This window comes from Stenella coeruleoalba, assembly GCF_951394435.1.
Source record: "Stenella coeruleoalba genome assembly, chromosome: 17".
Lineage (NCBI taxonomy): Eukaryota > Metazoa > Chordata > Mammalia > Artiodactyla > Delphinidae > Stenella > Stenella coeruleoalba.
In genome coordinates, this window is record NC_137163.1 from 41,447,092 (window position 1) to 41,519,180 (window position 72,089).

Consider the following 72,089-nt stretch of genomic DNA (forward strand, 5'->3'; position numbering starts at 1 on the left):
CTCTCTCCTGTTCCTTGTTCAGGTTCCCGGCTTGGTTGGAATCCGAGCATGCGCAGGAGCTCAGCAACTCCAAGGCGAGCGAGCGCGCTTGCGGGAGCCACCTCCCTTCCCTGGACGACGGGAAGTAGGTGAGCGTCTGGGCGCGTGCGCAAACGTGGCCGGGGCGCCGGGGTGGTGGGTTGCGCCTGGAGAGCGCATGGGCAGACAAACTGTGCGTCCGTTTGTCCGGAGCAGAGGGGAGAGTGGGCGCCATCTTCTTCTAGGCTCACTCAGGGGTCTGCCTGTTTTGGGGAGGCTGCTGCGACGAGGAGTGCACCCCGCCCCCAGCCTTGTGGTTCCGACTCGGCAGCAGCGGTGTGTGTTTATTGCCAAGTGCGAAGCAGTTACCCCTGGGGCGCCGGGGGCTGGGAGGGGTTGGCGGCCGGGACGGAAGCACAGGGAAAGGCGGGGCCGCGCAAGGAACTAGCGTAGCTTCTGTCGTTAGGGCACCCTCTTTCCTTGCTAAATACCGACTCCCCCGTCCATGTGGTGGTGTGTGTGCACTTGCCAGTCTGCTTGAGAGTGAAGATCTCGAAGGATTGCATAGGTATTTTTTTTCTTTGCTATGTCATCGTAGTCAGCGGTGGCAGAAAAGCGCTGAAGGCCTGGCTCATTAGGCTTGAGGGGAGCTAAAGTGTTTCAGTTAGATTTGGGGACAGTTCACGCTTTGGCGAGTTAGGGCGGAATGTGTTTGCCCTTGGGACGGTGTAACGGAAAGGCACGGAGGTTGGGCGGTCCAGGTTAATATGAAGGCTGATTTTTGGCTGAAGGTCTGGCTACAGCATCGGATCCCACGTAGCAACTTTGGCCTGGTGCGAAAGAAGGAAGCTCTGACCCCTGGGAGTATGGACAAAGGCTTTGGGCTATAGAAGCAATGCCTTCGGATGATCCGTTTGAGGATGATGGATGTTATGGGAATTCCTGTGCCGTGTGGATTCATCTTCATTTACGGTTCCTACTGGGGACTTGGCTCTGTGTCGTCATGCCTTTAGTTTTTTATTTTAACCATCTACATTATAAAAGGATAAAAGGCAGATCGTCATAAAGAATCATTGTGGACTGGGGTAGATTATTTTCTGCAGGGGAAACTCTTGCGTTTGTGCTTCAAATGTGCTTCATCCTAACTTTAGGTTTTAAGAAATAGTGGCAGTGTTCTCCCCCTCACCATGTCTGGAAAATGACTTGCTATTCTCTAGTTAAAATAAATGGATCTGAAATAATACCATTTAAATTTAGCCTTCCTCCCTTTTCCCTTTCAGTCTTGATGAAAAGATGCACATTTCGTGGGGTTTTTTTTTGTGATAATGATGATTAAGTGGGATGAATCGTTGGATAAAATTAGCAAAATTATTTAAAATGAGCTTGTTAATTTCAGCGACTTGCCCTTAAATGAGCTCTTAAGGACCCACTTCCTTCTTTTCATAGGTTAGAAGTTCTAACAGATCACTGTCTTTAAACCAACACAGCCACAAAAATACTTTTGTTGCATTCGTAAGTAGAAAAATTTTAAGTGTAGAGTATTTTAGGGTATTTTTGTGTTTTACTTTTTTGTGTAATGTTCTAAGAATAGAATTTCTGGGGAATTTGCTTAAGGAAATAACATGGGAACCACAGGAAAGATGCTCGTTTTCAGAGCTGGTTTCTTATAGGTGGTCTCCTAGGTGTGTTTTTTAAGAGGGATAAATGGTACATTACCTTTCTATCTCAAGGGCAGAAAAGTTTAAGCAGTAGTTATATTTGTGGCAAATTAGAAGAAACATTTTATATATTCTACTTGAATTGCAATTCACGAATTTGTACTCGTGGAACTACTTAGAATATTGTTTACAAATTAGGGAGGATAAATTATAAGCCTTTTTTTTTTTTTTTTTTGTGGTATGTGGGCCTCTCATTGTTGTGGCCTCTCCCGTTGCAGAGCACAGGCTCCGGACGCGCAGGCTCAGCGGCCATGGCTCACGGGCCCAGCCGCTCCGAGGCATGTGGGATCCTTCCGGACCGGGGCACGAACCCGCGTCCCCTGCATCGGCAGGCAGACTCTCAACCACTGCGCCACCGGGGAAGCCCCTATAAGGCATTTTTTGTATTTGGCATTAATTACTCCGTGAAATGTTCTCAGCTTTTTCTGTAGATATATTTCTGTTCCTTTTTGAATTTTTAAGAAAGTTTAGGAGGGACAAAATGATGTTTATTACACTGCTTTCTAAAATATTTTAAAAGCGAAAAAGGAGCTAAGTCATTTTGCATAGGAAGAAGTCTTGGAACAGTAATGTGGACAACTATTCCAGAAGCCATTTGTAGTTTTTGTTAAAATGTTCGTGTGGATGTTGGTTTGTTGAAGAAACTAAGCTTATACACGATTTTTGGCGGGGGGTGGGTGGGGGTGGGGTTGGGGAGACAGTGCAGATATTTTCTTATAGACTAGTTTTTAGAACGGTTTTTTAGTTTCACAGTAATATTTAGTGGAAGGTAGAAAGATTTCCCATATGTCCTCTGCCCCTCTCCCACATACCATGCAAATATTTTATAGTAAAACTCATTAATATTTTTAATATCAGTTTGGCACTGATAATTTAGATGTGTAAAATGTGCCAGTTAATTTCTTGCTATCCTTGTTAGTTTAGCTTGTAGTTTAAAAAGTAATCTATGGACATTTTTCAAAGGAAAATAAGCCTTGCAGACCTCAAAGAACATGTTTTCAGACACCACTTTTGTGGATGAGTGGTACTTAGGTGTAAGTACTGAATTAAAACAACCTTTATTTGCACACTAAAAACATAAACTTATAATCATTAATTTAGCCGGTCTTAAAAACTTACTTGGTTAAGACTACTTTGTTTGGGTACATCTGAAAGTATTAGATGTAATTTCCTTAAGGAATATTAAATTCAGATTTTTCAGTTGTTAATACTGATATCCCCAAACATTCCAAACTAATATATTCTTTTTTTTTTGCGGTACGGGGTCCTCTCACTCTTGTGGCCTCTCCCGTTGCGGAGCACAGGCTCCGGACGCGCAGGCTCAGCGGCCATGGCTCACGGGTCCAGCCTCTCCGTGGCACGTGGGATCCTCCCGGACCGGGGCACGAACCCGTGTGCCCTGCATGGGCAGGCGGACTCTCAACCACTGCGCCGCCAGGGAAGCCCCAAACTAATATATTCTTACTATATTTTTACCTTTCTACATTTTCATTTGGGTTTCCTCGGTAGAATGCAGGATAGTTGTTTGAAATGGAATAAACATTAGCATCATAAGATTCTGTGTTTATCTGAATGTTTTCTTTCTGGCTTAAGATGAATTTTACTAGTTTTTTAGGAGTTTAAGATAAGGAGTAGCAATAGTTGAGTATAAGAGTAGTAGTAATTGAGATTTTAGATTTTAGGGATATTTTATTATTTGTCTTATTTATAGTGGAATCAGGAAATTTGGTTCCATGTTTAGAAATGTGAGGTGTATATGTAGAATGTAAAATTGTGTCCAAATGGTAGCCATTGGTCTTGGATTTATTGCTTTAAAAATTGGTTTTTGAATTTGAAACATTAGTGTTCACTGTATCATTTATTAATTTGATTTGGTCTTATGTTTTGAAAGGGAGGAGATTTGCAGGAGAGTTGGACATAATGAATTAGATGTTGGTCTTTTCATGGGTGGAAATGAATAGAAGATGTTTTGGGAATTTGGGGTGTTAAATTGTCATTTTACTTGTAGAACAGTTTTTTTTTTTTAAAGTGGATATAAAATTCATATACAGTGAAATGCACAGACCTTAAGGATAGAATTCATTTAGCCTTGATAAATTTATACAACCATGTAACCAACACTCCAATCAAAATATATAACATGTCCATCACCTTTTTCCTCATGTCACTTCCAATCAAGGACCGATTGTTAAATTTTCAGGTTTTTTGCTTCTAAATAATTTGCCAATGTCTACTTGGAATCTGTACCTTCTTTTTGCTGAAGGATGATTAATTTCCCCTTGGAACAAAGATAACCATTTCGTAATGCCCTTAGTTGTGCTTCTTGTATTGCTTCACTTTTATTAGGTAATTCTGAAGTGAATATCCTAATCTGGCGTTGTTTAAGATCAATTGCAGGGTCCAAGGATTAATTATATTTCATTTTCTTTCCACAGTTAAGTTGCTTTTACAGAATTAACAGGTCTCCAAGAAATAAAAAAAAGGTAAGATATCCAGAGCTTAAGGCGTTTCACAGAAGCTTGACAAAAAAAAATGCAAAGTAGAATAGTACATCTAGGTACATATGGCTTCTGTACTTTATGTCTGGTCAGTGGTGCACTAGTGGTAAGCAGTTTATTATCATGAGCAGCGATTATATACTGACCATACATGCCTTTTCTAAGTATGTAAAATTCGTTGTGGTTGGTAAAATTCTTTAATCACCAAAGCTCTCTCTCCCATGTTTCAGTAGAAGATATGCCTGAAAATAGTTTGGTCTTGTTGTGAAGTAGCACTTGGCAGACTTACAAAGAAGATGTGATATTTTTGATGCTCATACTGTATAGGATAGGTGATAGGAAATGTTTCTTCAAAGTAGCTGGTTTATTTATTTGTATGTTTAGTTGGGAGAAAGTTTATTCCTTTTTTTCTTTTTAAGAATTAGATACAGTCAATATCTTTGTGAACTCATGTCTTATTTTCATTTATAAATGCTGAAGAAGGTAGGAACCAAGTAACTATTAAGCTTAGTTTGGGATTAGGTACTTCAAAAATAAGACTTGCTATTATGTGTACCTTTCTGTCTGCAGGTCATTATTGCTGTGGTTTGAGCTCAGCATGGCTGTAGTCATCCGTTTACTGGGGCTTCCTTTTATTGCGGGGCCTGTGGATATTCGTCACTTCTTCACGGGATTGACTATTCCTGATGGAGGAGTGCATATAATTGGAGGGGAAGTTGGGGAGGCTTTTATTATCTTTGCAACAGATGAAGATGCAAGACGTGCCATAAGTCGTTCAGGAGGGTTTATCAAGGATTCATCTGTAGAGCTTTTTCTTAGTAGTAAGGCAGAAATGCAGAAGACTATAGAAATGAAAAGAACTGATCGCATGGGAAGAGAGAGACCAGGATCTGGGGCACCAGGGGTTGGCAGCTTATCTAATTTTGTTGAGGCTATTAAAGAAGAAGCAAATAATTCTGGATATGGCTCTCCGATTAATCAAGATGCTGGGTTTCATACTAATGGTACAGGACAAGGTGATTTAAGGCCAAGAAAGACACGGCCATTGAAGGCAGAGAATCCTTACTTGTTTCTACGAGGCTTGCCTTACTTAGTAAACGAAGATGATGTACGTGTCTTTTTCTCTGGTTTGTGTGTGGATGGAGTAATTTTCTTAAAGCATCACGATGGCCGAAATAATGGTGATGCCATAGTAAAATTTGCTTCATGTATCGATGCTTCAGGAGGTCTTAAATGTCATAGAAGTTTTATGGGTTCAAGATTTATTGAAGTAATGCAAGGCTCGGAACAACAGTGGATTGAGTTTGGAGGTAATGCAGTTAAGGAGGGTGACATTTCTATGAGGACTGAAGAACATTCTCCACCAAGAGGAATTAATGATAGACATTTTTGGAAACGATCTCATTCAAAATCTCCCAGAAGAACACGTTCTCGTTCTCCTCTTGGATTTTATGTTCACTTAAAAAATCTGTCCCTAAGTATTAACAAAAGAGATTTAAGAAATTTCTTTAGAGATACTGATCTGACTAATGAACAGATTAGGTTTTTATATAAGGATGAAAGAAGAACAAGATATGCCTTTGTGATGTTCAAGACTCTGAAAGACTATAACACTGCTCTGGGTTTACATAAGACTGTTTTACAGTATCGTCCAGTTCATATTGATCCAGTTTCTAGAAAACAGATGCTGAAGTTCATTGACTGTTATGAAAAGAAAAGACCAGCGTCAACAGAGAAAGAGAGGCTTGGACACGTTTCACAAAAATACTCTCAAGAAGGCTATTCTGGCCAGAAACTGTGCATATATATAAGAAATTTTCCATTTGATGTTACAAAAGTTGAAGTGCAGAAGTTCTTTGCAGACTTTTCTCTTGCTGAGGATGACATTTACTTGCTTTATGATGACAAAGGAGTTGGTCTAGGAGAAGCATTGGTGAAATTCAGATCAGAAGAACAGGCCATGAAAGCTGAACGTTTAAACCGACGAAGATTCTTGGGGACAGAGGTATTGTTAAGGCTCATATCTGAGGTACAAATGCGGGAGTTTGGTGTAAATTTTTCTTCAATGTCCAGTGAGAGAATGCATGACCATTCACAGTCATGTGACAGAGATGATCATTCCCATTCATTTGACTCAAATGATCTACCATTATACTCGGTTGGCCCTTCTGAAAACTTTAGGCATCAGCAGGAGGACTTGAGGCAACTGGACAATTTCAAGCATCCCCAGGGGGATTTCCGACCTCCTGAAAGGCGCCCTCCAGAAGACTTTAGGCATTCCCCAGAGGATTTCAGGCACTCCCCTGAAGACTTCAGGCACCTTCGGGAGGAACACTTCAGGCGGCCTCCTGAGGAGGACTTCAGGCGCTCTTGGGAAGAGGACTTCAGACACTCTCCGGAGGAGGATTTCAGGCACTCTCGGGAGGAGGACTGGAGGCGGCCACCTGAGGAGGATTTCAGGCGGCCTCCCAAGGAAGACTTCAGGAGACCCCCTGAGGAGGACTGGAGGCGGCCCCCCCAGGGAGACTTCAGGAGGCCACCTGAGGAGGATTGGAGACGGCCTCCTGAGGAGGACTTCAGACGGCTTCCCCCGGGGGAATGGAGGCGGCCACCTGAGGAAGACTTCAGGCGGCCCCCTGAGGAGGATTTCAGGCGACTTCCAGAGGAAGACTTCCGGCGACCTCCCGAGGAGGACTTAAGGCGGCCCCACGAGGAGGACTTCAGGCGGTCTCCTGAGGAGGATTTCCGGCGTTCTCCTGAGAAGGACTTCAGGCGGCCACCTGCGGAACACTTCCGGCGGCCACCCCCGGAGCATTTCCGGAGGCCGCCCCCGGAGCACTTCCGTCGGCCACCTCAGGAGCATTTCCGGCGGCCGCCCCCAGAGCATTTCAGACGGCCACCCCAGGAGCATTTCAGACGGCCGCCTCAGGAACATTTCCGGCGGCCATCCCAGGAGCATTTCAGGCGCCCCCGAGAGGAAGATTTTAGGCACTCACTGGATGAAGATTTCAGGGGTCCTCCAGATGAAGACTTTAGGCACCCTCCTGATGAGGACTTCAGGAATCCCCAGGAGGAAGATTTTAGAAGCCCTTCCGATGAGGACTTCAGGCGGCTCCCGGAGGAAGACCTCAGGGAAGCTCCAGAGGAGGACCCTAGACTTACTGACAGTTTTAGACTTCCTGGTGAGGAGTTTAGGAGCCCCCCTGATGATTTTAGAAGTCATCGCCCTTTTGTGAATTTTGGTCGCCCAGAAGGTGGCAAGTTTGATTTTGGAAAGCGTAATATGGGAAGTTTTCCTGAGGGGAGATTTATGCCTGATCCAAAATTAAATTGTAATTCAGGTAGAGTAACACCCATTAAGATAATGAATCTTCCATTTAAAGCTAATGTTAATGAAATTCTAGACTTTTTCCATGGTTACAGAATCATACCTGATTCAGTTTCAATACAGTATAACGAGCAAGGATTACCTACAGGGGAAGCCATTGTTGCCATGATAAACTACAATGAAGCTATGGCTGCTATTAAAGATCTGAATGATAGGCCAGTTGGCCCCCGCAAAGTTAAGTTAATTTTGCTCTAGAGAGCATTTCTAAATTCAGAATTACCTCCCCACAGTATTGATGCAGTAAAATGCATTTTTTTAAGTGTTTACTTTTAACTAATGAAAAGAAACATTTTAATTTTGACCTGTGAATAGAACAAATGTAAATAGAATGTGAATCTGGTTTTCTTTTGCTTGCAAATTGCCGTTCACTTTTTCTAACTTAAAAATATATATGCCTTTTTTTGACCAGTGGGGGAGAGAACTAATTCCCTGAGTGCATTAATTTTTGTTGATGTCATGGGTAAACGTCAAGACTTGTATAGTAGAACTGTATTTGGGGAAGATAAGTTTTATATTCACTTTTGTTTCCATTCTGTAGTCTACATCTTGTTACTCAAACTGTATAAGGAAATGGTCAGTGACTGACTGTTCAGGGTTAGCATTTTCATTGCTAACTGCCTGCAGAATTAATGCCCTCTTCCTTGTCTGAGATATTACTGTTAAGCCTCCCCTTAATCATAAATAGTTCAAAATTGACAGACTGTGAACTTGAAATTTACTTATGTAAAAAGCTTAGGAAATTCTTAAAACTTCGATGATCATAACTTTCAAAATTTTATAAAAATAAAAAAATTGCAACTGAATAAACCAACTAATTGTATTTGTACAAAGAGAAAAAAATATTATAGCTTCTTTTGTGAAGGTTTCCAACAGCTGTATAAGGTAATATTTATGACAGGAGAGACCAAACATTCTGTAATAATAGTGTATTAGTGCTGTGTATAGTTCTGTGGTTTCTTCCAACATCTCATCAACCAAACTGATAAGATTTACTCAAAATACTTAAAGACAAAAAAATAAAAAAGTAATTATAGGTACAAGGGGACTTTCAGGCTTATGCTGGTAAGAATCTGATAAATGGACATAGTTTGTGTTTCTAGGAAGAATTTACTGATGATTCATATAAATTGTATTTTTCAAATTAGGTTCTCATCTCTTAATTTCAAAACTTTTTATCCAAAGACTCAGTGACTAAATATAACAAGACTTTTGTGAGATTGAATTTTGACTTCTTTGATATTAGACATTTAGACATTTTGCAAATACTGGATTTGATTTTCTATACCATCATAATGTTAATGCTTACATTGGGCACTTACTGTGTGCTAGGCAGTATAAGTACTTTACATGCATAATGTCAATCTTAATTATTCCCTAAGAAGCTTAAGAGTATTTAGCGCTATTTCACAAATGAGATAATGAAATTCAGAGAGTTTAAGTTACTTGCCTAAAGTCATAGCTAGTAAATCATGGAGCCAGTTTCAACCCAGACGGACTACACACTCCAGTTCATGCTCTTAATACTTTTGCCTGCTAACTTTGTTAAATGCTGTTTTTAATTTTAGTAAGACCATGCTAAAAATATTTTCAAGAGTAAAGGATATTTTCTTACCTCCATTTTTGCTTTAAAAATAGCATTAAGAAAAGATAAAATTAGTATGCCCAAACATTGTTAATAAAAGACAAAGTAACTAAAACTTCCAGGGTTTCTCTGGGAGACAAACATTATGTATTGGCTTCTAATTTAAAATTGTTCATCTTATGAAACATGATTTGACTTTGGTTGGCCTTTTATAGTTTACATAAAACAAGGTTAATTTTCCTCAATTCTGTGATTTAGATATTTCCCACAGTGAGCAAATAAGAATAAAGTTTGAATTTATATCAGTAGTTTAGTCATTTAATAATAGGGTATGGCAGAAGTAGAATACTTTGTCAGTATTTAGCCAGTTAGTGCTATAAGTATTTTGGATTAATCTTTAGTGATTTAAAGAAGTCTAAGAAAAACCAACCGAAGTTTCTGCGTTTTTTTTTTTTTTTTTTTTTTTTTTTGCAGTACGCGGGCCTCTCACTGTTGTGGCCTCTTCCGTTGCGGAGCACAGGCTCCGGACGCTCAGGCTCAGCGGCCATGGCTCACGGGCCCAGCCGCTCCGCGGCATGTGGGATCCTCCCGGACCGGGGCGCGAACCCCTGTCCCCTGCATCGGCAGGCGGACTCCCAACCACTGCGCCACCAGGGAAGCCCTCTGTGTTTTTAATTATGTTGAGTGTCGTTCTTGCTAGTGGAATGAATAAATTGGTAAATTTGGTTCAAAAAAGCACATCAGTATGGCTCTTGAAACTAGTAAGCTTACAAGCAGCTAGGAAAATGACAATAAGAAGAAATGATATTTTTAACTGCTCAGAGATTATTTAGATAATTTATTGGAGGAGATATGGGAAGACTTAAAAATGCTTCTTAAATATATATCAGTAAAAGCTAAGATGAAGCTTAAAGTGCAGTATCACTTAATATTGAACTGCTTCTCAATCTAGGCTGGGATGGTCGTGGTAGATAAGAGGCTATCACAATAGTAAACACAGGCTTTGTATTTCGATTGTAAAATTAATGGATTGATATGAATAGTTAATTTACTCCGTAATCTTCGGTTTAATATATTTTTTAACTTTAAAAAGTTTATTACAGAAAGCTGGCTTCTACTTCTTGGGAGCCATTTTTGCATATCTGTTCCCAACTCTGCCTTCAGTGACATGTTGATAACTTAAATTGGCCGTGGTAGGAGTATTCACACCATGGAAATTGGTAAATGCAGAAAATCAGGGCATTTTCCACCCCAGAGAGCCAACTACCAGCACACCACCAATTTCAAACAGGTAAGAGAATAGCGTACTAAATCCTCATACACCCATCACCCAGCTCCAGTAATTATCTCATAGCCAGTTTTGTTTCCTCTCCTAGATGTATCAGGTACAGTGGCATATTGGTTCTCTAGTTTAATACCCAGTGGCATTTTAATTATCTTAAAGCCAAACATTTTTGACTCGAGGTATTCTGAAAAATATAGATCATGCCTAGAAAGTAAACTTAATCCCAAGAGATAGGTAAGAATCATTGTGTTAGGAGCACACACTTACCACTTACTGAAAATACTGTCAAGAGCATTGGCTCTTGGTCCATGTATCACCTACTAAGCAGTGACCCTATCACCTCCATCTTTGTATTAAATGTAAGCTAATATTTACTGAGCTGTAATAGATACTGTGTATTTATGATCTTTAATTACATGTGAATTAACTATATCATTTAGTTCCAATAACCCTAATAAACCTATTTTGGAGATAAGAAATGGAAGCCTATAGCCTGTCTTTTTATAAGGAAGCTAAAAGAGGCTTTTACATTTTTAAGTAGGGTTACATAAGTACCTATGTAATAGCCTTGATTTTGTCTCTCAGCTCACAAATTGTAAAAATATTTACTGTGTAACCCTTTAAGGAGTTTGCCAACCTATGGTCTAAAATTTAATTTTACATCGAAAGTATTTTGTATATTCCTTTTGTCCTTAGAATATTTTTTTTGAAGTAGCCAAAGCATACATTTTATATCAGAATTATTTGCTGATTGCTTTATATATCAGGCACTATTTTAACTTTATAAATAGGGCAACTGATGCTCAAGAGAAGTGAATTGCTATCATAAGCAGCAAGAGCAATACTAGAACTGTGTTTTTTTCCCAGCTACAAATACCAAGATTAAATACTGAGAAAATAAAAATGCAATGATATCCTCAGTTTTTTAAGAATGTCAAATTATTTAGGATTTTAAAATGTTTTGAATATTTTACTTAAAAACTAAGTAAATTATCACTTAGGGCTATTTTCATGAAGCAGTGCTTTGTTAAGAACAGAACCATGAATAACAAAGTCAAAAAAGCTTTCTGGGAAGTTTTATTTTTCTGTTATCCTTTTGTGGTAATCCCAAATGATCATTTCCTAATTTTTATATGCCTGACTGGGATCTATGAAATAACAGAAGTACAATTCCCCATCCAAAGAAGAAAAGCATCAGACATACTGAAAGGCTCTGATTAAATTGTTTTATATTTTCAGGAACAAGAGTGACTGTACATTCTTTTATTGATTAGATGGTAATTTGGTAAAAGTTTTACAGAATTTTTACTGATTTATGGTTTTCCATGATGTTTTTTAGGGCAACATTCCACCAAATCATAGCTTTGCAAAAGATGTAGTGCCATATATAGCACTTTAGTATGACAGTGGCTTCGTTTTAAAACCAGAATCAAGCTGAATGTAGCTTTCTAAAGCTAAAATTTATGCTTTATGTATAGTTGTAAAACACCAATATCCTAGTGTCCTATTATTGTTAAGAGTGACTATAATACTCTCATTGAAAAGTAAATTTATATATTGAATGATGAAACTTCAGGTTGTAGTAGAAGTGAAAAAAAAGTAAAAAAAGAAAACTTGGCTTTTTGATTAAAGCTTTATGGAACAGAATTTGTATTTCATCAGAATGACTATCTAGGACCCTTTTCTGGTATTGAAAGCATGGTGTCTTAACCTAAAGGAAGCAAGTGGAATTGTTAGATTTTTTTTTGTTTTGTTTTTATCTATTTAACTAGTGTAACCTCAACTAGGTATAATGCATTAATATGAAATACTTCTGAAATACATAATCTTTTTAAAAAAATGGAACTTATACAAAAAGATCACATGCTGCTAGACAGAATGTTGAAATGACTGGTGTGTAATATTTTTTAAAACTTCATTTTTGGTCAGCATAAATTTCCTTTAATAATTTCTCCATTTCCAGTAGGATTACATTTCATTTCAAGCCAGTATAAAGTTTTACAGTTTTAGTCATTCTGGATTCCAAGTCATTTAAGATGAAAATGGAAATGCAAAGTTTACTTAAATTTAATTTTCTTCTTCTGTAACATCTAAGTCTTCATCCTCTTCATCATCTTCTATTTGTTGATCCTTTCTTAGTCGACAGGTGGATACCTGTTAAAACATTTTAAATAATACTAACTAAAAAATATTTTTACATGCTTGGTATCTTTTTTTTTTTTTTTTTTTTTTGCGGTACGTGGGCCTCTCACTGTTGAGGCCTCTCCCGTTGCGAAGCACAGGCTCCGGACGCGCAGGCTCAGCGGCCATGGCTCACGGGCCCAGCCGTTCCGTGCCATGGGGATCTTCCCGGACCGGGGCACATACCTGTGTCCCCTGCATCGGCAGGCGGACTCTCAACCACTGCGCCACCAGGGAAGCCCTTGGTATCTTTTTAATACGCCCTGATAGAGAAGTACACGTAGAACAAATATTTCAGAAAAATGTCCATAAGTAGTAATTTTTAGTAATGAAAATTCCCTATGAATTATTGTATCTTAAGGTTTGAAAACAGACGCAAAATTTTTTCATTCATATTATTTTTTGAAGAAAAATGTGAAATTAGCCATTTGATTCCAGTTGGGTACCAGTACTTCAATAACCGACTTTAAGAGAAAAGTATAGTCTCTGTATATTATAAATGTCAAAAAATATTTTAGTTAAACAGTTCTTAGGTCACAAAAACAGGTATCTGAATGAAACTCATTAAAGGGATGGCAAAAACACAAGGATATTTCAACTAGGCAACTGAAATATTAAACTTTAAAAATAGTCTGGTTTAAATGTAATGAGTTGAGAATCTGAATTCACTACTTGGCTTTAAGTCCTGACTGTTGCCACTTGGATCATCCTGCTTCAAACTTTTCTGAGGGTGATTATACCCAGGGGACATCTGGCAATGTCTGGAGACACTGTTGATTGTCAAAACTGGGGTGTGTGTTTGTGTGTTACTGGCATCTTGTGGGTAGAGGCTAGGGATGCTGCTCAACGTCTGTACAATGCACAGGACAGTACCCCTGCCTCCCTCCCCCCCTCCAAATTATCTGGCTCAAAGTTAATAGTGCTGAGGTTGAGAAACCCTGGGATTATGTATTCTAAAGTGCTACACAGATCTTGGCTAACTTAGGTGATATTATTAGCTCTAAAAGGTCAAAACTCTGCATACTATAATACTATAGTACTATAATACTAGTACTATAATACTAGATTATGGAATTTATGTGCAAGGCACTTAGTACTGGAATAATAAAAATATAATTTGGTTAAGGGGAGAGATGCATAAATAAAAAGCAGTAAATAAATGCTTAGAGGAGAATCAAATGTAAACAGAAGGTACTGGGTCACACTTACCTGAAAGTTATATTTTGAAAATATTTTGCTCAATTTTGAATTCTGAAGGCTAGATATGAAAAAGGCCATAGCTTTCTAAATCAGGAGTTGGCAAGCTATAGCCCAGTTTGTGGCGTTTCTGTAAATAAAGTTTTATTACAACTACTGATTTGTTCATGTATTGTTTATGGCTGCTCTTGGTTGGGGCAGAGACCATATGGCCCACAAAACCTGCTATTTTCTGTGTGGCCTTTTAGAGAAAAAGGTGGTTGACCCCTCCCTGTTCTAGATACCAGGTACTTCAGGCTTTCTGGATATAGAAGAAAAGAAAATTGATTCTTTACCCTAAAGATATGTGCTTCTGGATCTATGATAATGTTCAACAAAAGCCCTTTTTAGGTATCATTTCCAGTAAGCTGTGATAGTGGGATTTAAACCCTAAATAGTTTGATTTCAGAATCTGTGCTCTTCCTGCTATACCAGAGAACAAATGTAGATCAGCATTTTCCTGTCCCTTCCACCTCTGCTCCCAAGTGTTCTGCTTCAGAGAGTAATATCTTACAGATGATAAAAGAATTAAGAGCCGAACCTAGTGCAGTCTTCTGTTATTTTACATAAGAGGGTAAGAGAGGGTAAGTTATTCGAAGTCCTGTGACTTAAGGGAAACATTTTTAGTACTGAACAATTCCAAAGGCAGTAGCTCACATTCCTTTAAATTATGGTTTCTAGCTCACCTGTCCTGTTCCAGATACGCACTTAGCTGACAGTGATCTCTGAAGAGGTGACTTTGAATTTGCTCTTACGATATCTAAACGGGATGAATAATCTGGTGGATACAGAGAATTTCGGAAAACCTGTTGCAATGATAAAACATTATAAAGTGATACTAAACAATGGAAGTCTAGAAAATCATGTTAAGTTCCCTTTAGTTTATCATGTTAAGTTCCCCCTTAGCTTAGAATTTTTTTAAGCAACTCCCCTCCCCACACTGGGGACAAAGTTTATTTATTGTAAATTTAAAACAAAAATCAAAAAAATAAAATAAATATTTTAAGTTGGAAAGATGTAAGCTAAAAAATTCTATTGAACCACCTAAGATGATGACGGGCCCTGAAACAATCACTTAAGAGCTTTTGCTGGTGAAACATGAAAAGTTCCTACATTCAAAGAGTATGCAAGCCAGTGGGAAGACTAAGTCACAACTTTGATTCTTTCTGTTCTGCTTATCCTCAACTCTTTATCAGTTTAAATTCACTGATGGCTTTCATAGTACATCACAGAAGAGTAAATGGAGCCACTCTAATTTATGGATTCCAATCTCACTAGGATCTGGAATGCCATTGCTTGGCAGTAGTTCCAAATCTTACTGTGGTCTTAAGCTTCCCTACCTGTAGCTTTTCCACCATTTCTGTAACAAAGAAGGCAAGTCTGTCAGATGTGAATTTCTTCATATTCCCTCTTTTTTTCCTCAACTCTTCACCCTATCCTTTTCCTTTTTTTTGTTTTGCGGTACACGGGCCTCTCACTGTTGTGGCCTCTCCCGTTGCGGAGCACAGGCTCTGGACGCGCAGGCTCAGCGGCCATGGCTCACGGGCCCAGCCGCTCCGCAGCATGTGGGATCTTCCCGGACCAGGGCATGGATCCGCGTCCCCTGCATTGGCAGGTGAACTCTCAACCACTGCGCCACCAGGGAAGCCCCCTTTTCCTTTTTTAAAGCAAATGTCATTCTGATTCTCTCCAAGGTGCATTTTCCCTTTAGCGAAACTTCAACAAACAAAAGCTCTCTTTCTCCAGTTTTCCTCCCCCACAAACGAGATCCGTTAAAAAAAAAATTACTTCAAGGTATAACTTTACTTTTTAAAAATCTTCTCAAACATTCTACTTCATTTGTCAACAAACTACATTAGGCTTTCCCCTTCCACTGAAATTGGTCTTGCTGTCAGTTACCAAAGTTGTCTTTTTGTCTTCAGCTGACCTTGTCCTGAAACTTCTTTTCCATGCATGCCATCACGAAACTCTTCATGTGCTAGCTGCTCTATTTCTTCACATCCCTTTTTCTACTGCATATACCCGAAATATTTTTAAAGGGTTTCCCTTAGCCCACATTACCTTTTTTGACAACTTTCTCTGACTAGAAAACTTTGGCTCCTGACTATTGAGAGTCTAAATGCCTTAGGTGACATTCAAGGCTTACAATCACCCACACCTACCCATTATACTTCACTTTTAGCATATATACCTATATGCAGAACATGTAATACTACTGTGACTTTGCAGTGCTGGTTCCTCAGCCTGGAATTTCAGCGCACTTACTCATCCTTCAGGAGCCAAGTCAAATGCCATCTTTTTTCTGCTCTCCCCTGTTCTCTAGTCAGTAGCTCCTATTGTTTATACCCTCAGTACAGCTTTTATCTCACTGTTTTGTAATTACATGTCTGTTTCTACAACTAGTTTTAAGTTCCTCTAGAGCAAGAAGCCTTGTTTTATCTTTGCAGTTCCTTCCAGCTTAAGACAGTAGCCTGGTAAATGAATGATGTTAACATGAACTTAATCTGGGTGTTTTGAGAAAAAACGACCCGAACTAGGGGATGTCTCTACACATTTCTTTAAACCTTAAAGAAGTGCAGGACACAAAAGGAATCAAGGGATGAAACTTAACGCAAGACGCAAGAGGTATGACTTGGTTTAACGGCAATTCAGGCATGCTAATAATTAGGTTATTGAACAGTTTACTGAGGACCCAATTATATTTTGGTGCCAGACATGGAACCTGGCATCCTGGTATGATATCAAAACTGGATGACTCAATCCACTGGTATTTGGAAGAAATATATTTTTGTTAGAATGACATTCCTTTTTAAGCTTTTCTAGCAAAGATAAAAGTGGGAAGTGGAAGATAATTTACAACCTTTGGGGTAAAAGTCTAAACCAGTTGAATATTAGTCTCCTACTGCAAAACAACAGATTTACAGGAATATTAATTTATTGGCAATAATGCATTTTCCAATATGGTCCAAGATCTCTTCTAGGAGTGAGTCTCAAGATCTGAAATATGCTCTGAACTGAATGTACAGAGGTGATCTTTTGAAGGGGAATATGGGCCTGACAATACTTTTTATGTGAAGAACAAATCAGGTAAGATGGTTTCTGATAACTAGATTCAAATAATTAGCTGCTGCCTGAGTAAGTCAGGACTGCTATCTAAGAAGAACAGCAAATTATTTCTCTGTTCCTCTCTGCATATTTTCTCTACTTGTTTCCAAGAAACTTGTATTTAAAGGGTCCTTCCTCATCTTGGTAGCTGTTTGATGTAATTTTACTTCGACTTGTCCCACACAACTTTCCCCAGACTGCTCTCTTCTCCTTTCCACAATTTCTGTATGGCATTGTAGTGATAGCTTAGGCCTATAGTTCATGACATCTCAGGACCTTTGTATACCTATCTGAGCTCTCTGCCTGAAAGCTGTTGCCACGTATCCTACTTATCCCTCAAACTTCTGATTAAGAAATCATTCTTTCTCTAGACTATTTAGAATCCTCCATCACATACACTTGCAGCACACTATATTTTTTCTTTATTTTTTCTTTGTATATTTTTTTCTTCTTCACATTATAAAACGTAAATAGTCACACAGTATATTTTTTAAATGTCTGAACTCCTTTTAAGTTTCTGCTTTTTTGACAACTTGGACCAATTCTTATAATGCTAAATCCTTGGCACTTAGAATGGTGTCTGGCATATAACAGGTGCTCAATAAACAGTTGATGAATGTACTTTTTATGAGGTAAGCACTATAAGTATCTCCATTTTACAGATGAGGAAGCTGAAGCATGAAAAAGTTAACTTGCTCAATACTGCCCCAATAGAAAAAATGGGGAAGTTCATACTCAAAAACACATCTACCACACAGCCCTGAGATCTTGAATTTTTTTAATGAATCCTACATCCTACCTAGCTAGCTGATGAAGAACAGTGGTAAGAGAAGTGGTAAAGGAAGTGGTGTGACAAAAAAGATATCTAGGACCTCTGGAATGAGAAGGAAAATCTTGGGGTCCAAAGGGCTTGAAGGAACTTTTAGTGACTTTAGTGACAAGTGTATTGGGTCAAGGGTATTAGAAAAAGGAGAATGAAAATACTTGTAAAGGAAACTTAAGTCTTGTAGGAAAAGCGAGGGATCAGTTTTGAACCTGCCACTCAATATAGTGTTGTTTCTTGTAGGAAATGGTTCATGTCACTCATCAAGAACCACGCTTCTGGCAGTATAGATAGGATAAAAACACAATGTCTATAGTCAAACTTCTGGGTTTGGCTCCCAGCTTTGTTACTTACTAGCTATGGGATCCTCTGGGAGGTTCCTTAACCTCACCATGCCTCAGTTTTCTCATCCACAGAAGTAAGGATAATAAATACTTTTATTAAAGTTGATGGTAGCGTTAAAATAATACAATGAAAATGCATAGATCAGTAGCTGGTTCAAAGTAATCACTATATAAACATTTGCTACTTTTACAAATTACAGATAAAAGCTTGATCTATTTTTTAAAAATATAGGATATAAAAAGGAGTAAAAATTTAGAAACCTTAGCTTTAGTATTTGGAGGGAATAGACACTTAAGAAGCCATCTATTAACAAACAGTAATAGAAATACGATCATGTATGCTTAACTGAGGTAAAACTGAGAGCAGATTTTGGCACTGGAAAATGTATATACACATACTAAAACACGTACTTTTCTTCATTTTGGCCAAGCTATTATCTGGTTTTACTGAATTCAGGTTTCTTGGAACCAGCAGAGTAGTGGAAAGTGAAGGCCCAGGGGATCTCTTTATAGATACTTCAGTTAAAAAAAAATGGAATCTTCAAAATTATGAAATGACAGACACTCTCAAATTCTATCACTTATTAATACAAAATTCTGGTTGTATCTTGAGAGTACGTGGCCTTTTTCACTTCTACTGTAGACAGAGTATATCTCGAATATTTTATCTATTTCAGCAAAAATACTTTGCCTTTTTTTCCCCTTTTGGAAGGTAAGATTGTAGGACATTAACTCTACAGGTGAGCTGGTTGAAACCAGGCTTTGATATTTAATTGCTCTAATGTTAGCTGGCCAGTAAGATTTATTTGCATTTAACTATCAGTACAAAGCAAACCTACATTTATTTCATAGCTTACTGATTAAGTCCCACAAAACTAGTTAGAAGCCAGATTCTGCTATTTACTAGCTAAGTGGCCAAGGGCAAGTTAAGTTACTTAAAACCTCTATACCTGTTTCTTTAGTTGTAAAACGAGAATGATAACAGTACCTACATCAAAGGAGTGAGTGAGAAAATGCCTGTAAAGCTTTGGGTGTTGTGGCATAAACACTCAAATGTTAGCTCAAATCAATAAATGCTATTTTTAGCACATGTAAGTGACATATCACTAGTCAAAATGATACATTATTTCATGTAATGGCTTTATTTCTATGTTTTACTAGATATTAATCCTTGGATTAATCCTTGGAACTCTACCATGGTTAATTTGAACAGTTAAAAAATAAATAGAAATAAATAGAAAGTCATACAGGTTCAGCTATTTGGAACTGCATACAATAACATCTAAACCATGTAGTGTTCTAATTTAAGATATTTTTACCCAAACTAATGCTTTCTTTTAAACATTTCCATATCAGTAGAAGAACTGAGCTTAGATGGACGTAGTCTTACCTCTAAATCTTCTTCTTCATCAATCTTTTGTATATTTTGGTAGGCAGCAGTGTAGACCTCTAAAGCTTTGCCATGAAATAACATTTCGATAGTGATAAATTCTGAAAATATAGTCTAAAAACACAAGGATTTGAATTTAAACAATCATATAAACTGCTTCATGAATTTAGTAAATTTATTCCTTACTATATAGTCTTGGCATTTTATGAGATACAGAGGTGTCTGTTTTTCCACAGGGCAGATGAAGTACGAAAGATAACTGGAATAAAAATAGTTGCAAAGCCCTTCTGCAGCAAAACTTTCAAATTACACAAAATATTTCCTATCTTATTATTTACTTCCCTTTTTTAGTCAGTTCTTCTATCAGATATTTATGATTTTAAAAAAGATTTGACTAAAATGTATGTCATTATGTACTCTGTTGCTCAGTGCCTGTAAGTATTAGCTAAAGCAGTTTAGTACTGAAGCTGTTTTTTTTTAGCAACTCCAACTGATGTTTAAAAGAATGTTTTTTAGGCAAGAATTCTATCCCATCATATTTATATGATACTTGTATTCTCTAACCACAAAGGGATTACTTGGTAATAATGATATTCCTACTACTGATAATAGCACCGTACATTTGCATAGAGCTTTCCAGTTTACAAATATATGACTTGTCCAGTGTTGCTCACAGCTATAATGTTAAGACTTAGATCTGACTCTTCAAAGTTAGAGCTCTTGCTCATTGTACTGTGCTGTTCTCGCTGGAATCAATCATTTCCTTTAAAAATAAACTACAGGTAAACTCTGAGCATGATGATGACAACTTACAGTAAGGAAGGTCATGAGCAAAGAGAAATGAATAAAGATGTGCATGTTGATCTAACCAGAGGTGAGATAATCGGTGGGTAGGGAAAGTATACAAGCCAGACAAGTTTTCAATAAAATAGGATCTATCCTTTTGTTATCTTATCCCTTATCAAAATAAAAAATCAGAGCATTAATGTAAAGAGAAGTGGGCAGAATAAGAATAGGATAGAAAATACTCAAGCATTGTTCTTTAAGGGGCAATATAGATGAGATGGGTTAGGCTAGAAGGCAATAGTCAAATACTCATTTTCCTTCATTTCTGTTCTCCTGTGTTAACCACCCAGATAGGAGTGGTCCTGCACCTTGCAAAGTAGCCATACAGATATCCCTTAGTGTCCTGTGATTTTTTTTTTCCCCCCTCTCCATCTCCATTCTTAAGGATTAGAAAAATATTTAAGGGAGAACTAACGGGCTTCTGATTGCTACTCAGTGGAAATAGATCTGTAGTTGAATGTAACCCTTCTGAGCTGCCAAGCACATATGTAGGGCTAAATGCAAAGATTGGGCTCTGGGATAAATGACTTGTAACTATAACTGACAATGACCTTTACTGTCACTTCATATAGGTCACAAAGTGCTCTGGTATACTGGACTGGCAACTGACTAATAAACAGCATTATGCCAAGGTACAACTTTGGATTCCACACCAAGAATCTCCAGATAGGAATACCTTAGAGGTAGAATAGCTTTTGACTAGGGCTGGTGCTTCTCTTGTCAGTCTTCCTAAGATAGTTGACTAGCTAGAAAGTAAGGGGTTAAGCTTAAATCGCTCAAGTAAATTGGGTATTACTCCTATTTTTAAATAGTTCTACAAATGAACATTCTAAATCTTTAAGAGACTGGCACACTATTTAATAACTAATGAAATCCAAACATTTACAGCCTTATTACACCTAAATCTGTAGGTTTAGGCTTAATTCAAGTCTATTCCACTGTGGTAACTGAGGAATATGGAAAAAATTCAAAATAATTTAAAATATTTTTGAATATTTGAATATAGTTATTAAATCCCTGATGCCAAAATCTCTGAATGTGATGTCATCTCTGAACTAACAATTTCTTAATAATAGCATTTTATACGAGTTATATTCCCCTTAGCTCATAAGTAAGCCCTGAAAATATGTTGATATGTCTGTCACTGAAGAATGATACATTATTTTGGTTTATCCATATCCTCTGATAAAAGAATCTATTACACTCTCATTTGAAAAGACAGAGCTCAACATTGAGTCTGTTAGCATTTTGCAGTCTCAAAATTTAGTTTCACTTAGTGATAGAAAACATTTTAAGAAGTAGCTTTAATTAGTAAATGGCTATTATTTCCTACTTGGAACAATGAGTGAAAAATCACTCAAGTTTTGTGATACTTTGGTTTAATCCTTTATGGTTTGACCTTTTATTTTACTTGGAACATGAGTGAAAAATCACTCAAGTTTTGTGATACTTTGGTTTAATCCTTTATGGTTTGACCGTTTACTTCTTGACAAAACATATACTATGTATCTATTTAAGATGGGAATGGCCCTGTTAACTCTTCTGTCACAAACAGTGATGGAGAATCAGTGGCATTGCTAAGGCAGTATTCCAGACTTGGAATTTTTGACCCAAGAACCATGAAGCCTTAAGATTATCAGAGAGGACAGTTATATCCCTGAGTATAGTAAGGAGGAAAAACTACCAGTTACACTTTTTCTTTCTAGCTATTGATAGAATTTCATAAAACATGGGAAAATGGGCAGAAAGGAGGAGGATAATAGCAAGGAAGAATCAGATGACAACTGGTATAAGAAAGAACATAAAAACATTGTGTTTTTAAAATAAAATAATTTCAGTGAGTCACCAGAAAGGTGGTGGAACTTTGAAAGATCCATTCATATTTAGAAAAAATTTTCCTCAAATAAACATAGCTTTCAATGATCTCACGTAATCTGCTAATCTGGAATGGGTCAGTATGGTCCGGGCCAGAGGCATTCACACATTACTTTTTTTTCCTCATTTTCAATTTTATTTTGTGTGACTAGAAGGCCATTTGGGTACGTACTTAATTTTTATTGGTGGGGGTGGTGGGGGAGCTAATATGAAATTCTCTACCCATCGGCAAGTATTCTGCAAAGCAGGTAGCCTAGTAGTTTAAAATAGGGGCTCTGGATTAAGATAAACCTGGGTTCAAATCAAGACGGAAACAAATCAGCTGTGTAATATTAAACAGTTTGTTCTTGTCTCCTTAATTTCAACATCTTAGGTTTTGCCTTAAGGATTAAATGTAATCCAGGAAAAGGTACAGTATGGTAACTGGCTTAGAGTAAGTGCTCAGCACAAGTGTGCTGTTTTTATTGTCCAAGGAGTAAACCAGCTAAATTAGAAAATGTTCCTTATCATAACATTAAAGCCTCCATCTGGTTTAATTAGAAAGCAGGATATTTAACAAAAAAGTCATAAAAGGTCTTGTTAATAATTTTGGCAAATGGGAAATGACAGCTCTCCAGAGTAGAGGCTATTTAATAAATGATGTCAGGAGAACTTTCTATCCATTTGAGAATAATAAAGTTAGACATCTACCTCATACCATAGGCAAAATACAACTGCATAAAATAAAATATTTAAAATATTAAAAAATCATACAAATACTAGAAAATATGAGCAAATAATTATATAATCTTGGGGATGAAAACTCCTTTCTAAGCATGACACCAAGGCAGAAATCAAAAAGGAGAAGATCAATAGATCTGGCAGCAAAAATAAGACTTTAAGGTGGTAAAAACATACCATAAGCAACAAAATGGGAAAATATATTTGCAACAGATCTTCTCTTTAATATAATGGGTTAATATTCTCAATATAAAGAATTTTTACAAATTAATAAGAAAAATGCCAACACTCAATAAAAATATAGGCTAAGGTCAAATGTGAGTAATTTACTAAAGAAAAATGTGTCATTAAATATATGAAAAAATACTCTGCCTCAACAGTAGTAACTGTAGCAAATTAAGATGATACTGATTTTTCACCTATTAGATTATTTTATTATTAAAAATACTACTACTCGTCATTGTTACATTGGTGTGCTCATGTAAGGTTCTGCAGAAATGTTAACTAGTTAAAGCTTTGTGGACAGAAGTTAAAAACAGCTATCCAAATTGAAAGTGTGTATGCTCTTTGAATGAGAATGCCACTTCTAGTAATTTATCCCAAGAGAATAACTGGACCAGAAAAAAGGCTGATGTTTAATGATGCAATGAGATCTGTAATTGCAAAAATAATGTAGATGTCCATCAATGAGGGCTGTTTAAATAAACTGATATATCCATATAGCAAAATACCATATGATGGTGCCATTATGGACAATATGGATCTTTGTTTCCTCAGCACAAATATATCCATGATATATTAAATTTTAAAAAGATGCTACATATAGTGTGGCCCCATTTAAATAAAAGTGTATAGTGGTAATAATATTACCTTTCTCATAGGACACTGTGAGGAGGAAATGAGTTAATCCATATAAAATGCTTAGAATGTGTGACATAGTTAATGTCTAAGAAATATTTGTTGTTATTATTCTTATTAGTATATTTCTTGAGTATATTTCATAGAAAGAAAGTCTGGAAGGATATAAACCGAAACGGCTTATTTCTGAGCAGTGGAATTATTACATTTTTCTCAATTTTATGAAAAAAAGTCATGGTGATTTCATATTTATTTATAAGAAAAATAAAGTTACTAAAAATTAAGTTTTGAAGCTATTTCTTGCTCACGTCAGCGACTTTACCAGTACTGAATTCCTGTCCCTATCTGTTCCAGGAGTGACCCCTGGTCAAGATCGTTTTCATAGGTCAGAAATTCCCTTGACACCATATAACTGATGACTTTTTCCATTACATGGGAAACAAATAGGATTGTGACTTTTCTTCCACATTCTATACAACTAAGTTCATACCAGCTTTTCCCAGAAAGACAGATCCTTTGCAAGGTTCCTATCAAAAGTCTTTTCCTAAAAATTGTGCTACCTTACTAATTAACACTGCTGCTAAAATTCAGATGGACTTGTCAATTAAACCCCACCTCAAACACAGTTAATACAGTTATGAGCAGTGCTCACTACTGCCAATCATTTCTACCCCCAGGGAGGTTAAAGAAAGACCCAGAAGCTCTGCCTCCATCTGAAGCAGTAGCCTGATAACAGGTACAATAAGAATGTTCTTTAAAAAAAAAAATGTTTTGTGTCTGATTCTCCCAAAACATGAGCGGGATCAACAGTTTTGACTTTTCCAAGAATTTATCTCACAAACAGAGGTGTTTGTCAGACATGGTAAAATCAACATGGCAATATCTGAATATTGTTTTTGTTAGAAATAAGGGGGTGGTAAAGTAACCCTTCTGATTGATTTTCGAGGCTTTTGGGTACAGGATCTGTGCATCCCTCTTTATCATAAAACATCTCAAATGAGGCCTAACTTGGAAAAGGAACAATTTGACAGTAAGGAGGAAAGACATACAGAACAGAGATTCATAACCTTAACAGACTCTGGTATTAATCTCTGGAACTCATATTTCTGGGAGTTTGCTAGAGTCATGGGGGCCTGTATTAAAAGTGTACACTTTCACAGATGACATGATCTTGTACGTAGAAAATCTTGAGGAATCTGCAAAAAACTATCAGACCTAATAAATGAGTTTTGCAAGGTTGCAAGATATAAGATCAATGCACAAAAATCAACGGTATTTCTGTGCACTTGCAATGAACTGAAATGAAATCAAGTAAACAAAATTCCGTTTACAGTAGCATCAATAATCATAAAATACTTTGGAAAAAGTTAAAGAAAAGCACAAAACCTACACTTTGAAACTTATAAACATTGTTAAAAGAAATTAAGGATGATTTAAATAAATGGAAAACCAGCCCACGTTCATGGATTGGAAGAATTAATCTTAAGATGGTAGTACTCCTCAAATTGACCTACAGATTTGATGCAATCCCTGTCAGCATCCCAGCTGACTTGTAGAAACTGACAAGCTGATTCTAAAAGTCATACCGAATTACAACAGATCCAGAATAGCGAAAACAATCTTAAAAAGGAACAAAATAGAACTCACACACCCTGATTTTAAAAGTTACTACAAAGCACTGTTAATTAATCAGGACAGTGTGGTACTGGCATAAGGATAGACATAGATCAATGGGAGTTCAGAAACAAAACCACATCAACTGATTTTCAACAAGAGTGCCTAGACTTCAATGAGAAAAGAACAGTCTCTTCAATAAATGGTGCTGGAACAACTGGATAGTCAGTCACATGCAAAAGAATGGGGTTTAACACCTTCAGTTCACATGATACACAAAAATTAAATGCATAAAAGACTTAACAATGAAAACTATAAACGTGTTAGAAGAAAACATAGGGATAAATCTTTATAATCTCAGATTTGGCAATGGATCCTTAGATATGACACTAAAAGCATAAGCAACAAAAGAAAAAGATAAACTGGACTTCATCAAAATTAAAAAGCTTTGTGCTTCAAGGGACACCATCAAGATAGTGAAAAGAACTCACAGAATGGAAGAAAATAACTGCAAAACATCTGATAAGGGATCTGTATCCAGAATATATAAAGAACTCTTAAAATGCAATAAAAAAAGATAACCCAATTAAAAGATCTGAATAGACACTTTTTTCAAAAAAGATATACAAATGGCCATAAGCATCAGCAGGAAAATGCAAATCAAAACCACAATAAGGTACCAGTCTACACCCACTAGGACGGCTATAATGAAAAAGTCTGATGAACAACAAGTATTGGTGAGGATGCAGAGAAATTGGAACCCTCATATACTACTGGTGGGAAAATACAATGGCACAGCCACTTTGGAAAACAGTCCGGCAGTTTCTCACATAATTAAAGACAGAGTTACTATATGAACCAGCAATTCAACAGGTTATATGGTTGAACTGAAATGAAATGTCCAAGAGAAATGAAAATATGTCTATACAAAAACTTGTCCATGAATGTTTATATCATTAATCATAATAGCCAAAAGGTAGAAACAATCCGAAAGTCCATCAACTGATGAAAAGATAAACATAATGTGCTTAATATCCATACAATGGAATATTATTCCACCATAAAAAGGAATGAGATACTGATACGTACTACACTATGGCTAAACCCTGAAAGCATGCTAAGTGAAAGAAGCCAGTTACAAAAGCCATGTACTTTATGATTCCATTCATATGAAATGTATGTTCAGAACAGCCAAATCCGAAGAGACATGAGATTAGTGATGGTTGCTTAGGCTGGGGGTGAGGGCTGGGGGAGCAGGAAGGTAAAAGTTAAAGTGTACTAGGCCTCACTTTGAGATGATAAAAATGTTCTAAAATTGAGTGATGATGGTTGTACATATCTGAACACACTAAAAACCACTGAGCTGTACATTTTAAATAGGAGAATTGTACAGTATATGAATTCTCTCTCCATTTTTAAAAATGTAGGTTTTTTCCTGTCTTCTTTTTTTGTGACCACCACAAGACTTCCCTCTTCCAGGGTCATGATATAGCAGGCCAAGAGAGAAGCTTGGAAGCCCTTTTCTTCTCTGTGCACCATCCACTGTGCAGTCCCTTACTCCATGTCCTACTGCTTCAGGAAATCCCAGGTCGTAGGAATTGTAATTGGGAATTCTGCACTCACTGTCTCTGCCCGTTTTGTAATTGGTGATGCTCGTGGGATTAAAATCACCTGTAGAGTTGGCCAGCATGCAGATGGAACACTGAAGTGAGCCTAAAGATCAGAGACAGATTGCCATGTGTAAAAGAGAAGTTTTTAGGCATGAAGAACAGTGGTAAAGTGAGGAATCAGGCTCCCAAGTCACTAAAGAAGCCCTTACTTAGGTGGCAATGAATCAGACATACCTCACAAGTCTCCAATCTCATTTTTCAGATTAGAGCCAATTATTTTAATCTTCCTTCCCTTCTCCCTCAATTTGAGAGAGGATGTCAGCAGTTGTAAAATGTAATGCCCTGCCCACACTCTTCTATGTCGGTAAAAGGGTTTGTCTCAGGGCAGCTCCTGAGTAGCAATCTACACAGCAGAGTGCAGAGTGAATTGAAAGGCTTAATTTTTTTTTTTTTTTTTTAATCTTCAGGACCAAAGTAGAGACGTTTGAGCCTGGCTATCAGAAAAATCAAAGTTCTGAAATTCTATGAAACTATGATAGGAAATTTAAAAAAAATAAAAGGGCAAATGAATGTTGTTTCATGGACTGTAGAGAGAAATGATACAGTTAAGTGGCAGATAATGCCTATTTTATTGATAAGAACGCAACTTTTGAAGGCAGGATATTTTCTTTGTTAATAAGTTATTAAAATGACAAAAACTACTCTTCTTTAAAAGCTGTTCCAGGAAAATTTGCAGTGAGCCAAAAGGCATCCTTAGATGACTTGTTTTAAAGGCCATAACGTGATCGTAAGTAATCCTCCGTATCTTTCCAAGATGCCTATGAGAAAGTCACTGAAGACCTTCTCAAGTCCGTGATCCTGAATGTCTACTGATGTGTTATAATAAGTCAATTCTTGTGACACCATACCATGGTGGATGCAAGTTTATGTGGTTAGCTACTCTTAATTATTTGATAATATGTAGGTATTAGAAACCTATAAGCTATAAAAATTAGTGATAGTGTGTCATAATGGAAAGCACAGATTTTTAAAATACATAATTGGTTTATGGTTCAGACTTTTGGCTATGATACTTCAGAAAGGTTACTTTGTATCTCTGCTTAATTTTTTTTTTTTTTTTTACATAATATATGATAACACCACCTCACTTTCATGGGGTTGCTGTAAAGATTAAAAGATAATTTATGTAAAGTGCCTGGAGCCGTACCTGATACATAAAAACATAATAAATGTCATTTTTCTGTGATTAACACTATTTGTAATAACATTTGAATATCTGGCCTTTGGTTGGGAATGGAGCCCCTTTAAATACCACTGTTTCCATAAGAAAATAATATTTGATATGTTTCTGTTTACATCTTTTTCACACAGACTATTTATGGACTAAAAAAATCAGTAATTTAAATTTGTCATAAATTTAAGTAAAAAATAAGGTTAGAAAACATATTTTGAACCTTAACAGTTACTTTGTTACCTTTATATCCTTTATTTTCTGCTTTTCAAAGCTGTCAATAGTCTCCTCCAGATGGCGAGTTGTTCGAGCAGCATCCATTGTGGCCCTTTGTAATTCAGTTTCTGCCTACAAAAGTGTCCCCGCCAAAGTACAAGAAAAACTCAAGTCAGAATCCATTCGACTGAGTCTTTTTGTAAACGCTACCAGTGCGGTACTGGCTTTTTGCCATAACAGCGTCAATCATTCAAAATATATTTTACCACATAAAGTAAAACGATCTATACGATAAGCACATGCAGAGTAAAGAACTTTAAATCTTTCAGGTGACATGATTCATGATCTCAAACAAAAGAAAACAAAAATTCTTTCCCTTTCTGCATACAAAATCATTTTATTTCTATATCACCCTTGGATGATTTACTGTAAAACAATTTTCTATATTTTCTACTGCTTTCACATATTTCACTGTCTCTGCCATTTATCATACTCTCCTTTTCTCCTCACTATCTCTCTCCCCTTTAACCCTTTCTCCCCCCAAATACTTAAGTATTTTCAATCTTCTAGTTCTCCAAATGCATGAAATGTTTCTACTTCTGTAATATCCTAATCAGGTAGAGTAGGATATACACTACAAATATTTATTTCAGCATGGATTTTCTATTTGTATATTCTTCTTATAAGCTAACAATATTACACTATTACTTAGTTAATGCTTATTACAAAAAATATATACCAGCAACTAATAAATTAGATGGAAAATCTAATACTTTCCTTCAAAGTACTCATACTATCTAGATCCATGTTGTACAATCAATACGGTGGCCACTAGCAACATGTAGCTATTTACATTTAAATTAATTAAAATCAAATGTAAATTAAAAAACTGGTTTCTCTAGTTGCCATTTCAAGAGCTCAATAGCCATACATATAGCTAGTGGCTACAGTGCTGTAAAGTGCAGAACATTTCCAATCTAATCATGTATTTCTCTTTAAAAAAATCATCTCTTCCTTTAAGGACAACAGTTTGCCCCAAAATATTTAAAATCTTTTGTTAAACAATAACATATTTTTAAAAACATGGCCCAATTTTCTGATTAAACTCTTTCTAATAATGTTTCCTATGTTAGTATTATGTTTACTCAAAAGTATCACATATCATCATCTTAATATTTACTCCATAGGAAAAATTTGCAGTTGTGAATCAAAGTTTTGTGAAACATAATATTATGACATTTAAGCCTTTGCTTTCTTTTTCAAGAAAATGTATAAATTGAAATAAGTAAAAAGGTTTACTATAGGGGTCCATCTCTTCACACATCACTTTATTACCCACCTGTGACTGAAATTTTTCATAAAGGAAAAAAATACATTTCAAATAGAACAATTTCTTCCAATAAATTAAAATCATATGCTATTATAGAATTATATCTTCTTGCAATTAGATTATACATTAATCATAACTTTATATTGATTATATACTCTTACAACTAGGTTAATTCAGATATACAATTTCAAGAAACTAAGCATTTAAAACATTTATATATATCTCTGTGTGTGTACATTTGCTATATAGGGTATAAAGTTTTCTTTAAATCCATGCAAACTTTTATGCTTTTAATTATAACCAGTAATCAAAAACAATTCTCTTTATTACTGATTTTCAGATTTTTAAAAATGTAACTATCACAGGATTTATTACGAAAAAATTTCTAACAGTTATGATGCATGTTAACCTTTTACTAATGAGAATATTCAAGCAGACTATTTTTCTAATACTGTTCAGTACATGTGACTTGTGAAATTCTTTACCGTGACTACTTACTTTTGACTTAACGTCTTTTCCCTCCCCGTTTATTGACAGTTTCATTTTAAAATCTGGAAGGGTAGGTAGAGTTGGCTAAATTAGCAAAGAGCAGGGAAGCAGAAGCCACCTTCCACCACACTCCAGCAACTATGATTCATTTCCTAGTCTCAAATCCTTTTACTCGGGCATAGCCACGTGCCCAAATTCGCACAGCTATTTTTAGCAAAGTGGATAAAGATTTCTGTTTCTTCCTTTTGTTGAAAATTCTTCAAAATCCTATAACATACCAATTTGGGCAGGGGATACTTTTGATTAAAATACTGTGATACAACTTTATGAATAAGGATATCAGTATATTTAATGAAATTAGTCATGAGTGCAAAATGGCTTATAAAAGAGTGAGCCAGATTGGTGTTTTTCTGTTGCAAGAAGCTTTTTCAGAAGCCACCAGGGGCCTTAGGGGGTCCAGGCAGAACACTGGGATTCTTCTTTACCCCATCCTCTTATACCAGAACTACTCTTTTATTTTATATACTGAACTTTAATGTACTTCTTTTGAAGATCAGATGAATTTTAAGGGTCTATCCTGGTAAATATTCTATGATGCTATGATAGAATATCTTTATATTTATAGTGGATGCATTTATATGTAGACTGTCCTTTATTTTCTGGTTTCAGGTTGTCAAAATCCACTGGAGTCCTACACCTTTCCCACTGAGTGTGGCAATTCATCTACAGCCATAATCTATTCAGTTGCTGCTTTATCTCCCCCTGTGTGAACTCCTGACCTGCTCTGTCTATGGTATAAGACAGCCTCCTCCACAGCAGTGTTTACAGCAAAGTACCAAAGTCAGAGGCGTCTGTCTTAAGAAGACATTTATTTCCACATCGAGTGTCCATAGCAATACCCCTGAATCAATCTTACCACCTCCTCAAGATTCCAGATGTGACATTTTTTCTGCCCCTATGTACTCTCCCCTCCTCCGAACAAAGCAGCAAAATTTTGACCTCTGGCTTGATTCTTAAAAACTGGTGATATTCCCTAGTCTCTGCCTTAGTCCATAGTTGTCAGTCAGATTTTCCCGCATTCTGTAGTTTGTCTGACTTGCTTGAAACCCAGACTCTATAATCTCCAGTTTGTAGATCCCAGACATGTGGCTGCCCATTTTTATTACAAGGTTGGGCGTATGTATCTTTGGTCCAAAGGAAGGAGGACCAGGCTGTTGGTGCAGCCCAAAATCACTAATCAAGGGATTCCCCTCAGAAATGGAGGTGTTCTGGAACCTCAAATGTCCCCAAAGAGTCAATCCTCATGTGGTTTCTGGCAAAGGTGGGCTGTAAAAAACCTTAAGGAAGTAGGGAGGAGACACAAGGAATGGGAAAAAGAGGCAGCGGGATAAGTTAGTACTTTATATACAACTGCACCTATCCCAGTTGCTGGCAATTAGCCAGATGCTATATTCTTTATTTAGTTAATTTATTTATCTATTTATTTATTTATTTATGGCTGCACTGGGTCTTCGTTGCTGCATGTGGGCTTTCTCTAGTTATGGTGAGCAGGGGCTACTCTTCCTTGTGGTGCACCGGCTTCTCATTGCAGTGGCTTCTCTTGTTGCAGAACATGGGCTCTAGGTGCGCGGGCTTCAGTAGTTGTGGCTCATGGGCTCTATAGCGCAGGCTCAGTAGTTGTGGTGCACGGGCTTAGTTGCTCCGCAGCATTGTGGGATCTTCCCTCACCAGGGATCGAACCCGTGTCCCATGCACTGGCAGGCGGATTCTTAACCACTGTACCACCAGGGAAGTCCCTGTTTAGTTTTGAACAAGGCACATTCTAGTTTAACAAATAATCATTCTGAACAGAAAAACCTTGTTACAGTAGACACTCCTATTTAGATCTGTGTCCAGCTGTGGACCTCAATTATACTCTTGAATCTCCTGAGGGTCTTTGGCTGGAAGTCATAATTGTGGTTTCACATAGCTGTTGTTTTTTAAGATGAAGGGAATTTTACCAGGAAAAAAATTATTGTTCCTTCCTTTTCTCAAATGCAGGGCTGAGAAGGCATTGATATATTAGGATTAATGATAGATCTTTAAGTTTATAATTAATATTTAGTCATCATTTATGTAAAAAATCTTAGAATTTTGTATTCTTTATAAAAACATCTACACTTATGAGTGTTTTATATTTTGAATATCTTGTGGAAAACAACATAAGACTGAATTAAGTTGTGTATTCTCTTTAAAATTAGCTAATTTCCATAGTGAGAATTTGTAAATGCATGCGTTTCTTTTCAAACTTTACATTCATATTCTTTGCACATTTAAAGTAGAAATGCATAATTTCCATATATATTTACTTCTGTACTGCATACCTTACAAAATATCTTTTTAAAGACCCAAATTCAAAGGATACAATAACATGTCGATCAGATGGGTTTCTCTGACGTGTTCTTTCTAACTGAGTTAACTGTTTAGCTTCTCGATTCCTTGCTGTTAATGTTGCTTTGAGGTCATCCTGCAAACAGGCATTTTTTTTTTGTTAATAAAAATCTCTTATTTAAGTAGTAAAATATACACTTCTCTGTTTTAAGAAGGGAAGAACACTCCCTATTTGATCCAGGCATCATTACCACAGGAATTATTACTATTGCATAATCAGTGTGTGTCTTTTTGTGTGAGACTGTGTGCATGTGTGTAGTTTAATATCCTCTCAAATAATGACACAATTTCAATGCAAAACTATATATATATTTATATATATGTATATATACACACATAAAATTTTGATTGTGGTGGTAGTTACAGATGTATACACATTTATTAAAACTCAGTGTACATTTAAAACAAGAGCATTTTACTGCATGTAAATTATACCTCAATAAAGTTGATTTAAAAAACAGAACTTTGGGAATGTAATGTATACCCTGGTGACTAGAATTAATAATACTGTACTGCATTTTGAAAGTTGCTAGGAGACTAGATCTTAAAAGTTCTCATCACAAGAAAAAAAAATTTGTAACTATGTATCATGACAGATGTTAACTAGACTTATTGTGACCATTTCATAATATATACAAACATCAAATCGTTATGTTGTACACTTGAAACTAATATATGTCAATTATACCTCAAAAAAATTAAAAAAAAACTCTGTCACATTCATTTTTAGTTTACATGTTATCGCCTGCTTTAAAACAAAAATATAAACAAATTCATTTAGTAAAATAATTTCTGTCCACATGTTCTTCATGAATATAAATATTAAATATTTTAAAGTTTCCATAATAAACAAAACTGCTTTATGATGCTACAGTAGTATATAAAAATACTTCCTTATTCTCAAAGTTCTAAGAATGCTTCAGAGTGTGTAAAAAGAATGACTAAACACTACTCTGTACCTTTTATTAAAAGGACAGTTATTGGAAACCTCATATGTTTTGCCAGAATACCTAATAATAGTAGAAAAAATGAATTTACTTACTCGTTTCATTTTTACAATGGTTCCATAAGCTTTCAAAGGTTCAACTACTTTGGCTTCAAGTCTTTCAACCTATTGAAAATTATTATAAAATATAACTGAAAAGAAACATAGACATATCAAAATTTAAATTCTGAAATAAAACGTGTGCTGTCAAACCTGAACATAATTACTACACCGATTAATATTTGAAATTTTTAAAATTAAAATGTCAGTTACCTTTATAAATAAAAGAATAACCACCAGAAATTGATAAGACTCAGAACCTAAACTCAAATACATTAAAAACTGTTAAGCTGTGCAGTAGCAATAAAAGCTTTTGGTAAGTTTTAAGACACCTCAAATTTTATTGCAGCTACCACTTTCAGTGTGTTTAATACTTGGATGGATACTTTACATACATTATATCGGAAATGTAAAAGCCCAACCTTCCAGATAAGAAAATCAAAGCTGAAAAATATAGCATATTGGAAACATTTAAAACAACACAATCCTCAAAAGCAAAAAAGCCTACAGACCACTTAGAGAACAAGATAGTGTTTCTGAGCTGTTATACTGTATGGTGGATCTCTCTTTTATTTAAAATTAAACAGTTTTTCTTAAACATTACAATATTTATCAGATTTTGAGTAATTTCTCCTTTTACTAATAGCACTAGTGGAAGGCACTAAAGAAACAGATTTTTTTTTAAGGCAAGTATACAACTATAGCATAAGAAAAATAACTCCTGGACATTAAAATTTTCTTTTTCAGGATAGCTAATACAAGATGACATGTATTTAATTGTTTAAAATGAACATGTATTACTTTTGTAGCAGGAAAAAGGCTTTTTTTTTGATGATACAGGTTTATATAATCAGTGAGTGTATATCACTTCATATTCATTTTTGTTTAGTTTCTATAAACAGAATGTATATGAATGTTTCACTTAAAAAATTTTAGGAAAATGGAGAAGATCAAGTTCTCATTGAGCATTTAAATATTAGGAATCCTAAAATCAAATCCATGAATACTCAGGATTATTTATTCCATTTCAAATAATCCATACACTGATTATTCAGTGTAAAGATTAGCCAAGTCTTTTTTCTGTTCTCCTTTTTGTAGCCTACCTTTTGTTCATTGTTCTTTAGCACCTCCACCATTTGGTAAGCAAGTGAAATAAAAAAAACAAATGTAAATCAATTCAGTTTGCTATTTGATAAATAGCATAAAGGTTGTCTAGAAAGGGGCACTGAAATTATTGGCTAACGTAGGGTTCTAGTATTATCTGTGAGTATAAACTACTTTTGAAACATTAAGTTCCCAGTTACACATAACTGAGAGCTGCTTATTACAGAATAAATACCATATGACAAGAACGAAACATTTTCCCACAAAGTAGCCCCAAAAGTAATTACTACTCAAATTTCTGTATGATTAGCAGTTATAGGTTCAAAGATCATTATCTTCTTTTTGATTCTGAGGTTTTTTTGATAATTGAAATTTCTGTTTTAGGCTTTTAAAAAGGAAGAAAAGCACTGATGAGAAAAGTACAAAAGAAGCAATGCAGCTCTAATTGGGCAACTTCTGACAAGTTAAAAGTCAAAGTGAAAATTTCTGACCTGTATCTTGAATCCTGAAGTAAATATAAGTACTGATGAGGTATTAAAGTAAATGGGCTTTAACAATTTAAACAATTACAACACCACCTTCTTCCCTCCCCCCACCCCAAAGCAAAAAAACCCAAACAAACCCACAAAAAAAACAAAAAACTCCACAAAATTTCACTACTGGTTTGTATGCATAATACCATGGTGACTAGAATTAATAATACTGTACTCCCCCTCCGCCCCCCCCACCGCCTTTCAATGAAACATTGGTCAACTTTCCAGAGCATGGAAGCAGCAACAAAAATCTTTTGTTCATTTACTACTTATTCACTCACATCACCACTTCCAACATCTTCCATCTCCATATATACTTTAAAATATACCTACCTGCACACAAGACACAAATCATGCTCCTTTTCTTGCCCTGGGGTACTACGTTTACTACGCCCTGCAAATAGCCACCCCATGGCCAAAAGTTGGCAAGTAAGGTGGGGAAATTCAGTACTTCAAGACACCCTAGAGTTTAGTTTGAAAACGGTAAAATCACAGGAAGCGTCCCTTTAATAGACTTACACAATGTTACCGACATGAAAAGGTACGTTTATCATCAAGAGTGTGTTCGCCACTGCAGTTAGGTAGATTACAAGTCTTCAGGGCTCCTCCGTCCACTACGTCAGGGCTCATTCATAACATGACGGTGTGACTTCACTCCATACCTCTGCTTGTCGATAATCCTGAAGTTTGGCAAACTCATCGGCAAAGGTTTTCAGGCCCTGCTTTAACTTCGGGGTCTCTGTAGAGGCATACACGTTGATTTCATTCACCAGGAGGTCTGCTTTGTCTCGCAGTCTGGCAGTTTTCCGCACATAAGCAGCAAAGATTTGGCACAGCTCTCCAAAGTGCTTCTCCACATTTGTGACAGCATCTTGCAGTTGTCTGGTTTGAGCATCCCTAGAGAAAAAGGTGACACAGAAAGCAAATCATTCTCATTTGAGATGAGATGGCTTCATCTTCACGTTAATTTGATTATGCCAACATTCCCGGGGTATTCTGCAGCTTCGACGGCGCAAACCTTCAAAGATCCCACCATCTCCCAAGGCCGATCCTCCTCTAGGTCCCCATTCGGGGCCTGGCCTCCACATCCCACAGTGCAGGCGCACGAAGAGGCCTGGCTCCGGCCGGCGGCGCCACTGCGGGGTGGCGGCTCCCGGGGCAGCTCCGCGCCATGCTGCCCGGGCGCCCGGCTGCCACCCGGCGTCTGCACCACCCGCGGCAGGGCGGGGGCCGGCGCCTGGGGAGCGTGAGGGCCGGCCACCGGGGAGGTAGGCCCCAGAGCGCGGCGGCTACTGTCCAGCCCCCGGCCCCGCGCCGGAGCTCGGCCCGGAGGCCCACGGAGGAAGGCTCCACTCCCCCACCCGAGCCCTCGCGTGTGGCGGCCCTGGGCAGCTGCGGCCCCGGGGCTGTTACCGGTTTTCCAAGCTGCGCCTCAACATCTTGCCTCGCGCACGGTCGCAGACCCGGGGCTGCGGCCCAAAGACAGGGGTTCCGAAACGCCCGGGCGTGCGCGGGGTCGCGAGAGCCCGAGAGCCCGCCCCACGCGCCGCCGCGGCTGCCCCGGCGTTTCCACGGCAACGCGGCGCGCTCCCGCGCGGTCGGCGCCGGCGTCCCGGAGCGCGGAAGCTAGAGAGGTGCCCCGGCACCCACCCGCGCCCAGCGGCCGGCGCGTCCACCTGCGCGCTCCTGCCCGCGCGAGCGTCTGGAACGCGGCGGAAGGCTGGGGGCTGCCGGGCCTCTCCGCGTCCTGCGGCAACCCGCCACCAAACTCCCGCCTCCGTCCCTACATGCTGTACTGTGAGCAAAGTTTGCAGGAGAAAAGCGGGTCAAACGGTAACGAGGAGGGAGGGAAAACTGGAGGCCAGTGGGGCCAGTCTCTGCTTATGCGACGCTGAGTCTTAGAAACTGCTCATCTTGTCCACTTCTCTGTGTTGAAGCCGAACTTGTGGGCTCTTGGAAGGAGCAGTGCTTTCCGCCTTATTCATTTATTCAGCTTTTCACTTATTCAGCAAATATTTACTGAGTTCCCATTTTGTGGAAAAAGTAATGTTCGACACTGGGAATAATACAAAGATAAGAATCCCCTCTCCGCCCGTAACCTTCCCGGCCCTGAAGGGCCTTAGAGTTTGATGAGGAGACACTTAAACCTTTGCGATATAACCCGAGATAAATAACAAACAAAACCCCCTATCCTTGGCCTTCGCTTCTGCTGCTCTTCCAAGTAAACACCATCAGGACTAAATCTAGGCTTTGTTTCTTTCAAGAACCCTACTGTGACAATTTGCACTCTTCCCTCTTCCAGACAGCGTTAGGGCTCCCTTCCAAAGTCGTGTATTCTGTTGATTTTGTACTGTGTCCCGTAGTCTAGACTTTTGAGCTCTTGGAGGCAGAGGCAATGTAATCTTGGCCTTGTATTCCTCAGCACTTGGTGCTGATAAAACTTTGTTTTGGACAAACGGATGTCCCCAGTCCTATGTTACCTCTCTTACAGAACTTTTATTCTCTCATGTTACAGTGTATGCCTCTCTTCTCCCCTTGCATTCATTCAGGAAGTTATCCATTGACTGCCTGGTGTGTTCCAGATGTTATGCCGAGCTCTGAGCATGGAGTGGTAACTTAAAACCAGAATAGTCTTTACTCTTACAGAGCCCACTTGGAGGGATAGACACTAATCAAACAAATATTGATACATGTAAGATTGTAACTGAGTTGTGTGCTATTGTATCAGTTTTTGCTGTGTAGCAAACCACCACAAAACCTAGTGGCTTACAGCAATGCTTTAGCTAACTCGGGATTCCGTGAGTGAGCTGGGTGGTTTTTCTACTTTGGGTCTGCTCAGCTGGGCTCTTTCATACATTCCTGGTCAGCTGGCGGGTCTGCTGGTGGCTGGATGATCTAGGATGGTCTCGCTACCAAGTCTTCTGGTGGGAAGGCTGTCAGCAGGGGCAAAAAAGGCAACATGTTAGTAGCCACTTCTGCAATGTGACACAAGTACTAAGGAAAAATAGATGACACCAAGAGAGCATATACTGAATATAAATGTTTGTTTTGAACTATTTGGGGAAAGGACTAAAGTGATGTTTGAGCTGAGATCCAAAAATTGGGAAGGGGGTAACTAGGTGAAGAGGGAAGGAAAAACAGTCCAAAGAGAGGGATAATACAGGCAAATTGCCCTCCCCCCTCCACCCCGTTCCCATCTATACCTCAACTTCATGTTTCAGAAAATGGTACCAACCTCCAGCTGATTGTTCTAGTCAGAAACCTAGCAGTCATCCTTTCTTTTCCCCAGACATGCTGGCAGTTCTCACCTGTTCTACCTCCAAAACATATCCTGAACCATTCCTTCTTCATTTCTACGTCACCGTAATCCAAACTACTGGCATCATTCACCTTTACTGCAAACCCTTCTTACTGGTCTCTTCATGTCCGTAGTTACACACTGAAATGCAAAATAAAAGATGTGGGTCAGATCATGCCAACCTTTCAGAGCCTCTGCTGGATGCGTCTGAATGTTTGTGTCTCCCCAAAATTCATATGTTGAAATCCTACCCACTAAGGTGATGGTATTAGGATGTGGGGCCTTTGGAAGGTGCTTAGGGCATGAGGGCAGAGACCTCGTGAATGGGATTAAGTGCTCTTATACAAGAGACTCCGGAGAGCTCCCTAGCTCCTTCTGACATCGTGTACTGAGCAGACGGTCTCAGCAGGCACTGAATTGGCCAGTGCCATGATCTTGGATCATGAATTGTGAGAAGTAAATTTCTGTTTTTTTTTTCTATGCTACCCAGTTTGTGGCATTTTTGCTATAGCAGCTCAATGGACTAAGACACACTCCCAGTGTACTTAAAATAAAATTTTAAATTCTTACTCTGGCTATTAAGGCTGTATCTCACTCTTGCCTACCTTCTCTCACTGCCCCAGTGTGCTCTAGCTACAATATCTTTCTTTCTGTCTCTAGCATATATCTAGCTCATTTCAGAGTCAGTTTTGTGTTTGTTTTCTCTGCCTAGAACACTCCGTTCTCATATCTCCACATGCCTGGCCCCTTTTCATCATATAGAATTCTACTTAAAAGAGATCTAGAGAGTGAGGCTTTCTCTGATCACCTAGCTATTACCATATCACCCTTTTTTGTTTCCTTTGAAGCACATGCTACTCTCTATTTGTTTATATGTTGTTTGCCTCCCATGACTAGAATATATTCTCCATGAAACCAAGCACTTTGCTGTCATGTTCATGTTAGATTTCCCATACCACCACAGTCCTTGACTCATAGTAGGAACTCAGTAATTAGCTGAGTTTGCCAGTGAATGAGTAAGTGAAAACCCCATGACAGAGGGAGCATGGTGTGTGTGAGGAAATGGAAGAAAACCAGTGAGGCTGGAGTAGAGGAAGTGGGCATGATGATATGTGTTGCAGTGGGAGGGTAGGTAGGACCAGGTCTTGTAGGGCATCTCGGCCATGCTAAGGAGTTTGGTCCTTGTATTAGTCAGGGTTCTCCAGAGAGAACCATATATATGGTTTTCTTATAAAGAATTGACTCCTATAATTATGGAGGCCAATTCCCAAGATCTGTAGTCAGCAAGCTGGAAACCCAGGAGAGCTAATGGCATGAATTCCAGTATGAAAGCTATTAGGCTCAAGACCCAAGAAGAGCTGATGTTTCTGGCTGGGTCTGAAGACTGGAAAAACCCAAAATCTCAGTCAGGCAGGAGGAAATCCCTCTTCCTCAGCCTTTTTGTTCTTGTCAGGTCTTAAATTGGTTGGATGAGGCCCACCCACATTAGGGAGGGCAATCCCTTTTACTCGGTCTACCAATTCAAATGTTGAGCCCATCCAGAAACACCCTTACAAACACACCCAGAGTAATGTTTAGCCAAATGTCTGGGCATCCTGTGGCCTAGTCAAGGTGACACAGATTAACCATCAAAGTCCTTATCTTGGTATCTATGTGAAGATATTGATGTGTTATAGCAAGGACTATCTTATTCATCATGTAACTCATATCTTTTAGCAGATGCCTCATATATAGTATAGTAATTGTTGAATAAATATATATTGAAGTGCACTCTTTCAGTCTCCACCCAACGTATGGGCTGAATGTGTTCTAGGAACCCTTCTCCTGAGATTTAGTCTCTTTGATCTTATTCTACTGTCAACAGACATTTCAAAACATGCATCAGTACAATTGTTCTCCAGTGTTTGCACTGCTTGGAGAAACTTTCTTTCTTATAGGCTATACTTTCTCCTAGGACACCTCTAATAGAAGAGGAGCTGGGGGCCTGGGGAGGCCAAGTGCCATGGCCAAGGTCACATGATGAGACAGTAGGGGAGCTGGAATTAAATCCTTTGTCTTCCCTCTCTCTCCAGTGCTCTTTCCACTGTACCAGGATCCACTCCCCCCCATTATGCTTTTTTGCAAAGTTATTAAACAAATATAAACATAAAGTACTAAGTAGTCAATGAATGTCATTTCATGTTTGGAATAAGGAGAGGGTGTGCCCATCATTGGTTGTAGCATTCCAAAATCTCTCGGGATTATTGTTCCAGGTTACAAGCAGTGTAACCTGACTTTTCTTAAACTACAACTGCCTTTTCATAAACCACTATATGATATTTGTATATTTATTGTGAAAAACAGCACAATCTTATTTAGTATAAAATTGAATAAATTCCAGTGCGGGATGGCTTAAGAAAGGTCCAGTGGAGACAAAGAGTTACATTAACTTCATTCACTCATTTATTCAGCCCTACTTACTGAGAACTCATCATGTACCAGATGCTGGATTTACCAATCTTTAATCCAAGTGCTCTGAATAACGTGGAAATAGACAGCTATACACATAACTGGATCATTAAAATTTTTTTTCTATTCTTTCTTTAGAACTTTAGAGGTGATGTTTAAATTAGATTATTTTACTTAAATTATGTTATTATTTTGTTAATATTTCTCCTCCCCTACCCTTTTGTCCCATTTTATTTTTTAAAAAATATTTATTTATTTTCCTTATGTTTTTCTTTTGGCTGCGTTGGGTCTTAGCTGTGGCACATGGGATCTTTGTTGAGGCCTGCAGGATCTTTTCGTTACGGTGCACCCTCTGCTCGGGTTTTCTCTCTAGGTACGGCATATGGGCTTCTTTCTAGCTGAGGCGTCTCGTTGAAGTGTGCGAGCTCAATAGTTGTGGCACATGGGCTTAGTTGCCCCACGACATGTGGGATCTTAGTTCCCTGACCAGGGATGGAACCTGCATCCCCTGCATTGGAAGGCGGATTCTTTACCACTGGACCACCAGGGAAGTCCCTGTCCCATTTTAGAAATGAAGAAAGATGTTAAATGACCAACCATGATATATTGTATTTATTTGCTAGTGTTTATGCCTAAACAATATAACTTCAGATGCAGCTGTCCCATGTTAAGAAGCTTAAGCAAATTGTTTTAATGCTGATGCACAGAAATAAAACCTCTCTCCAGTAAAATTTTAGGCTTTTTTTGGTTTGTATGATTTTATTTTTTGCTTTAAAGATTCAATACTTGAGGGGATATAGGGGCTCCTTCTAGTGGTGAATTTAGTATTTAAAATTACTTGGTCAAGCACTAGAAGCAAAGAGTATAGAATGAAACTACCCCAGAATCCTATCTCATTTAACACCAGTTTTTAAGTAGAGATCACCTATAACCGGTTTTCTTTTTAGTAGTTAAGGGGCGGAGTATTATTAAGTGATAAAGCACATGGGCTTTGATGGACTCTGAGGTCTCATACCTGGAATTAAATTCTGGCTCCATCATTTTCTCAACTGTTAGCATGCCTCAGAACCACGTGGAGGGCATGTTAAAACACAACCTTCTAAGCCCCACCCCAGAGTTTCTGATTTGGGAGGTCTGGAGTGAGAGCCAAGAATATGCATTTATAACAAATTCTCAGGTGATACTGATGCTGCTGGTCCAGGGACCACACTTTGAGAAGCACCATCCTTGACTCCTAGAGTGATGAAACTAAGCCTTATATTCCTCAAGGTTTAGCCATAGGGTTATTGTGAGGGTTAAATGGAACAGTAGATGTTAAGCGCTTAGCATGGTACCCGACATGGTAAGTGCTCCACAGAGGTTAACTCCTAGTAATAGAGCTATCAGTGTTTTCCAATGTAAAAAATTCAAAAAATAACGTAGAACTTTTTAATAATATTGTTGTTGAGCTACTATTGTTAGCTAAGTTATATCAGTAATTTTACTTATGATTGAGTGTGCTTGACAGTGTACTAAGCATTATTAATATATCTATTAGCATCTCTCTCATTAATACATTGATCTTTATGCATATTGCTTTGAAAAATTGATATAAAACAAAACAAAAACGACACACTGAGGGCGCTATGTCAAAGAGACAGAGGGGCCAGTTGAAAGGGATCCCGATGACCAAAGTTGGGACAATTTGAGCAATAAAATAAAGTGGTAATTGATTATAACCCACATTAAAAAGTAAATATCCCTGAGTTCATGCTGAGATAAATAAATGATTGAAGGAAGGAAGGAATAAACAAACAAATAAATGGAGAAGAAGAGACAAATCTCCCGTGTTAGTAATTCCAAATATTCTCTGTAGACGCTATGCCCTCAAAGACGTGGGGGATAGCTACCCACTCCTTAAGTGTGAGCAGCACATGGTGACTTCCTCGCGAAGAGGGAAAAAAGAGTAACTTTACAGCAGAGAAACATGACACACACCACCTCAGCCAGGTGATTAAGGTCAATATCAACAGTGGTAAGTCATGTTACTAGTATGTACCCTTTATATGATGTACCTTAAACTTACGGTCTTCTTCCTGATAACCCATAACCCCAGTGTAACCATGAGAAACACATCTGATAAATCCCAGTTCAGGGATACTTTACAATACACCTGACCATTACTCCTAAAATTTGTCAAGGTCACTAAAAATAAGGAAAGTCTGAGAAACTGTCACAGCCAAGAAGACCTTAAAGAGACATGACAACTAAATGTAATGTGATATACAGGATGGGGTGGGTCCTGGAACAGGAAATGTACATTAGGTAAAAACCAAGGAAATATGAATAAGGTATGGAAAAATATAAAGCAAAACTCTTTGACTTTTAGAAAAAAAGACATATATTTGTTATTAGAAGTAGCATCAAAACTTGAAAAGCATAGTAAAGAAAATAAATGCCAATGCTATATGATGTTATGTTAATATTAGGTGAACATTTTTCTAGATTGATCTATCTACCTATCTAATAAATAGAGGTAGAGCATATATATGCATATATACACACATATATATACACACACATATATAAACACATAGGCATGAAGACAAGCAATCTTATAAAAACAAGATCTTTATATGTGTTTTAAAATTTTATTTGGGGCATTATTTGATTTTGTTTTTACATTATGAAATATATCAAACATACAGAAAATAATTAACTGACCCCTATAGTAGTATATTTACTGGGTGGATTTTACCATATTTGCTTCAGTTTTTTTAAATAAGCAAAAGTTCTAGATGAGTTAAAGCCCTACCCCTTCATCTTATTCCCTCTGTCCCTTTTGTCTCATAATAATTGCTATCTTCAAGGTGGTGTGTATTCTTTCCATGCCTGTTTGTATATTTCTACTTTACGTGTATGTGTTTATTAATGATGTGCTATTTTTATGTTTTTGAACTTTACATAACTGGTATAATATTTTATATACCTTTTTGAAATTTACTTTTTAACACAACATTATGTTTTAGAGATTTATCCATGTTGTTACATTTCGTACTGTATAGATTTCTTTTGTATGAATAAATGACGGTGTTTTTGTTCTTCTGGTAAATATTGGTTGTTTTATTTCCTATTTACAAAATATGCTGCAATGTATATGTACTTTATTTTCTCTGGAGTATCTGTATAGAAATGGTTTGTCTTTTCATGTTGTTTGTAATCACTTTTGCAGAGCAGAAGTTTTTAATATTAGGTCTTTAATCTAGTTGAAATTTATTTTTGTATATATTCAGAGGTAAAGATCTAATTTTATCTTTTTCTATATGGATAACCACTTGTGCCAAATTAATGTATTGAAGTTTTGGTTCAACACCCCCCCATCCCAACTGATTTTTTCTTTCATTTTTTTTTTTTTTTTTTTTTTTTTTACTACTTCTGTCATATACCAATTTCCCATACATAGTTTTGCCTGTTTCTAGGCATTCTATTCTACTGGCCTATTTGTTTATAGCTGGACCAATTCTAAACCATTTATATTAGAGATATTCTGAATGGATCTAATTACTCGAAACAAGAGAAACTTGTTTGTTGATTTTTAAGATAAATCAAGTTGGCCTTAACGTGAAAAAAATTTGTAATGGCTGTAACCACAATTTATTTTCCTAATCCACTTTTTGGGGACAGCTTTATTGTGATATAATTTATACACCATACAATTTGCCTATTTAAAGTGTACAATTCCATCTTTTTTAGTACATTTACAGACTTGTACAATCTATTACCACAATCAATTTTAGAACATTTTTATCACCCCCAAAAGAAACTCTGCACACATTAGTGGTCACTCTCTATTTCTCCTCAATCCTCCCAGCCCCAGGCAATCAATAATCTACTTTCAGTCTCTATAGATTTACCTCTTTGGGACATATATAAATGAAATCATACAATATATGGTCTTTTGTGACTGACCTTTTTCACTTAAGATAATGTTTTCAAGGGTCCATTCATCTTATAATATGTATCAGAACTTTGTTCTTTTTATTGCTGAGTAATATTCCATTGTATGGATATACCAATTTGACTTATCCATTCATCTGTTGATAGACATTTGGGTTATTTCCACTTTTTGGCTATTACAAATCATGCTGCTATGAACATGTGCCTTCAAGGTTTTGTGTGGACACATGTTTCCATTTCTCATGGTTATATACCTAGGAGTGGAATTACTGGATCCTTTGATAATACTATGTTTAACTTTTTGAGGAACTTCCAGGCAATTTTGCAAAGTGGCTGCACCATTTTACATTCCCACTAGCAGTGTGTGAGAGCTCCAATTTCTCCACATCCTCACCAACACTTGGTATTATCTGACTTTATTGATTCTAGCCATCCTAGTGAGTATGAAGTGGTATCTCAAAATGGTTTTGATTTCCATTTCCCTGATGGCTAGTAACGTTGAGCATCTTTTCATGTTCTTATTGGCCATTTGTAAATCTGTTTTGGAGAAGTAACTATTTGTATCTTCTGTCTATTTTTAAACTGGGTTGTTTGTCTTTTTATTACTGACTTATAAATGTTCTTTATATATTCTAGATATAAGTCCTTATCAGATATATAGATTTGCAAATATTTTCTCCTATATATGGATTGTCTTTTCACTCTCTTCCTTTTTTTTTTTTTTTTTTTGCGGTATGTGGGCCTCTCACTGTTGTGGCCTCTCCCGTTGCGGAGCACAGACTCTGGACGCGCAGGCTTAGCGGCCATGGCTCACGGGCCCAGCCACTCCACAGCATGTGGGATCTTCCCGGACCGGGGCACGAACCCGTGTCCCCTGCATCGGCAGGTGGACTCTCAACCACTGTGCCACCAGGGAAGCCCTCTTTTCACTTTCTTGATAGTATCTTTTGAAGCACAAAAGTTTTTAATTTTGATGAAATTCAGTTTATCTAATTTTTCTTTTGTTCCTAGTGCTTTTGGTGCTTAGTTTAGGCAAAGCCTTCTTTGCCTATGTAAGGTCACGAAGAATCACTCCTATATTTTCTTTTAAGAATTTTATAGTTTGGGCACTTACATTTATGTCTATGGTCTAGAATCACTCCTATATTTTCTTTTAAGAATTTTATAGTTTGGGCACTTACATTTATGTCTATGGTCTAGTTTGTGTATGGTGTGAGGAGCGGTCAAAGTTCATTCTTTTGCATGTGATTATTCAGTTGTCCCAGAACATTCATGGAAGAGACTATTTTTTCCCCACTGAGTGTCTTGGTACCCTTCTTGAAAATAATTGATCATTAATATAAGGGTTAATTTCTGGATCTCAACTTCTTGCCATTGATTTTTATGTTGATCCTTGTGCCAGTACTATACAGTCTTATAATTTTGTAGTTGTTTTGAAATTGGGGTAAAGATAGGATATTTTTAAAGACATTGTTTTTAATTAAAATGTTAACTTTAATTTTATTGAATTTAATAACAGAGAAAAAAGAAATAAAGTACAATATAAGGAGGTCTTGGAATTTAGAAAATAATATTCCTGTTCCACAAGATATTAGTTCCTAAAAGATCTAAGATTAAAAAAAGGGAAGTCATTAAGAATAGAAGTTTTCACATTTTGTAAACATGTGCTTAAATTTCAGGTTCTATGTTTAACTCTCCTATGAAAAATAAGGAAATTAGCATCTTCATAATTCCTACCTCTTCCCTTTCCTCACATTTTGTTGTTATTAATAATATTTTCATGGTACATTATCAATGTTACTAACAATATATTTGAAACTACAACCCATACAGTGGCTTAGTCTTGGTTATACATTTACATCAACTCAATGCTCCCTACCAGTCCATGTTATCTAAGTTGTTGACTATAAGCTCAAAGTTGTGTGTAATATTATCTTTTTTTATTGAGTTATGGTTGATGTACACTATTATATAAGTTGCAGGTGTACAATATAGTGATTCACAATTTGTAAAGCTTATACTCCATATGTAGTTATCACAAGATATTGGCTATATTCCATGTGTTGTACAATTTATCTTTGTAGCTTATACATAATACTATGTACCTCTTAATCCCCAAATCCTATATTGCCCCTCTCCCCAGTGGTAACCAGTAGTTTTTTCTCTATATCTGTAAGTCTGCTTTTTTGTTATATTCACTTTTTTGTTATATTCAAAATAGTTTGTTATAGTTTTTAGATTCCACATATAAGTGATGTCATGCAGTATCTGTCTTTCTCTGTCTGACTTATTTCACTTAGCATAATACCCTCCAAGTCCATCCATGTTGTTGCACATGGCAATATTTTCTTTTTTGATGGCTGAGTAGCCTTCCATTGTGTATGTATAACACATCTTTATCCATTCATATGTTGATGGGCACGTGAGTTGCTTCCATATCTTGGCTATTGTAAATAATGCTACTATGAACATTGGAGTGCATGTATCTTTTTGAATTAGTGTTTTTGGGGTTTTTGGGGGATATATACCCAGGAGTGGAATTGCTGGGTCATTTGCCAGCTCTATTTTTAGTTTTTTGAGAAATCTCCATACAATTTTTCAGTGTGGCTGCACTAATTAACGTTCCCACCAACAGTGTACTGGGTTCCCTTTTCTCCACATTCTCACCAACATTTGTAATTTGTGTTCTTTTTGATGATAGCCATTCTGACAGGCATGAAGTGAAATCTTATCATGGTTTTGATTTGCATTTTCCTGATGATTAGCAATGTTGAGCATCTTTTCATGTGCCTGTTGGCCATCTGCATTTTCTCTTTGGAAATTGTCTATTCAGTTCTTCTGACCATTTTTTAATTGGGTGGTTTGTTTTTTTGATGTTGAGTTGTATGAGCTGTTTATATATGTTGGATATTAATCCCTTATTGGTCATATCATTTGCAAATATCTTCTCTCATTCGGTAGGTTTTCTTTTCATTTTGTCAGCGGTTTCCTTTGCTGTGTAAAAGCTTTTAAGTTTAATTAGGCCCATTTGTTTATTTTTCTCTTGTTTCCCTTGCTTTAGGAGACAGATCCAAAAAAAATATTGCTGTGTCAGAGTGTTCTGCTTACGTTTTTTTTCCCCTAGGAGTTTTATAGTATCTATTTAGGTGTTTAATTCATTTTGAGTTTATTTTTGTATATAGTGTTAAAGAATGTTCTAATTTCATTCTTTTACATGTAGCTGTCCAGTTTCCCCAGCACCACTTATTGAAGAGACTGTCTTTTCTCCATTGTATATTCTTGCCTCCTTTGTGATAGATTAATTGACCATGAGTGTGTCGGTTTATTTATGGGCTCTTTATTCTGTTCTATTGATCTATGTGTCTGTTTTTGTGCCAGTACTACACTGTTTTGATTACTGTAGCTTTGTAGAATAGTATGAAGTCAGGGAACATAATTCCTTCAGCTCTGTTCTTCTTTCTTAAAATTGTTTTGGCTACTAGGAGTCTTTTGTTTTTCCATACAAATTTTAAAATTATTTTTTCTATTTCTGTGAAAAATGCTATTGGTATTTTGATAGGGATTGCACTGAATTTGTAGATTGCCTTGGGTATTATGGTCATTTTAACAATATTAATTCTACCAATCCATGAGTATGGTGTATCTTTCCATCTTTTGTGTCCTCTTCAATTTCTTTCATCAGTGTCTTATAGTTTTCCAAGTACAGGTCTTTTACTTACTTAAGTAGGTTTATTCCTAGGTATTTTATTCTTTATATTGCAATGGTAAACAGGATTGTTTCCCTATTTTCTCTTTCTGATAGTTCATTGTTAATGTATAGAAATGCAACAGATTTCTATATATTAATTTTGTATCCTGCAACTTTACTGAATTCATTGATGAGCTGTAGTAGTTTTCTGGTGGCTTCTTTAGGATTTTCTAAGTATAGTATCATGTCATCTGCAAACAGTGACAGTTTTACTTCTTCCTTTCCAATTTGGATTACTTTTATTTCTTTTTCTTTTCTGATTGCTGTGGCTAGGACTTCCAGAACTATGTTGAAGAAAAGTGGTGAGAGTGGGTATTCTCTTCTTGTTCCTGATCTTAGAGAAAAAGTTTTCAGCTTTTCACCATAGAGTATGATGTTAGATGTGGGTTTGTCATATATGACCTTTATTATGTTGAGGTATTTTCCCTCTATGCCCACTCTCTGGAGGTTTTTTTTATCATAAATGGATGTTGAGCTTTACCAGAAGCTTTTTCTGCATCTATTGAGATGATCATATATATGTCATCTAAGTCTTCTTTTGAAAAAAGTCAGCTCAGGTATTCTGCCCATTTTTAAAATTGGATTATTCATTTTTATATTGATTTTTATGAGCTCTTTATATATTGTGGATATTAACCCGTTATCAGACATGCCACTTTCAAATATCTTCTCCCATTCAGGAGGTGGCCTTTCTGTTTTGTTGATGATTTACTTCACTGTGGAAAAGCTTTTAAGTTTAATTAGGTTCCATTTGTTTAGTTTTGCTTTTGTATCCCTTGATTGAGGAGGCAGACCCCCCTGCCAATAATATCACTAAGACTTATGTCAAAGGGTGTACTGCCTAGGTTATCTTCTCGAGTTTTATTATTTTCAGACTTACATTTCAGTCGTTAATCAATTTTATTTTTGTATATGGTATGAGGAAATGTTCTAAGTTTATTCTTTTAGATATAGCTCTCCAGTTTTCTCATCACCACTTATTGAAAAGACTGTCTTTTACCCATTGTATGACTTTGCCTCCTTTGTCATAGCTTAATTCACCATATGTGCATGGGTTTATTTCTGGGCTCTCTATTCTGTTCCATTGATCTACATGTCTGTTTTTGTGCTCATACCATACTGTTTTGATTCCTGTAGCTTTGCAGTGTATTCTGAAGTCAGGGGCAGGGCACTCCCAGCTTTGTTCAGTTTTGTTTTGAAGATTGTTTGGCTATATGTGGTTTTTTTTGTGGTTCTATACAAATTTTAGGATTATTTGTTCTTGTTCTATGAAATATGTCATGGGTATTTTGATAGGGATTTCACTGAATCTATAGATGGCTTTGCATATTATGGACATTTTAATGATATTAATTCTTTCCATGAACATGGGATATCTTTATATTTATTTGTATCATCTTCAATTTCCTTCATCAGTGTTTTATATTTTTCAGAGTATAGGTCTTTCACTTCCCTAGTTATATTTATTCCTAGGTATTTAATTCTTTTTGATGTGACTGTAAATGGGATTGTTTTCTTAGGGGAATTACCTGACAGTCCACTGGTTAGGATATGGCACTTTCACTGCTGGGGCCTGGGTTCGATCTCTGGTCGGGTAACTAAGATCCTGCAAGACGTGCAGTGCAGCCAAATTAAAAAAAAATAAAGCAACAGATTTCTGTATATTAATCTTGTACCTGCAGCTTTACTGAATTCAGTTATTGGGCTCTAATAGTTTTCTGGCAGAGACTTTAGGGTTTCCTATATGCAGTATCATGTCATTTGCAAATAGTGACAGTTTTACTTCTTCCCTTCCAGTTTGGATGCCTTTTGTTTCTTTTTCTTGACTGATTGCTGTGGCTAGGAGTTTCAATACTATGTTGAATAAAAGTGGCAAGAGTGGGCATCCTTGTCTTATTCCTGAACTTTAAGGAAATTCTTTCCAATTTTCTACATTGAGTATGATGTTAGCTGTGGTCTTGTCATATATGGCCTTTATTATGTTGAGATATATTCCCTCTATACCTACTTTGTTGAGCATTTTTATCATAAATGGGTGTTGAGTTTTGTCAGATGCTTTTTCTGCCACCTATTGAGAAGATGGTGTGATTCTTATCTTTCCTTTTGCTAATGTGGTATATCACATTGATTGATTTGCAGACATTGAACTATTCTTATATCCGTGGAAGAAATCAAACTTGGGACTTCCCTGGTGGTCCATTGGTTAAGACTCTGCACTTCCACTGCAGGGGCTGCGGGTTTGATCCCTGATTGGGGAGCAAAGATCCCACATGCTGTGTGGCATGGCCAAGAAGAAAAAACAAAAAAAAACATTTTTTAAAAGAAAGAAATCAAACTTGATCATGGTCTATGAACCTATTTATATGTTGATTTGATTTGCTAAATTATTTTTGAGGATTTTTGCATCTGTATTCATCAGGGATTTTGGCCTGTAATTTTCTTTCTTTTCTTTACTTTCTTTCTTCTTCTTCTTCTTTTTTTTTTTTTTTTGTAGTATCTTTGGCTGGTTTTGGTATTAGAGTAAAAGTGGCCTTGTAGAATAAATTTGGGAATTTTCTCTCCTTTTCATTTTTGGGAATAGTTTGAGAAGTATAGTTATTAACTGTTCTTTTTATGTTTAGTAGAATTCCCATCTGATCCTGGACTTGTATTTGTTGGGAGTTTTTTGATCACTGCTTCAATTTCAATACTAATAATTGATATTTTCAGATTATTTATTTCTTCCTGATTCAGTCTCAGAAGATTGTATGTTTCTAGGAATTTATCCATTTCTTCTAGGTTGTCCAGTTTGTTGGCATATAACTGTTCATAGAATTCTCTTATGATTATTTGTATTTCTGTGATACTGATTGTGACTTGTTTTTCATTTCTTATTTTGTTCATTTTGGTCCTTTCCCCATTTTTTAATGAGTCTTGCTAATGGCTTATCTATTTTATCTTTTCCAAAACCAAGTTCTTAGTTTTATTGATCTTTTCTACATCATTTTCTTGTCTCTATTTAATTTGTTTCCTCTCTGATCTTTATTATTTCCTTCCTTCTTCTGACTTTGGTGTTTGTTATTTTTCTAATTCCTTTAGGTGGTAGGTTAGGTGGTTTATTTGACATTTTTCTTGTTTCATGAGGTAGGCCTCTATCAGTATAAACTTCTCTAGTTTTGTTGCATTCCATAGATTTTTGGAAGGTTATGGATTTATTCTAATTGGTTGCAAGGTATTTTCTGATTTCCTCTTTGATTTCTTCATTGACCCATTGTTTTTTTATTAACATATTGTTTAGTCTTCATGTGATTGTGTTTTTCCCATTTTTCTTCCTGTAATTGATTTCTAATTTCACACCATTGTGGAAAAAATGCTCGATATAATTTCTGTCCTTTTAAATTTGTTGAGACTTGTTTTGTGGCCTAGTATGTGGTCTCTCCTAGAAATATTCCATGTGCACTTGAAAAGAATATGTATTCTGCTGGTATTGGATGGAATGTCCTGTAGATATATACTAAGTCCAACTGGTCTAATGTGTCATTTAAGGCAGTGGTCCCCAACCTTTTTGGCCCAAGGGACCAGCTTTGTGAAAGACAATTTTTCCATGGACCGGGGGGTGGGGGGAATGGTTCAGGCAGTAATGCGAATGATCGCCAGTGATTGGGAGCGAGTGGTAGATGAAGTTTCACTCACTCGCCCACTGCTTACCTCCTACTGTGTGGCCCAGTTCCTAACAGGCTGCGGACTGGTACTAGTCTGCGGCCTGGGGGTTGGGGACCCTGATCTAAGGCCAGTGTTTCCTTATTGATTTTCTTTCTGGATGATCTGTCCATTGATGTAAGTGGGGTGTTAAAGTCCCCTATTATTATTGTATTATTGTTAATTTCTCCCTTCATGTCTGTTAATATTTGTATATATGTTGATGAACATTTTATCTGCTTCTTGTATTGTTCTCTTTATCATTATATAATGCCTTTCTTTGTTTTTTATTATAGACTTTGTTTTAAAGTCTATTTTTTTTCTGATATGAATATTGCTACCCAGCTTTCTCTTTGTTTCCATTTGCGTTTTTCCATCCCCTCACTTTCAGTCTGTGTGTCTTTAGCTCAGAAGTGAGTATCTTTTAGGCAGCATATAGATGGGTCTTATTTTTTCATCCAGTTAGCCACTCTTTGTCTTTTGATTGGGCATTTAATCCATCGACATTTAAAGTGATTATTGATAGGCATGCACTTATTGCCATTTTTTTTTTCTGTGTTCTGGTTGTTTTGTAGTTCTCTGTTCCTTTTTTCTTCTTTTAGTCTCTTGTTTTGTGGTTTGATGATTTTCTTTAGTGTTATATTTGTGTTCCTTTCTCTCTAGTTTTGTATATCTATTGTAGGTTTTTTGATTTGTATTTACATGTTGATCTATAACCATTTCTACTTATTAAAAACTGGTAGTCATTTAAGTTCAAACACATTCTAAAAGCTCTACATTTCAGCTGCCCCACCATGTTTTGTGTGTGTTTTTTTTTTTTTTTTTTTTTTTTTTTTTGCGGTACGTGGGCGTCTCACTGTTGTGGCCTCTCCCGTTGCGGAGCACAGGCTCCAGACGCTCAGGCTTAGCAGCCATGGCTCACGGGCCTAGCCGCTCTGCGGCATGTGGGATCTTCCCGGACCGGGGCACGAACCCATGTCCCCTGCATCAGCAGGTGGACTCTCAACCACTGTGCCGCCAGGGAAGCCCTGTTTTGTGTTTTTGATGTCATATTTTACATCTTGATGTCTATCCCTTAACTGTTTATTGTTGTTATAGTTGACTTTACAAATTTTTGTCTTTTAACCTTTGTACTAGCTAATTTAAGTGGTTGATCCATAGCCTTTACCAGCAGGATTTTTCCCTTTCTATAATTTCTTATTTCTTGTTGTAGCCTTTTTTTTCCACTTAGTAAGAAGACCCTTTAACACTTCTTGTAAGACTGGTTTATTATTGATGAACTCTTTTAGTTTTTGCTTCTCTGAGAAGTTCTTTATCTCCTCTTCAATTCTGAATGATAACCTTGCTGGGTAGAGTATCCTAGGTTGTAGGTTTTGTCCTTTCAGCACTTTAAATATATCTTGCCATTCCCTACTGGCCTGCAAAGGTTCTGCTGAAAAATCAGCTGATAGCTTTATGGGGTTCCCTTGTATATAACTCGTTTTTCTCTTCCTGTCTTTAGAATTATTTTTTATCTTTAACTTTTGCCATTTTAATTATGATATGTCTTGGTGTGCTTCTCTTTTTGTTCATCTTGTTTGGGACTCTCTGTGCTTCATGGACCTGGGTATCTGTTTTCTTCTTCAGGTTCAGGAAGTTTTCAGCCATAATTTCATCAAATACCTTTTTACCCTTTTCTCTCTCTTCTTCTTCTGGGCCTCCTATAATGCAAATGTTAGTATGCTTGATGTTTTCTCAGAGGTCCCTTAAACTATTCTCATTTTTTTAAATGTGTTTTTCTTTTTGCTGCTGTGATCGGATGATTTCCATTATTCGATCTTTCAGATTGTTTATGTGTTCTTCTCTATCACCTAATATGCTGTTAATTCCCTCTAGCGTGTTTTTCATTTCAGTTATTGTATTCTTTGGTTCTGACGGATTCTTTTTTAAAAAAAATATTTTCTAGTTCTTTGTTAAAATTCTCACTGTGTTCATATATTCTTTTCCCCAGTTCAGCTTATTATTGCTTTGAGCTCTTTTTTTTTTTCATAAGTTATTTCTTTCTGTTTCATCAGGTTTTTTGTTCAGGGTTTTTCTTTTTCTTTCATTTTAAACATATTCCTCTGTCTTTTCATTTTGTTCAACTTTGTCTATATGAAATTAGGTGACTTGGTTTTGAAGTCGTGTCCTTGTGTGGGAGCATCCCTTTTCAGTCTGTGTGTGCCCAGTGGCTTTGGTCAGAGAACTGGATCTGAAGTAGGCAGGGATCATGTCTTCCCCAGGGTGTGCTGGCAGCACCACTTTGGTGGTGGGTGGGTCTGGAGGCGGAGTGGCTAGAGCAAGAGCCAGGTGCAAGTTGGGGTTTTTCCGTGATCAGTGGCTGTTACTGCCCTATCAGGGGCTAGGGCAGAGCCCGTGGGGCTGGAGCAGGAACTTTGAGGAAGCTAGATTTCTCCCAGGTGTGATGGTAGTCTTTGCCTTGGTTTGGGATGTGGCCTGAGCCTGAGGCTTGGGGCTGTACTTCTGTGTTGGTTTCATTTTTCCTCTGGGGTAAGCGCCTTGGTTAGAGCCTGTGTTTGGGCTGGAGGGGTTGGTCTCACACCACTGAGCTAGCCTTATCCTGTCCCAAGTATACACAGGGATGCATGCTATGACGATGGTGGTCTCTGCTCTGGAGTTAGCCTCATTCCCTTCCAGTTGCGTGCAATCAGAAGGCATGTGCTGGCAATGGCTGCCTCCATGCTGGTCAGAGGCAGGGCCAGAGTCCAAGCTGGCTCCATTCCCTCCAAGTTTGTGCGCTCTTGTTGGCAATGGCGGACTCCCTCTTAGTGGGGAGCAGCGTTGGAGCAAGAGGGGCTGGAGCAGGAGCCCAGTGCGGGCTGGAGGAGTGCTCTGGGGCAGCCCTGGCATGCTGGGGAGTGCTGCCTCAGCGCTATGACTGCGAGTGAGCCAGGCTCTGTGCATGCTCTTTAAGAGTGGAGTCTCAGTTTCTTACAGCCCTCTGATAAGCCCCAGTGGGTTTTAGACCAGCTAAGGTGCTTCATCTTCATGGTGTCACACCCCAGGGCTGGCATGTCTAATACGTAGCTCGGACCCCTTACTCCCCAGGGAGGATCCCCGAGCTTGTAATGTCCTCTCCTCTCTGTTTCCCCCACTAGGGGTGCAGGTCCCGACCAAATTGCTTCTCCTCACTTCCTTCCAGACTCTGTGTGGGTCTTTCTTTATAACCTTAGTTGTAGAAGAGCTGTTCTGCTAGTCCCCAGGTCAATTTCAGCAAGAGTCATTCTATATGTCATTGTAGTTTTGATGTGTTCATGAGGGAAGGTGAGCCCAGCATCCTTCTCCTCTGCCAGCTTGATCTGTCTCTTTTGGTAAATATTTCTTTTCTATTGACTAGAGTTTTAGATGGTACATATACTTATATATATGGTGTGGTAACTATTTTATATAAAACTCCAGCCAATAAAAAAGAAATGTGTGTGTGTGTATATATATATATATATATATATATTTCTATTAATATAAAACATACAATGACACAAGTTAAGTTTTTATGGAATTGTAAATACTATGTAGGCTATTTTGTAAATTGTTTAAAATATATTGATAATGTACTTGGAAATTTTTGTATAGCAGAATATACGTCTATCTCATTCTATTTAGTGGCTAGTACTCCATGGTATGAATGTTTCATTATGCATTAACTATTAACCTATTGTTGGATATGTAGGTTATCTACCATTTTTTGCTATTACAAACAATACTGAAGTGATCACTTTATACCTTATCAATGTGCACAAGGTGTGTGCAATCTTTAAGAAAAATTCCTAGAAGTTGAACTTTTGGGTTTAAAAGGTTAATGGTTTAAAGTTTAAATTTCTGGGCTAAAAGATTTAAGTGCCAAATTATTCTCTAAAAAGACTTATAAATTTCTGTTCCTTTCAACAGTGTGTGAGAAAAGTATTACTTTCTCTACACCCTTGCGTTTACTGAATATTATCTATTCTTTAAAACTTTTGCCAATAGTGAATAATGCTTTCTCCTTGTTTTAATTTGCATTTCTGTGAATAGCAGTGAAGTTGAGCATCATATGTGTGTATATATATATATATATATATATATATATACATATATATACACACACACATATATATGTATATATATTTGTCCTTTTAAAAACATTTCATTTGGAAATAATTTCAAAACTGCAAATATAAAAACAGTACAAGGAACATATGCACACACTATTTACCTAGGTTCATCTATTGCTAACATTTGACCACATTTGCTTTATCATTTGTTCTCTGTGCATATGTTTGCATGTGTGTGTGTGTGTGTGTATGTGTGCAGAATTTTTTGCTGACCTGTTTGAAGGTTACATATATTATAATCCTTTAAAGTATCTTCATATATATTTCCTAAAAATAGGAATACTTTTTTACATAACCATAATGAAGGTATCAAATTCATAAGTTAATATTGATACAATACTTAGTCTATCATTCATAGTCCAGTTTTGTCCATTGACCTAATAATATCCCTGATAGCAGTTTTTCCATTCTAGTAAAAGATCCAGTCTAGGATAAGGTATCACATTTAATTGTCACGTTTCTTTAGCTTTCTTTAATATAGAACATTTCTATAACCTTTTTGTCTTTTATGACATTAATATTTTGTAAGAATATAATCCTCTGTGCCCCGCTTTCTTAGTAGAATGTTTATCATTTTGTGCTTGTCAGATGTTTCCTACTAACAGACTGAGGTTATATGTTCTTGGCAAAAATACTGCATAGTTGATGGTGTGTTCTTCTCAGGGTGTCACATATGGAGCACAGGTTGTCCATCTCTTCCTTATTGATTATGGTAATAGTCACATGTCAGTTGTTCAACATGCATCCCTTATATGTTAAGTACTGGGTTCAAAGATGAATAAGATAATCCCTTTGCCAAGGAGATTATGGTCTAGGGAGGAAGCAGAAATATAAACAGAAAAAGTATGTTGAATGTTGTAATAGAGGCATGGACAATGGAATAACTAATTCTACCTTTAGGAGTAACTCTGGCCAGGGAAGTTGGGGAAGCTTTACAGAGATAAGTTATTTGAGAACAGGGACTATCATTATGAATGTTTGTTTCCTGTATAGCATCTGGCCTTATACTCATTAAATGTGTTAAATAAATAAATGAAAAAAGTCTATGTACCTCAAAATAAAACCGTCAGAATATGGTACAAAATATGATTTTGTCTCTCTTTTTAGCTCACTATTGATTACGGAATTGAATGTTTTACACACTAAAGAAATATAGTTACATGCTGAGAGAAAATGTTCTTAGTAAATTATGTGCAAAAATGTGGTTTATAAATTTATGATGTAAGCTTTTCTAATACAGTTTTATATCCAATTAGAGACCTTGATTACAAAATTGAAATATGTACAGAATCATAGATCTTGATGCAGAAAAGAATTTCAAGAGTGCATTCATTCCAATCTCTTCTCTTCAGGCAAGGCCAATTTTACATGCAAATCCATGGGACTCAGAGAAGTTTAATGGTTTGACAAGGTCAAAGTTATACAGTTATCAAGGAGTCTGTAGTCCTGATCAAATGCCAGGCATGTTCCTGGCAACAATTGGTGCTAAATTCATATTTGCAGAATGAATAATGTTCCTTCTTCCTAGTGTATTGTGTTATCTACTATTCACACTGAACTTTTAGGAATCCCTATGATTGCAGTTCCTATTTGTGGTCTCTAAGAGTCACAGCTAATCCTTCAAGTCATATCCTAAAGTTACAAGTTCTATTGCTGTGAACTAATACCACTGTCTAATAAAAATATAAAATGAGCCGTGTTTGTAATTATAAATCTTGTGGTGGCTACATTAAAAAAATAAAAAGAAAGAATAAAGTTAATTTTCATAATATATTTTATTTAATGAATATATTCAAAGTTTTAGCATTTTAGTATGTAAACAATATAAAAATTATTAAGATATTTTACATTCTTTTTTCATAATTTCTTAGAAATGCAGTGTGTATTTTGCATCCCAATCTTATTTTGGACTATCTACATTTCAAGTGCTCTATAGCCACGTGTAGCTACTGGTTACCATATAGTCCAATACTAACAATATGGAGTGTGTGTTGGACAGTGCAGATCTAGCATGACCTTTGGTAATCTACCCTTATGCTTTGCATTGTTCAGTGCCACCTGCCAAAGGACAGATGTCCCAATGAAAGGTCTCTTCTCCCACCAGACCTGACTGTGACATAGTCTCAGGGTTGTGAGTACAGATCTTTATATTGTTCTTTCATAGAATTGTGGAATTTTAGAAAAGAATGAGAAAATATAATGGTACTTTAATAAAAACATACACACACACAACTGCTTGCTTCTCATGTTTATGGTATCAACAGCTAATTGTGATGTTTTCAGAATTAGACCATGGATAATGTGTTCATCTAAACTGATCTCCACGTTCCTTTTATAGATTGATACATCACATCATACCATCAAGATAAAATTGCTTACTCCTAGATTTGAGGGGAGGAAGAGAAGATAGCTTTGATGAAAATTTGACATTCAGATTTTAAATACTTTATTTTATATGTTGATAGTGAACATTTTTCTTCGCTATTATTAAAGACGGAAACCTTTGTAAAAGATAACGTTTCAAATTAGTAGGTAAAGATAATGGACTTACTACATGATCCTGGGAAAACTGAGCATACCTCTGTAGAACTGTAAAATAATAAAGCTGGATCTGAACTTTATTTCTATATCAATATGGTGCCGTATGAGACATTCTGTTTCATGTATTGTTGGTGGAGTGGAAAATTGGAGGGCAATTTGGCAATGTCAATTTAAATTGTATGTTTCTACCTCTAGGAACATATCCAAGATATATGTTCATACATGTACAAAGAGAAGTATGTAAAATGTAATTTACTTTATCAATTATTTATAATAACAAAAAATTAGAAAACAACCAAAATGTGTATCAGTATAGGATTGGCTAAATAAATTTTGATACATCCATACAGTAGCTTTTCATATACTTCTTTAAAAACGAGATCTCGCTAATATTCTGATATAAAATTCACTCTAAGACATATACAGAAAACAAGATACAGAAATGTATATAGATCGGGGTCAGCAAACAATCCAACTTACTGCCTGTTTTTGTAAATAAAGTTTTATTGGAACACAGATTCTCCCATTTGTTTATGTTTTGTCTATGGCTGCTTTTGTGCCACAATATGAGTACTTTTTATTTTTTTTAACATTTTTGTTGGAGTATAATTGCTTTACAAAGGTGTGTTAGTTTCTGCTTTATAACAAAGTGAATCAGCTATACATATACATATATCCCCATATCTCCTCCCTCTTGCATCTCCCTCCCACCCTCCCTATCACACCGCTCTAGGTAGTCACAAAGCACTGAGCTGATCTCCCTGTGCTATGTGGCTGCTTCCCACTTGCTATCTATTTTACATTTGGTCGTATATATAACTCCATGCACTCTCTCACTTCATCCCAGCCTACCCTTCCCTCTCCCCTTGTCCTCAAGTCCATTCTCTACATCTGTGTCTTTATTCCTGTCCTGCCCCTAGGTTCTTCATAACCATTTTGTTTTAGATTCCATATATATGTGTTAGCATATGGTATTTGTTTTTCTCTTTCTGACTTACTTCACTCTGTATGACAGACTCTAGGCCCATTCACTTCACTGCACATAACTCAATTTCATTTCTTTTTATGGCTGATTAATATTTCATTGTATATATGTGCCACATCTTCTTTATCCATTCATCTGTTGATGGACACTTAGGTTGCTTCCATGTCCAGACTGTTGTAAATAGAGCTGCAATGAACATTGTGCTACATGATTCTTTAGAATTATGGTTTTCTCGGGGTATATGCCCAGTAGTGGGATTGCTGGGCCGTATGGTAGCTATACTTTTAGTATTTTATGGACCTCTATACTGGTCTCCATAGTGGCTGTATCAGTTTACATTCCCACCAACAGTGTAACAGGGTTCTCTTTTCTCCACACGCTCTCCAGCATTTATTGTTTGTAGATTTTTTGCTGATGGCCATTGTGACTGGTGTCAGGTGATACATCATTGTAGTTTTGAGTTGCATTTCTCTAATGATTAGTGATGTTGAGCATCCTTTCATGTTTTTGTTGGCAATCTGTATATCTTCTTTGGAGAAATGTCTATTTAGGTCTTCTGCCCATTTTTGGATTGGGTTGTTTCTTTTTTTGATACTGAGCTGCATGAGCTGCTTGTAAATTTTGGATATTAATCCTTTGTCAGTTGCTTCATTTCGAAATATTTTCTCCCATTCTGAGGGTTGTCTTTTCGTCTTGTTTATGGTTTCCTGTGCTGTGCAAAAGCTTTTAAGTTTCATTAGGTCCCATTTGTTTATTTTTGTTTTTATTTCCATTTCTCTAGGGGTGGGGCAAAAAGGATCTTGCTGTGATTTATGTCATAGAGTGTTCTGCCTATGTTTTCTTGTAAGAGTTTTATAGAGTCTGGCCTTACATTTAAGTCTTTAACCCGTTTTGAGTTTATTTTTATGTATGGTGTTAGGGAGTGTTCTAATTTCATTCTTTTACATGTAGCTGTCCAGTTTTCCCAGCACCACTTATTGAAGAGGCTGTCTTTTCTCCATTGTATATTCTTGACTCTTTTATGAAAGATAAGGTGACCATATGTGCATGGGTCTATCTCTGGGCTTTCTATTCTGTTCCATTGATCTATATTTCTGTTTTTGTGCCAGTACCATACTGTCTTGATTACTGTAGCGTTATAGTATAGTCTGAAGTCTGGGAGCCTGATTCCTCCAGCTCCATTTTTCTTTCTCAAGATTGCTTTGGCTGTTTGGGGTCTTTTGTGTTTCCATACAAATTGTGCAATTTTTTGTTCTAGTTCTGTGAAAAATGCCATTGGTAGTTTGATAGGGATTGCATTGAATTGAATCTGTAGATTGCTTTGCATCGTATAATCATTTTCACAATGTTGATTCTTCCAGTCCAAGAACATGGTATATCTCTCCATCTGTTTGTATTGTGTTTAATGTCTTTCATCAGTGTCTTATAGTTTTCTGCATACAGGTCTTTTATCTCCTTAGGTAGGTTTATTCCTAGGTATTTTATTGTTTTTGTTGCAGTGATAAATGGGAGTATTTCCTTAATTTCTCTTTCAGATTTTTCATCATTAATGTATAGGAGTGCAAGTGATTTCTGTGCATTAATTTTGTATCCTGCTACTTTACCAAATTCATTGATTAGCTCTAGTAGTTTTCTGGTAGCATCTTTAGGATTCTCTATGTATAGTATCATGTCATCTGCAAACAGTGACAGCTTTACTTCTTCTTTTCCAATTTGGATTCCTTTTATTTCTTTTTTTTCTCTGATTGCTGTGGCTAAAACTTCCAAAACTATGTTGAATAATAGTAGTGAGAGTGGACAACCTTGTCTTGTTCCTGATCTTAGAGGATATGGTATCAGTTTTTCACCTTTGAGAGCGATGTTGGCTATGGGTTTGTCATACATGGCCTTTATTATGTTGAGGTACGTTCCCTCTATGCCTACTTTCTGGAGGGTTTTTTTTTTTTTTTATCATAAATGGGTATTGAATTTTTTCTGAAGCTTTTTATTCATCTACTGAGATGATCATATGGTTTTTCTTCCTGAGTTTGTTAATATGGTGTATCACATTGATTGATTTGCATATATTGAAGAATCATTGCATTCCTGGCATAAACCCCACTTGATCCTGGTGTATAACCCTTTTAATGTGCTGTTGGATTCTGTTTGCTAGTATTTTGTTGAGGATTTTTGCATCTATGTTCATCAGTGATATTTGCCTGTAGTTTTCTTTCTTTGTGGCATCTTTGTCTGATTTTCATATGACTGTGATTGTAGCCTCGTAGAATGAGTTTGGGAGTGTTCCTCCCTCTGCTATATTTTGGAAGAGTTTGAGCAAGATAGGTGTTAGCTGTTCTCTAAATGTTTGATAGAATTTGCCTGTGAAGCCATCTGGTCCTGGGCTTTTGTTTGTTGGAAGATTTTTAATTACGGTCTCAATTTCAGTGCTTGTGATTGGTCTGTTTATCTTTTCTCTTTCTTCCTGGTTCAGTCTCGGAAGGTTGTGCTTTTCTAAGAACTTGTCCATTTCTTCCAGGATGTCCATTGTATTGGCATATAGTTGGTTGTAGTAATCTCTCATGTTCCTTTGTATTTCTGCAGTGTCAGTTGTTACTTCTCCTGTTTCATTTCTAATTCTATTGGTTTGAGTCTTCTCCCTTTTTTTTTTTTTTTGATGAGTCTGGCTAATGGTTTTCAATTTTGTTTATCTTCTCAGAGAACCAGCTTTTAGTTTTATTGATCTTTGCTATTATTTCCTTCATTTTTTTTCATTTATTTCTGATCTGATCTTTATTATTTCTTTCCTTCTGCTAACTTTGGGGGTTTTTTGTTCTTCTTTCTCTAGTTGCTTTAGGTGTAAGGTTAGATTGTTTATTTGAGATGTTTGTTGTTTCTTGAGGTAGGATTGTATTGCTATAAACTTCCCGCTTAGAACTGCTTTTGCTGCATCCCATAGGTTTTGGGTCATCATGTTTTCATTGTCATTTGTTTCTAGGTATTTTTTTGATCTCCTCTTTGATTTCTTTGGTGGTTTCTTGGTTAATTAGTAGTGTATTGTTTAGCTTCCATGTGTTCGTATATTTTATAGATTTTTTTCTGTAGTCTCATAGTGTTGTGGTTGGCAAAGATACTTGATATGATTTCAGTTTTCTTAAATTTACCAAGGCTTTATCTGTGACCCAAGATATTATCTCTCCTGGAGAATGTGCCATGAGTATTTGGGAAGAAAGTCTATTGTGTTGTTTTTGGATGGAATGTCCTATAAATACCAATTAAGTCCATCTTGTTTAATGTATCATTTAAAGCTTGTGTTTCCTTATTTATTTTCATTTTGGATGACCTGTCCATTGGTGGAAGTGGGGTGTTAAAGTTCCCTACTATGATTGTGTTACTGTTGATTTCGCCTTTTATGGCTGTTACCATTTGCCTTATGTATTGAGGTGCTCCTATGTTGGGTGCATAAATATTTACAATTGTTATATCTTCTTCTTGGATTGATCCCTTGATCATTATGTAGTGTCCCTTTTTGTCTCTTGTAATAGTCTTTATTTTAAAGTCTATTTTGTCTGATATGAGAATTGCTACTCCAGCTTTCTTTTGATTTCCTTTTGCATGGAATATCTTTTTCCATACCCTCAGTTTCAGGATGTATGTGTCTCTAGGTCTGAAGTGGGTCTCTTGTAGAGAGCATATATATGGGTCTTGTTTTTGTATCCATTCAGCCAATCTGTGTCTTTTGTTGGGAGCATTTAGTCCATTTACATTTAAGTTAGTTATCGTTATGTATGTACCTATTACCATTTTCTTAATTGTTTTGTGTTTGTTATTGTAGTTCTTTTCCTTCTCTTGTGTTTCCTGCGTAGATAAATTCCTTTAGAATTTGATGTAAAGCTGGTTTGGTGGTGCTGAACTCTCTCTGCTCTTGCTTGTCTGTAAGGTTTTAATTTCTCTGTCAAATCTGGATGAGATCCTTGCTGGGTAGAGTAATCTTGGTTGTAGGTCTTTCCCTTTCATCACTTTCATTATGTCTTGTCACTCCCTTCTGGTTTGCAGAGTTTCTGCTGAAAGATCAGCTGTTAACCTTATGGGGATTCCCTTGTATGTTATTTGTTGTTTTTCCCTTGCTGCTTTTAATACTTTTTATTTGTATTTAATTTTTGATAGTTTGGTTAATATGTGTCTTGGCTTTTTTCTCCTTGGATTTATCCTGTATGGGACCCTCTGCACTTCCTGGATTTGATTAACTGTTTCCTTTCTTATATTAGGGAAGTTTTCAACTATAATATCTTCAAATATTTTCTCAGTCCCTTTCTTTTTCTCTTCTTCTTCTGGGACCCAAATAATTCAATTGTTGGTGCATTTAATGTTGTCCCAGAGGTCTCTGAGACTGTCCTCAATTCTTTTCATTCTTTTTTCTTTATTCTGCTCTGCAGTAGTTATTTCCTCTATTTTATCTTCCAGGTTACTTATCCGTTTGTCTGTCTCCGTTATTCTGCTGTTGATTCCTTCTAAAGAATTTTTAATTTTATTTATTGTGTTGTTCACCATTGTGTGTTTGCTCTTTACTTCTTCTAGGTCCTGTTTCTGTATTTTCTCCATTCTCTTTCCAAGATTTTGGATCATCTTAACTATCATTACTCTGAATTCTTTTTCAGGTCGACTGCCTATTTCCTCTTCATTTGTTTGGTCTGGTGGGTTTTTACCTTGCTCCTTCATCTGCTGTGTGTTTCTCTGTCTTCTCATTTTGCTTAACTTACTGTGCTCGGGGTCTCCTTTTTGAAGAGTGCAGGTTCGTAGTTCCTGTTGTGTTTGGTGTCTACCCCCAGTGGCTAATGTTGGTTCATTGGGTTGTGTAGGCTTCCTGGTGGACGGGACTGGTGCCTGTTTCTGGTGGATGAGGCTGGATCTTGTCTTTCTGGTGGGCTGGTCCACGTCCGGTGGTGTGTTTTGGGGCATCTGTGACCTTAATATGATTTTAGGCGGCCTCTCTGCTAATGGGTAGGGTTGTGTTCCTGTGTTGCTAGTTGTTTGGCATAGGGAGTCCAGCACCGTAGCTTGCTGGTAGTTGAATGGAGCTGTGTCTTAGCACTGAGATGGACATATCTGGGAGAGCTTTTATCATTTGAATTAGGTGGAGCCATGTCTTATCGTTGAGATGGAGATCTCTGGGAGAGCTTGCATAGTTTGAATTACGTGGAGTTGGGAGGTCTCTAGTGGACCAATGTCCTGAACTTGGCTCCCCCACCTCAGAGGCACAGGCCTGACACCCATCTGGAGAACCAAGACTCTGTCAGCCACACGGCTCAGAAAAAAGGGAGAAATAAAGAAAGAAGGAAAGAAAAAAATAGAATAAAATAAAGTTATTAAAACAAAAAATAATTATTAAAATTAAAAAAATTAAAAAGTAATGAAAAAAATAAAAAGAAAGAGGAGAGCAACCAAACCAAAAAACAAATCCACCAATGATAACAAGCTCTAAAAACTATACTAAAGAAAAATAGAAAAAAACAAAAACCAAAAAAAAAAGCAACAAAACGGACAGACAGAATCCTAGGACAAATGGTAAAAGCAAAACTATACAGACAAAATCACACAGAGAAGCATACACATACACACTCATAAAAAGAGGAAAAGAAAAAATTATATATTGTTGCTCCCAAAGTCTACCATCTCAATTTTTGGATGATTCGTTGTCTATTCAGTATTCCACAGATGCAGGGTACATCAAGTTGATTGTGGAGAATTAATCTGCTGCCCCCGAGGCTGCTGGGAGAGATTTCCCTTTCTCTTCATTGTTTGCACATCTCCTGCGGTTCAGCTTTGGATTCGGCCGTGACTCTGCATGTAGGTCGCCTGAGGGCATCTGTTCTTCACTCAGACAGGACAGGGTTAAAGTAGCAACTGATTAGGGGGCTCTGGCTCACTCAGGCCGGGTGGAGGGAAGGGTTCGGAATGCAGGGCGAGCCTGCGGCAGCAGAGGCCAGCCTGACGTTGCAACAGCCTGAGGTGCTCTGTGTTCTCCCGGGGAAGTTGTCCTTGGATCACGGGACCCTGGCAGTGGCGGGCTGCACAGGCTCCTGGGAGGGGAGGTGTGGATAGTGACCTGTGCTTGCACACAGGCTTCTTGGTGGCTGCAGCAGCAGCCTTAGTGTCTCATGCCCATGTCTGGTGTCCGTGCTGATAGCTGCGACTCACGCCCATTTCTGGAGCTCATTTAGGGGGTGCTCTGAATCCCCTCTCCTCGTGCACCCCTAAACAATTGTCTCTTGCCTCTTAGGCAGTTCCACATTTTTTCCCAGACTCCCTCCCGGCTAGCTGTGGCGCACTAGCCCCCTTCAGGCTGTGTTCATGCAGCCAACCCCAGTGCTCTCCCTGGGATCTGACCTCCGAAGCTAGAGCCTCAGCTCTCAGCCCCCACCTGCCCTATGCGTGAGCAGACAAGAATCTCAGGCTGGTGAGTGCTGATCGTCACCGATATTCTGTGTGGGAATCTCACTACTTTGCCCTCTGCACCCCTATTGCTGTGCTCTCCTCCGTGGCTCCGAAGCTTCCCCCCTCCACCACCCGCAGTCTCTGCCCCCGAAGAGTCTTCCTAGTGTGTGGAAACCTTTCTTCCTTTACAGCTCCCTCCCACTGGTGTAGGTCCCATCCCTATCCTTTTGTCTCTGTTTATTCTTTTTTCTTTTGCCCTACCCAGGTTCGTGGGGAGTTTCTTGCCTTTTGGGAGGTCTGAGGTCTTCTGCCAGCGTTCAGGTGGTGTTCTGTAGGAGTTGTTCCACATGTAGATGTGTTTCTGATGTATTTGTGGGGAGGAAGGTGATCTCCACGTCTTACTCTTCTGCCATCTTGAAGGTCTCCCACGAGTAGTTGTAACAGAGACCATGTGGACTGAAAAGCAGAAAATATTTACTATCTGCCCTTTAGAAAAAATCTTTCTGAGGCTTGTATGCTAATATCTGTGTTATATAACTTTGACTAGTTAAAAAATAATATAAAATAATTGGAGATTATCCCATCTCCAACATAGATATCATTTCACAATTGTAAATCTGAAAAATTCTCAATGGCATGTCATTGAAATTTCCTGCCTTTAAAGAGGTTTCAGTAAAAATCGTCAAGGAACATTTTTATGTGGTTTTTAATATGATCAATCCATGGAAGGAAATTACATTTCCCTATGACAGGATCTGCATTGTGTCAGAAGAGCAATTGAAAAGGTGGAAAAATTTAATCAATCAATTCATCATTTTGTATACAAAGTAAGTAGTTCGAAGGTTGTTTTTCCTTGCCTGAACTCACTGTAGCAACTGCCTGGCCACCAGGCAAGTTGGCAGAGTAGTGAGAGTTACCAGCTAGCCGGGTAACTAATACCAGGAGCTCTCAGAGTGAGAGGACTGGACATAATGATTTTTTTTTGGGTGCGGGGGGAGAGGTATAGTTGCTTTACAATGTTATGTTAGTTTCTGCTTTATAATGAAGTGAATCAGCTATTTGTATACATATATCCCTCCCTCTTGTACCTCCCTCTGCCCCCCCGCCCACCATCCCACCCATCTAGGTCACCACAGAGCACCAAGCTGAGCTCCCTGTGCTATACAGCAGGTTCCCACTAGCTATCTGTTTTACACATGGTAATGTATATATGTCAATCCCAATCTCCCAATTCATCCCAATCCTCCTCCCCCCACCATGTCCATATGTCCGTTCTCTGCATCTACATCTCTATTCCTGCCCTGCAAATAGGTTCATCTGTACCATTTTCCTACATTCCACATATATGAGTTAATATACGATATTTGTCTTTTTCTTTCTGACTTACTTCACTCTGTATGACAGACTCTAGGTCCATCCGCCTCTCTACAAATGACCCGATTTCATTCTTTTTATGGCTAATATTCCATTTTATATATGTACCATATCTTCTTTATCCATTCATCTGTTGATGGACATTGAGGTTGCTTCCATGTCCTGGCTATTGTAAATAGTTCTGCAATGAACATTGGAGTGTATGTGTCTCTTTGAATTATGGTTTTCTCAGGGTATATGCCCGGTAGTGGGATTGCTGGATCATATGATAGTTCTATTTTTAGTTTTTTAAGGAACCTCCATACTATTCTCCATAGTGGCTGTATCAATTTACATTCCCACCAACAATGCAAGACAGTTCCCTTTTCTCCACACCCTCTTGAGCATTTATTGTTTGTAGATATTTTAATGATGGCCATTCTGACCGGTGTGAGGTGATACCTCATTGCAGTTTTGATCTGCATTTCTCTAATAATTAGTGATGCTGAGCATTTTTTCATGTGCCTCTTGGCCATCTGTATGTCTTTTTTGGAGAAATGTCTATTTAGGTCTTCTGCCCATTTTTTGATTGGGTTGTTTGTTTTTTTGGTATTGAGCTGCATGACTTGTTTTGGAGATTAGTCCCTTGTCCATTGCTTTGTTTGCAAATATTTTCTCCCATTCTGAGTGTTGTCTTTCCATCTCATTTATGATTTTCTTTGTTGTGCAAAAGCTTTTAAGTTTCATTAGGTCCCATTTGTTTATTTATGTTTTTATTTTCATTAGGAGGTGGGTCAGAAAAGATCTTGCTGTGATTTATGTCAAAGTGTGTTCTGCCTATGTTTTCCTCTAAGAGTTTTATAGTGTCTGGTATTACATTTAGGTCTTTAATCCATTTTAAGTTTATTTTTGTATATGGTGTTAGGAAGTGTTCCAATTTCATTCTTTTACATGTAGATGTCCAGTTTTCCCAGCACCACTTATTAAAGGGACAGTCTTTTCTCCATTGTATATTCTTGCCTCCTTTCTCATAGATTAGGTGACCATAGGTGCATGGGTTTATCTCTGGGCTTTCTGTCCTGTTCCATTGATCTATATTTCTGTTTTTGTGCCAGTACCATACTATCTTGATTATTGTAGCTTTGTAGTATAGTCTGAAGTCAGGGAGGCTGATTCTTCCAGCCCTGTTTTTCTTTCTCAAGATTGCTTTGGCTTTTCAGGGTCTTTTGTGTTTCCATGTAAATTGTAAAATATTTTGTCCTAATTCTGTGCAAAATGCCATTGGTAATTTGATAGGGATTGCATTGAATCTATAGATTGCTTTGGGTAGTGTAGTCATTTTCACAATATTAATTCTTCCAATCCAGGAACATGGTATGTCTCTCCATCTGTTTGTGTCATCTTTAATTTCTTTCATCAGTGTCTTTTAGTTTTCTGCATACAGGTCTTTGATTTCTTTCAACAGTCTCTTATAGTTTTCTTAGTACCGGTCTTTTACCTCCTCAGTTAGGTTTATTCCTAGGTATTTTATTCTTGTTGCAATGGTAAATGGGATTGTTTCCTTAATTTTTCATTCTGATCTTTCGTTGTTAGTGTATAGGAATGCAAGATATTTCTGTGCATTAATTTTGTATCCTGCAACTTTACCAAATTCATGGATTAGCTCTAGTAGTTTTCTGGTGGCATCTTTAGGATTTTCTATGTATAGTATCATGTCATCTGCAAACAGTGACAGTTTTACTTCTTCCTTTCCAATTTATATTCCTTTTATTTCTTTTTCTTTTTAGATTGCTGTGCCTAGGACTTCCAAACTATGTTGAATAATAGTGGCGAGAGTGGACATCCTTGTCTTGTTCCTGATCTTAGAGGAAATGCTTTCAATTTTTCACCATTGAGAATGATGTTAGGTGTGGGTTTGTTGTATATGGTCTTTATTATGTTGAGGTATGTTCCCTCTATGCCCACTTTCTGGAGAGTTTTTATCATAAATGGTATTGAATTTTGTCAAAAGCTTTTTCTGCATCTATTGAGATGATGATATGGTTTTTATTCTTTAATTTGTTGATATGGTGTATCACATTGATTGATTTGCATATATTGAAAAATCCTTGCATCCCTGGGATAAATCCCACTTGATCATGTTGTATGACCCTTTTAATGTGTTGTTGGATTCTGTTTGCTAGTATTTTGTTGAGTATTTTTGTGTCTATGTTCGTCAGTGATATTGGTCTGTAATTTTCTTTTTATGTTATATCTTTGTCTGGTTTTGGTATCAGGGTGATGATGGCCTTGTAGAATGAACTTGGGAGTGTTCCTTCCTCTGCAATTTTTTGGAAGAGTTTTAGAAGCATGGGTGTTAGTTCTTTGCTCAGTGTTTGATAGAATTCACCTATGAAACCATCTGGTCCTGGACTTTTGTTTGTTGGAAGATTTTTAATTGAAGTTTCAATTTCATTACTTGTGACTGGTTTCTTTATATATTCTATTTCTTCCTGATAAAGTCTTGGAAAGTTGTACCTTTCTATGAATTTGTCCATTTTTTCCATGTTGTCCATTTTGCTGGCCTGTAGTTGCTTGTAGTACTCTCTTATGATCCTTTGCATTTCTGCAGTGTCAGTTGTAATTTCTCCTTTTTCATTTCTAATTTTATTGATTTGAATCCTCTCCTTTTTTTTCTTGACAAGTCTGGCTAAAGATTTATCAATTTTGTTTATCTTCTCAAAGAAGTAGCTTTTCTTTTCTTTGATTTTAGCTATTGTTTTCTTCATTTCTATTTTATTTATTCTGCTCTGATTTCTATGATTTCTTTCCTTCTACTAACTTTGGGTTTTGTTTGTTCTTCTTTCTCTAGTTGCTTTAGGTGTAAGGTTAGGTTGTTTATTTGAGATTTTTCTTGTTTCTTGAGGTGGGATTGAATTGCTATAAACTTCCCTCTTAGAACTGCTTTTGCTGCATCCCATAGGTTTTGGGTTTTCATGTTTTAATTGTTTGTTTCTATGTAGTTTTAAATTTCCTCTCTGATATTTTTCAGTTATCTCATGGTTATAATAGTGTATTGTTTAGCCCATGTGTATGTGCTTTTACAGTTTTTTCCCCCTGTAATTTATTTCTAATCTCATAGTGTTGTGGTTGGACAAGATGCTTGATGTGATTTCAATTTTCTTAAATTTACCATGGCTTGATTTGTGACCCAAGATGTGATGTATCCTGCAGATTTTTCCATGTGCACTTGAGAAGAGAGTGTATTCTGCTGCTTTCAAGTGGAATGTTCTATAAATATCAATTAAGTCTGTCTGGTCAGTTGTGTTATTTAAAGCTTGTGTGTCCTTATTTATTTCCTGTCTGGATGATTTGTGCATTAGTGAAATTGGGGTGTTGACGTCCCCCACCATATTGTGTTACTGTTGATTTCCCCTTTTATGTTTGCTAGCATTTGCCTTATGCATTTAGGTGGTCCTATGTCGGGTGCATAAATATTTACAATTGTTATGTCCTCTTCTTTGATTGATCCCTTGATCATTATGTAGTGTCCTTCCTTGTCTCTTATAAGAGTCTTTATTTCAAAGTCTGGTGTATCTGATACAGTAGTGCTACTCCAGCTTTCTTTTGATTTCCACTTGCATGTAATATCTTTTTCCATCCCCTTACTTTCAGTCTGTATGTGTCTCTAGGTCTGAAGTGTGTCTCTTGTAGACAGCATATATAAAGGTCTAGGTTTTGTATCCATTCAGCTAATGTGTGCCTTTTGGTTGGAGCCTTTAATCCATTATCGATATATATATTCCTATTACCATTTTCTTTATTGTTTTGTGTTTGTGCTGGTAGGTTTTTTCTTTTCTTTGTTTCCCACCTAGAGAAGTTCCTTTAGCGTTTGTTTTAAAGCTGGTTTGGTGGTGCTGAATTCTCTTAGCTTTTGCTTGTCTGTAAAGCTTTTGATTTCTCTGTTGAATCTGAATGAGATCCTTGCTGGGTAGAGTAATCTTGGTTGTAGGTTTTTCCCTTTCGTCACTTTAAATATATCCTGCTGCTCCCTTCTGGCCTGCAGAGTTTCTGCTGAAAAGTCAGCTGATAACCTTATGGGGATTCCCTTGT

The 72,089-nt window shown here is 37.1% G+C and overlaps 2 protein-coding genes across 2 annotated transcripts; one reads left to right on the plus strand and one right to left on the minus strand.

The window, feature by feature from the left end:
* Positions 1-279: 279 nt before the first annotated feature.
* Positions 280-9,622, plus strand: RBM12B (RNA binding motif protein 12B). Its single transcript, XM_079902002.1, has 3 exons — positions 280-354; positions 4,172-4,219; positions 4,805-9,622. Exon 3 carries the CDS (start codon positions 4,833-4,835, stop codon positions 7,815-7,817), a length of 2,985 nt encoding a protein of 994 aa, XP_079758128.1. The 5' UTR covers positions 280-354; positions 4,172-4,219; positions 4,805-4,832; the 3' UTR covers positions 7,818-9,622.
* A 42-nt stretch (positions 9,623-9,664) lies between these two features.
* CIBAR1 (CBY1 interacting BAR domain containing 1) lies at positions 9,665-37,028 on the minus strand. The gene is given in 9 exon segments (XM_079902003.1): positions 9,665-12,643; positions 14,593-14,712; positions 19,569-19,682; positions 28,566-28,670; positions 32,721-32,741; positions 32,744-32,863; positions 33,830-33,898; positions 36,132-36,366; positions 36,883-37,028. Coding segments are annotated over 9 exon segments (897 nt in total). The 5' UTR covers positions 36,909-37,028; the 3' UTR covers positions 9,665-12,556.
* Between the last annotated feature and the right edge of the window lie 35,061 nt (positions 37,029-72,089).

What these genes read in the sequence shown, in the direction of transcription:
- RBM12B (XM_079902002.1), top strand. Translation starts at nt 4,833, where the DNA reads ATGGCTGTAGTCATCCGTTTACTGGGGCTTCCTTTTATTGCGGGGCCT.